General features: G+C 44.2%; 3 protein-coding genes and 1 long non-coding RNA gene across 8 annotated transcripts in view; 1 reads left to right on the top strand and 3 right to left on the bottom strand.

The window, feature by feature from the left end:
• Positions 1–3,955, top strand: part of LOC121556626 (tripartite motif-containing protein 3-like) — a 26,450-nt gene extending 22,495 nt beyond the window's left edge. For all 4 annotated transcript variants that reach the window (XM_041870518.2, XM_045216880.1, XM_041870519.2 and 1 more), the window contains 2 exons: positions 2,659–2,799; positions 3,792–3,955. In XM_041870518.2, the coding sequence (XP_041726452.1) occupies positions 2,659–2,799; positions 3,792–3,944 (294 nt within the window). In that variant the 3' untranslated portion in view covers positions 3,945–3,955. The remainder of the gene's footprint in view (positions 1–2,658; positions 2,800–3,791) is intronic.
• A 10,546-nt stretch (positions 3,956–14,501) lies between these two features.
• trim47 (tripartite motif containing 47) lies at positions 14,502–37,969 on the bottom strand. Of its 2 annotated transcripts, XM_041870509.2 has the most exons (11): positions 37,747–37,969; positions 35,067–35,284; positions 31,269–31,314; positions 30,671–30,766; positions 25,626–25,715; positions 24,927–25,061; positions 23,904–23,926; positions 23,071–23,189; positions 22,280–22,461; positions 15,406–15,757; positions 14,502–14,588 (listed from the first exon to the last, which is right to left on the bottom strand). In XM_041870509.2, the coding sequence occupies exons 1-10, from the start codon at positions 37,933–37,935 to the stop codon at positions 15,410–15,412; spliced, it is 1,446 nt and encodes a 481-aa protein (XP_041726443.2). In that variant the 5' UTR covers positions 37,936–37,969; the 3' UTR covers positions 14,502–14,588; positions 15,406–15,409. The 2 variants fall into 2 exon arrangements, with proteins under 2 accessions (XP_041726443.2, XP_041726442.2); XM_041870508.2 differs by lacking the exon at positions 14,502–14,588 and having other exon boundaries at positions 14,812–15,757.
• A 9,262-nt stretch (positions 37,970–47,231) lies between these two features.
• Positions 47,232–72,089, bottom strand: part of LOC121556629 (FRAS1-related extracellular matrix protein 2-like) — a gene marked incomplete at its 5' end in the record, with an annotated part of 146,481 nt that continues 121,623 nt past the window's right edge. The window contains 5 exons of the mRNA XM_045216882.1: positions 47,232–47,782; positions 58,215–58,361; positions 60,391–60,578; positions 68,574–68,700; positions 69,328–69,462. Of these exons, the coding sequence (XP_045072817.1) occupies positions 47,237–47,782; positions 58,215–58,361; positions 60,391–60,578; positions 68,574–68,700; positions 69,328–69,462 (1,143 nt within the window). The remainder of the gene's footprint in view (positions 47,783–58,214; positions 58,362–60,390; positions 60,579–68,573; positions 68,701–69,327; positions 69,463–72,089) is intronic.
• On the bottom strand, positions 50,561–52,079 carry LOC121556625. Its single transcript, XR_005998203.2, has 2 exons — positions 51,959–52,079; positions 50,561–51,223 (listed from the first exon to the last, which is right to left on the bottom strand). It is a non-coding gene; the product is annotated as an uncharacterized LOC121556625 (long non-coding RNA).

Below are 72,089 nucleotides of genomic sequence, written 5' to 3'. Positions count from 1 at the left end.
GGAGGGCTTGTTGTTGAACCAGCCTTCATTATAGTAGACCTGAGGGAGGGCTTGTTGTTGAACCAGCCTTCATTATAGTAGACCTGAAGGAGGGCTTGTTGTTGAACCAGCCTTCATTATAGTAGACCTGAGGGAGGGCTTGGGTTGTTGTTGAACCAGCCTTCATTATAGTAGACCTGAGGGAGGGCTTGGGTTGTTGTTGAACCAGCCTTCATTATAGTAGACCTGAGGGAGGGCTTGTTGTTGAACCAGCCTTCATTATAGTAGACCTGAGGGAGGGCTTGTTGTTGAACCAGCCTTCATTATAGTAGACCTGAGGGAGGGCTTGTTGTTGAACCAGCCTTCATTATAGTAGACCTGAGGGAGGGCTTGGGTTGTTGTTGAACCAGCCTTCATTATAGTAGGCCTGAGGGAGGGCTTGTTGTTGAACCAGCCTTCATTATAGTAGACCTGAGGGTGGGCTTGTTGTTGAACCAGCCTTCATTATAGTCGACCTGAGGGAGGGCTTGTTGTTGAACCAGCCTTCATTATAATAGACCTGAGGGAGGGCTTGTTGTTGAACCAGCCTTCATTATAGTAGACCTGAGGGTGGGCTTGTTGTTGAACCAGCCTTCATTATAGTAGACCTGAGGGAGGGCTTGGGTTGTTGTTGAACCAGCCTTCATTATGGTAGACCTGAGGGAGGGCTTGGGTTGTTGTTGAACCAGCCTTCATTATAGTAGACCTGAGGGGAGGGCTTGGGTTGTTGTTGAACCAGCCTTCATAATAGTAGACCTGAGGGAGGGCTTGTTGTTGAACCAGCCTTCATTATAGTAGACCTGAGGGAGGGCTTGGGTTGTTGTTGAACCAGCCTTCATTATAGTAGACCTGAGGGAGGGCTTGTTGTTGAACCAGCCTTCATTATAGTAGACCTGAGGGAGGGCTTGTTGTTGAACCAGCCTTCATTATAGTAGACCTGAAGGAGGGCTTGTTGTTGAACCAGCCTTCATTATAGTAGACCTGAGGGAGGGCTTGTTGTTGAACCAGCCTTCATTATAGTAGACCTGAAGCAGGGTTGTTGTTGAACCAGCCTTCATTATAGTAGACCTGAAGCAGGGTTGTTGTTGAACCAGCCTTTGTTGAACCAGTCTTATTTCCAAACGGTCTCGGGAGCCAAACCCTTTAGACAGCCTTCACTACTTCGCGATTGCAATGGGCAGGACAAAAATAAAACAGTCTTCATTGAGAGGAGGGGAGGCTATGCTTGGAAGAAAAAAAATCTACATATGAAGTACACAAGCACCAAAAGCACAGTACTCTTGTTCCATGTGCATATGGGCAGTGTGCGTCACGGCTGCATAGGCTGTGTTTTCCGCTGTCAAAAGTCATGCCATAACCAACTGCACTTTGGATCGTGTTTTTAAGGACACACCTCAAATATTTCCACCACTCCCATCTGAGCACAAGTGAGCGGATATAAGAAAGGTAAATGACCAATCCTTGTGCAACTGTTTGAGAATAGCAGAGTGCTGGCTTTAACAGGTCGAAATGGCCAACTAATGTGCATTTGACCGCTTTAATGCCAGCCGAAAATAGAGCGCAAGCGTCGAACAGGTAGGCCTACCTCTTATTTCTGGAATAGGAAGAAATAGGCTCCAACACAAATCCCTCTTGTTGTTAGTAACCTAAAGTCAAATTAAGATGAAGACTGTTTATATGAATTAGGCCTTTTCGAATTAGCCTACCTTCAGCACCAATGGGCTGTCCATCTCCGCGGCTGCCTACCTTCAGCACCAATGGGCTGTCCATCTCCGCGGCTGCCGCTTCATAGTCATGTAAATTATGTAAATTACTCGAATATGGCTTATTGTGAGGTCAATAATGCTGATAAATAGCTTCATTATGGGCAACGAAACATATTGTTTTTATTCAAATCCATTATAGCAGTAGCAAGCTTACCTGCAGTCCTCATCTTCAAGCTCTCCCTCTAACTGAACAGGACATCAGTAGGTCTAATCCGCGCCCACAGATATCGCATTTTTGGTCAAATAAAACATTATTTTCGGAAGAAGCCTTTGAAGTGCCACATACAGCCATTAGTTAGGCAGCACAAAAGGGTTTACATCAGCAAGAGCAGGGCTTATGATTGGGACAGCCTATCCATTGCAGTGTAGCCTAGGTAATATACACCATCCCAGCAGCGCAAAAACTCAGGAAGGAAATACATTTTCTTAGAAATATAACTTTGCCCTATGCTTCTCCCCAGCATGCTCTTGGTATAGCCTATAGTATAGGCTAAGGATTATTTGATTGAGGCCAGACTAGGTACACTTGATATTGCGCGCCCAGCAGAGAATAAGGGACGAGCGCCAACATCGAGATATACACAATAAGATACTAATTCTGAGCAATATGACGTTTAATAGATTAGAAATTACATGACCCTTCCCAGGACTGAAATTGAAAAAGCACGACCCTCCCCCATTTTAATGATTATTATATTTTTTATTTATATTTTTTTATCCAGTCGGATAAACACTCCAAACAGCCTACCCGACCGCTCGGCATAGGCCTAAAGCACATCGTTGCCTTGTTTTGAATCACATTCCAATTATAAAACTGAATCTCTGCCCTTAAGATCTCTACACATAGGTGTGTGTGTCTATTTCCTGTCCCCAGGTGTACAGTGCGGATGGTGAGTTCCTGTTTAAATTTGGTTCCCATGGCGAAGGGAACGGCCAGTTCAATGCCCCCACCGGAGTTGCCGTGGACACCAACGGGAACATCATCGTGGCCGACTGGGGCAACAGCCGCATACAGGTGAGGCCACACCCACATCACCTAATACAGGTGAGGCCACACCCACATCACCTAATACAGGTGAAGCCACACCCACAGCACCTAATACAGGTGGAGATGTTGTTTCCTACCTTCACCACCTGGGGGCGGCCCATCAGGAAGTCCAGGACCCAGTTGCACAGGGTGGGGTTCAGACCCAGGGCCTCGAGCTTAATGATGAGCTTGGAGGGTACTATGGTGTTGAATGCTGAGCAATAGTCAATGAACAGCATTCTTACATAGGTATTCCTCTTGTCCAGATGGGATAGGTGCAGTGTGCAGTGCGATGGCGACTGCGTCATACGTGGATCTATTGGGGTGGTATGCAAATTGAAGTGGGTCTAGGGTGTCAGGTAAGGTAGAGGTGATATGATCCTTAACTAGCCTCTCAAAGTACTTCATGATGACAGAAGTGAGTGCTACAAGGCAATAGTCATTTAGTTCAGTTACCTTCACTTTCTTGGGTACAGGAACAATGGTGGACATCTTGAAGCAAGTGGGGACAGCAGACTGGGATAGGGAGAGATTGAATATGTCCATAAACACTCCAGCCAGCTGGTCTGCACATGCTCTGAGAACGCAGCTTTGGATGCCTTCTGGGCCGGCAGCCTTGCAAGGGTTAACACGCTTAAATGTCTTACTCACGTCGGCAGTGGCCCGCATCGGCAGCTCTGTGTTTTTCTCGAAGCGAGCGCTAAAGGTCTTTTAGCTTGTCCGGGAGCGAGGCGGCGGTGTCCACGACGTGGCTGGTTTTCCCTTTATAATCAGTGATTGTCTAGAGTCCCAGCCACATACGCCTGGTGTCTGAGCCGTTGAAGAGGAAATGTCCTCTTCATCTAAGACGTTGTTTTCCCAAGCGGGAGCCTGGGGTTCAGACAATTTACAATACAATACAAAGTCAGATGTAAAAAAAGGTCTGCAAGAACATAATTGAACCCAAAAACTACAACTGAAACCCCTTCTTCTTTCCCCAGGTTTTTGACAGCACTGGTTCCTTCCTGTCCTACATCAACACATCAGCTGACCCTCTCTACGGCCCCCAGGGTCTGACCCTCACCTCGGATGGACACGTGGCCGTAGCCGACTCTGGGAACCACTGCTTCAAGATCTACCGCTACCTACAGTGATCGGGAGATGGAGGGAGGGATGGAGGGATGGAGGGAGGGGGGGAGGGGTGGAGGGAGGGAGGGAGGGATGGAGGGAGGGAGGGGTAGAGGGAGGGATGGAGGGAGGGAGGGATGGAGGGATTTGGATGGAGAGCGAGGGACATGTAGCCATGGTCGACTCTTCAAAGGATTGAGGGATGGATGGAGGGAGGGGTGGAGAGATGGAGGGACGGAGAGGTGGAGACATGGACCGACAGAACAACTGCTTCAAGGCCTACTGCTTCCTACAGTAGGATGGATGGATGGATGGAGAGATGGAGGGACGGAGAGGTGGACAGACAGAACCACAGTTCTTAAACTACTACCTACAGTAGAGTTGGGACTCGCCCCTGCAGCTTTACCGTCATGCCCGTGTTTCTGCGCCTACCATTCTGCCAAACTCTCCAGCCAGACAAGGGACAAACACAGAACTGAACTCCCCTTTAGGAGGCTGGAGTGGAATGGAAAAGAGGACGTTATCATAGGTGAATCAGATAAATACTCGACAACGACCTTATCAGGAAACGGGGTTAATATGTCCATACCCCATGAAACAGAGATAATATGTCCATACTCCATGAAACAGAGATAATATGTCCATACCCCATGAAACAGAGATAATATGTCCATACTCCATGAAACAGAGATAATATGTCCATACTCCATGAAACAGAGATAATATGTCCATACTCCATGAAACAGAGATAATATGTCCATACTCCATACTCTGTTTGTGTCTATTCCATCAGAGACCACGTTGGAAACAAGTGGAATCGCTTTAGCGTTTTATCCCCTGGGTTATAGTCAGCCATCTTTTACCAATAAATCTAAAGGAGCGTCACATCCGCCATCTTGTGTGATCCATAACCATATATAGATGTACATAATGCATATTTTGTGTGTAGCAGTATCTGAATACTTTCCTCCTGTACATGTTAAACTATAGACTTCAGATCAATGCACTGTCGACCACTTCACAAGATACAGTATTTTTTTAGATTGTTTCTACGTGATTTTAATCTTTAACAAATCATTTGTTCTAATTGGCCTGCTGTTTAGCCGTCCTCCTCTTCCTGGCCTTGGGTGTGTCCCAATAATTCCTCCTTCCTCCTGCACTTGTTCGGGCTAAAGTGAGTTTCCATATACCAGTCATTTCCTTTTGATAGAGTCGATGTCCGCGCCCCCACGGAAATCTAATTAGTCTGTTTAAGCTAGAGAGATCTGGGCTGCGTCTCAATCCACCAGCATCCGCCAACGTGTCGTCCTTCCGCATCTGCGGTGGAAAAGTGGCAGAGCTACAGTGGTGTTTGTCAGACCAGGAGACATCCCGGAAAATCGGTCTTCTCACGAAAAAAGGCCTGTAGTGTCCGTCCACACGGTTTTTGAAAGATGAGACTCTCACAAACACGTGTGTTCTCCGTTTTGCGCTACGACCCCCCACAAGCGTCAAGGACTCGTCTGAAGTCGGTAACGCTGATCTGCCAACCTCTGTCTGTAGCGTCCGAACAGTTTGGGCTACACACTAATATGACCCCACCATCAAAACGACTCTCACGAACACGTACATGTCAGTTGTTTTGCTCTAGGATGCCCACAAGCCTCACAAGACTAGTCTGAAGGTGCCAGTTTATACATGGAAGTACTTCAGTGCCCAAGAATAGGGGGGAAATATGGGTAATTAAAAAAACATTAATTTCCTGATCTTTCTTATACTGTATCTCAGATATAGAACAGACACTTCAAAACCTTATTCCTTTTGACTAACTGTTTTGACATGTATGAATATCTTATTCGATGCATTTATATGGGCTGATAGCCATTTGGGAAAAATACCTTCCTCTCCTCGACTCCTCCGTCCTCTCTCCTCCGTGACCCGGAAACTGATAAGTGGTCGAGGAGAGTGTCAATTCGTTAGTAGGGGAATGGAAGAGTGTCCTCCCCTCCCAGATAGCCTCCTTTCACCGAGGACAGTGCTTTATGGAAGGGGTTTAAATATCTGCCACACCCCCTTTGAATCAACGTTTGCTTTGTCGGAGTAGAAAAGCAAACCTTTATAAACTAGATGCAACATCGTTTTATCTATAATATATCTGCCACAACATTTTTATTTTTACACATATATTTTGAGATTCCTCCTCTGTAAACGGCATTTGCCTGTGTAACAGTGTTGCTTCCGTCCCTCTCCTTGCCTCTACCTGGGCTTGAACCAGGGACCCTCTGCACACATCGACAACAGTCACCCTCGAAGCACCGTTACCCGTCGCTCCACAAAAGCCGCGGCCCTTGCAGAGCAAAGGGGAACAACTACTTCAAGGTCTCAGAGCAAGTGACGTCACCGATTGAAACTCTACTAGTGCGCACCGCTAACTAGCTAGCCATTTCACACCTGATGGACAAGGAGAGTCTCATTTCGGTTACATTTAATTTGGATAGTCCGGACTATCAATAATCTATCTGTTGATAAGCAACTGCTTGCTACGGTTAGGTTTAGTATAAGGGTTAGGGTAAAGGTTAAGTTTAGGGTTAGGATAAGGTTAGGGTTAAGTTTAGGATTAGGATAAGGATTAAGGTTCGAGCTAGGGTTAGTAGATAGTTAGTTGAAATGTTACTGGTAGTCGGTTGAGCCAAATAAAGTGTCACCCTCATTTCAAAACAAGCACATTTGTTTCCACATTTCCTCTCCAGGACGAGGAAGGAGGAGTTAGCTAAACAAATTGTGACTCTCCCCATGAAGGGAAGTGAACAAGTGCACACTTCTGGAGAAAGGAGAGATTATTGGTGATACTGTAGCACTGCTCTTCAGCACCCTCTAGTGGGGGCAACATCACATTCAGACTGCTCTTCAGCACCCTCTAGTGGGGGAAACATCACATCCAGACTGCTCTTCAGCTCCCTCTAGTGGGGGAAACATCACATCCAGACTGCTCTTCAGCTCCCTCTAGTGGGGGAAACATCACATCCAGACTGCTCTTCAGCTCCCTCTAGTGGGGGAAACATCACATCCAGACTGCTCTTCAGCTCCCTCTAGTGGGGGGAAACATCACATCCAGACTGATAAAATACATCATTGTACGTTGTTGTTGGACATTACACAAAGATTACTGTTAAAGGAATAATATATATGCCTCTGTGTATATTCAAATATTGCTATCATATATCATATTGTAAAAGTGTATATTAATACCTTATTGTTGTTGTGGCTGATGAAAGCACCTTCTCCGTGCGGGTTTGCCAGTATTCGCATTTGTTCCGTCTTTCACTGTTCAGAAGGGTTTCTTTGTGGTAAATGAGAAGCACATCACCAGCTAACAGACAAGGGCATGTGGAGTTCTATTCTAAATCAGGGGTGGCCAACCCTCTTCCTGGAGAGCTATAACCTCCTGCAGGGTTTTGTTCCAGCCCTACTCAGAACACACCTGGTTCTACTAATCAGTTGCCCCTCAGGATCTTGTTTAGCTGAGTAGGGTATAGGGCTGGCGCAAAAGCCTGCACACCCAGTAGCTCTCCAATATGACGGATGGCCAACCCTGTTCTAATCATATACATAATTTATTGGAACGGGAGTGAAGAAATACTCTGTGCAAGACTTCACTCATGTTACTGATTAGTACTGTTGTATCTCTCTCTAAAACTATTCAGCAAATATTGTATTTGTTTGAGTAATCTCCTACCTTGAGTGATATCCTCGCTGACTCTCTCCAATGCATGACCTAGTGGTTGGACTACAATAAGCTAGTAAGTAAGACGACACTGAAATAAAATCACCAGAAATATGACATTACTTTCACAGATCCTGTATAATATACATTTAAAATCGTTTTTTGTATTTTGTTCAGATCATAACGATATGATTACAAAAGGTATGTATTAAATATTAAAAGACACAACACAGTCATGGTTATCTGGGTGCTTTGTTTGTGTGGTGTAGGATAAAGGTGGCGGGCTGAAGCCAAAAACAGTGACGTTGATCGATCTACGTCGAGGGAGGACTTGGTTTTTTGTACATGAAAATAAAATATTCTTATGATTACTTAAGAAAAAAGTATATTTCGAACTGCTAAATTGGAACCAAATCAGAACTCCCATACCCTTGTGATGAAGGCAGCCAATGGCCTGCTTCTAAGATGTAAACACAGCCTCTAATCTGCTGTCAGTGTGTTAAGACGAACGAACGTTAGCGCCCAACGACTGAAATAAGATAGATATCCGTTTGAGTGCACTTGAAATATTTTTAAAAAACATTTTAGTCATTTAGCAGACGCTCTTATCCAGAGCGACTTACAGTTAGTGAGTGCATACATTTTTTTTTTTCATACCGGCCCCCCATGGGAATCGAACCCACAACCCTGGCATTGCAAACGCCATCCCTGCCGGCCAAACCCTCCCCTACCTTGGACGACGCTGGGCCAATTGTGCGCCGCCCCATGTCTCCCGGTCGCGGCCGGCTACGACAGAGCCTGGATTCAAACCAGGATCTCTAGTGGCACAGTTAGCACTGCGATGCAGTGCCTTAGACCACTGCGCCACTCTGGAATTGCAGCATGCAATTCGAATGGTCTTGATCATGTGAAGAGGTAACTCTGTTGACCAATTTATTGAAAGCTAGCCAGCATAATACAGTGAAAGTTAATGCGTCTGCTCAGGAAGCTAGCTAGCGTTTCATTAGCTACAGCGCCTTCGGAAAGTATTCAGACCCCTCGACGTTCTCCACATTTTGTTACGTTACAGCCTTATTCAAAAAAATTTATTTAACAAATAATAATCCTCAGCAATCTACACACACAATACCCCCATAATGACAAAGCGAAAAACAGGTTCAGATTTTTTGTGCAAATGTATTAGAAACAAAATCACCTTATTTACATAAGTATTCAAAAGACCCTTTGCTATGAGACTCGAAATTGAGCTCGGGTGCATTTACATTTTACATTTTTTTGTCATTCAGCAGACACTCTTATCCAGAGCGACTTACAGTTAGTGAGTGCATACATTTTTATACTGTTGCCATTGATCATCCTTGAGATGTTTCTACAACTTGATTGGAGTCCACCTGTGGTAAATTCAATTGATTGGACATTATTAGGAAAGGCACACAACTGTCTATATAAGGTCCCAAAGTTGACCATGCATGTCAGAGCAAAAACCAAGCCATGAGGTCGAAGGAATTGTCTGTAGAGCTCTCGAGACAAGATTGTGTTGAGGAACAGATCTGGGGAAGGGTACCAAAAAATTTCTGCAGCATTGAAGGTCCCCAAGAACACAGTGGCCTCCATCATTCTTAAAATGGAAGAAGTTTGGAACCACCAACACTCTTCCTAGAGCTGGCTGCTCGGCCAAACTGAGCAATCAGGGGAGAAAGGCCTTGGTCAGGGAGGTGACCAAGAACCCGATAGTCACTCTGACAGAGCTCTGGAGTTCCTCTGTGGAGATGGGAGAACCTTGTGGCAAAACATGTACGTGTTTGTGAGTCTCACCTTTCCACAGAGGGGTATTAGTGTGTACCCCAAACCATCCGGACGCTACAGACAGAAGTTGGAAGATCGGCGGTACCGACTTCAGACGAGTCCCAAGACTCTTGTGGTCGTAGAGCGTAATAGTTTGTAGCCAAACCGTTCGGACGCTACAGACGATTTTGTGAGGAGACCAAGCTCTGTCACCTTTCACCGCAAGTGCGACATCGGCGGATTGCTACGCATCCAATGCAAAAAAAAAAAAAGATATCTAGCTTAAACTGACAGGTTTTTAATGGGAATTTGTTTTTGATGATGCTAATTAGATTTCGGCAGGGGAGCTGACGTCGACTCCAGGGGGTTTTAACCGCAAAACTACCTCCATACTTCCATTTGTTTGTATGTGTTACCTTCAGACGAGTCATGTGACCATAGTGGTCATAATAGTTGGGTAGGGCCAAACTATTCGGAAGCTAGACGGTTTTATGAGAATACCGATTTTATTTAAAACATTTTTTTTTTTTAGATGTCTCATGGTCTGACAAACAACAGTAGCTCGGACATAGAGGGATGCAGTGGATTGAGAGACAGCCCATGCTGATATCGCCATCTTAAAATGGACCGATTTTTTATTTTATTATGTTACTTAGATTGCGCATGGGTGCGTCAATAGACTCTTAAAAGATATCCAAACAGGCGATCTAGCTGCCTTGGGCCAGGTGCTGTAAAAGCGGTTGTGACTGGGTAGGAAAACTGTTTCCCAGGGGATCCTTAATACCTTTAAATGCTACGTTCATGGTGGTAAAATAAAAAAAACTGCAGCCTCTTGGTGATATGGATATTCCACGTCACTATTGCAATTTCGATGAAAATGTGATTAAAATGTGCACCGCCTTTTCTCCCCTCTCTAATACCCATTCTTACAACAACTGATCCTCCCGTTGTCCTAGAATAATACATTATCATATAAAATAATATTTTTGAACAATTCTCAGCCTAAATGACATTCATTTCTAGAGCACTCTGATATCCTAAATAAAACTATTTAGTAAATACAACACAAAACATTGTCCATTTACATTTTAATTTTCCAAATGCTCATTAGTAACACAAGGATGGTAGGCTTACATACAGTATTGCATTTGTAATTTGTACCAATGATAACATGAACAAACACGATTCAAACTGAGCCATTCTTTCCAAAACACCCAATATGCATTGCAATCATTTCATAAAAACAATCATAATTCATTAAAAATGAAGTAAAATGCTAAATTCAAAAAGGTAAAACAAAAATAAATACATTGATATTTAAGGGTAAATGAATAACAGGATATAAAAAAAAAACATAAAAAGACACCTGACCTCGTGTATTCTTGGGGTGCGTTCAGTTTGATTTAACATTTGCTACATTGCGGAACGGTTTGTACTGAACGACACCTTTCCCCAAAACGTTCTTGTACGTTCTTGAACAGACTAAGGTACATTTGCTCCGTTTGGTGGGTGTGGCTTGAATCAATAAGTGAAGTATTTAAAAAGGACAGCTGTACATTTTGAACCCACAACCTCTCTCCATTTTTCAACCGGTCGTTCAGTACAGCACCGTTTCCGTTTAAATCGAACGTTCCACTAAGTTTTCATACTGAACGCAGCCCTGTATTTGAACACAACCCCAGTGGAACATTCTGGTTGGACCGCAGATGGCCAAGACAACCATGCTCAAATGGACCAATCAGCAACCAGAGAAATGTGACCTGAACGGACACAGCCAATAGGAAAACATTCTACCCCGTAAACAGCGTTCTCCACATGTTAAAAGCACCAAAATAAACAACACTAGCCGGATCGCGCTCAGCAGGACGCAACGTTTTGGAACGTTCAGATAGAAATAGCCTGTGTAGAATAAGGAATCACATCAGCTCTATTCATGGAATTTCTATCTGCAAATGGGATTGGTTAAACCTTTCCATGAAATGATGATTGGTTTATCCTTGAGAAACCAACATTTTAACCTTTACGAAATGAAGATGAACCAAATGTTATGTTTAAAAACTACACACAGGTTAACTTGAAATCTAAAATGGACTATTCAAATAAAATACAAACAAGGTTATTCACAACCGTCAAAAAAACTGGATGTAATGTAATGTTATTGACAACAAAGAACAGGACGTAAATGTTATTGACAACAAAGAACAGGACCCATTAATAGTCAATATAATGGTACAGCGTATGTCCTGTACAGGTAACTGCCAAAATAAAGGAACCACTTGAGGAAATGAGGGATACGAAGTCTAGTGAAAGCAGGTGCTTCCACACAGGTGTGGTTCCTGAGTTAAGCAATTAACATCCCATCAGGGTCATGTATAAAAATGGCCAGTTACTTTGGCTACCGTGGCTAGAAAAAGTGTGTGTGTGTGTGTGTGTGTGTGTGTGTGTCTCAGTCAACAGATCTCAACCCAATTGAACACTTATGGGAGATTCTGGAGCGGCGCCTGAGACAGCGTTTTCCACCACCATCAACAAAACACCAAATTATGGAATTTCTAATGGAAAGAATGGTGTTGCATCCCTCCAATAGAGTTCCAGACACTTGTGGAATCTATGCCAAGACACACTGAAGCTGTTCTGGCTCCTGGTGGCCCAACACTTAAAAATACACTCTATGTTGGTGTTTCCTTTCTTTTGGCAGTTCCCTGTATGTGCGTACTTGGTGTTTCCTTTATTTTGGCAGTTCCCTGTATGTGCGTACTTGGTGTTTTAGGAAACTCAGGAGTAGTAGAGAAGTCCTCCGTTTCTGCATCTCAAATGGCACCCTATTCCCTATATAGTGAACTACCAGGGTCCATTGGGCTCTGGTAAAACGTAGTGTACTATATAGGGTATAGGGTATAGGGTCATTACAGCAGGTCTCAGACACGCCCGTTCACACAGACAGGCATTAGATCCTACTACAGACACGGCATGTGTCTCGAATGGCACTCTGTACCCTATGTAGTGAACCACTTTGGTCAAAATCAGTGCACTATATAGGAAATAGGGTACCATTGTGGTAGATTTGGGACGCAGACACTCCCCGTCACAGCTTTTAGAGGGCAGACCACACCGTGAAGTCCAGTGGTAGAGACCACACCGTGAAGTCCAGTGGTAGAGACTACACCGTGAAGTCCAGTGGTAGAGACTACACCGTGAAGTCCAGTGGTAGAGACTACACCGTGAAGTCCAGTGGTAGAGACCACACCGTGAAGTCCAGTGGTAGAGACCACACCGTGAAGTCCAGTGGTAGAGACTACACCGTGAAGTCCAGTGGTAGAGACTACACCGTGAAGTCCAGTGGTAGAGACTACACCGTGAAGTCCAGTGGTAGAGACTACACCGTGAAGTCCAGTGGTAGAGACTACACCGTGAAGTCCAGTGGTAGAGACTACACCGTGAAGTCCAGTGGTAGAGACTACACCGTGAAGTCCAGTGGTAGAGACTACACCGTGAAGTCCAGTGGGAGACTACACCGTGAAGTCCAGTGGTAGAGACCACACCGTGAAGTCCAGTGGTAGAGACCATACCGTGAAGTCCAGTGGTAGAGACCACACCGTGAAGTCCAGTGGTAGAGACCACACCGTGAAGTCCAGTGGTAGAGACCACACCGTGAAGTCCAGTGGTAGAGACTACACCGTGAAGTCCAGTGGTAGAGACTACACCGTGAAGTCCAGTGGTAGAGACTACACCGTGAAGTCCAGTGGTAGAGACTACACCGTGAAGTCCAGTGGTAGAGACCACACCGTGAAGTCCAGTGGTAGAGACTACACCGTGAAGTCCAGTGGTAGAGACTACACCGTGAAGTCCAGTGGTAGAGACTACACCGTGAAGTCCAGTGGTAGAGACTACACCGTGAAGTCCAGTGGTAGAGACCACACCGTGAAGTCCAGTGGTAGAGACCACACCGTGAAGTCCAGTGGTAGAGACTACACCGTGAAGTCCAGTGGTAGAGACTACACCGTGAAGTCCAGTGGTAGAGACCACACCGTGAAGTCCAGTGGTAGAGACTACACCGTGAAGTCCAGTGGTAGAGACTACACCGTGAAGTCCAGTGGTAGAGACTACACCGTGAAGTCCAGTGGTAGAGACTACACCGTGAAGTCCAGTGGTAGAGACTACACCGTGAAGTCCAGTGGTAGAGACTACACCGTGAAGTCCAGTGGTAGAGACTACACCGTGAAGTCCAGTGGTAGAGACTACACCGTGAAGTCCAGTGGTAGAGACTACACCGTGAAGTCCAGTGGTAGAGACCACACCGTGAAGTCCAGTGGTAGAGACCACACCGTGAAGTCCAGTGGTAGAGACCACACCGTGAAGTCCAGTGGTAGAGACTACACCGTGAAGTCCAGTGGTAGAGACTACACCGTGAAGTCCAGTGGTAGAGACTACACCGTGAAGTCCAGTGGTAGAGACTACACTGTGAAGTCCAGTGGTAGAGACTACACCATGAAGTCCAGTGGTAGAGACTACACCGTGAAGTCCAGTGGTAGAGACTACACCATGAAGTCCAGTGGTAGAGACTACACCGTGAAGTCCAGTGGTAGAGACTACACCGTGAAGTCCAGTGGTAGAGACTACACCGTGAAGTCCAGTGGTAGAGACTACACCGTGAAGTCCAGTGGTAGAGACCACACCGTGAAGTCCAGTGGTAGAGACTACACTGTGAAGTCCAGCGGTAGAGACTACACCGTGAAGTCCAGTGGTAGAGACTACACCGTGAAGTCCAGTGGTAGAGACTACACCGTGAAGTCCAGCGGTAGAGACTACACCGTGAAGTCCAGTGGTAGAGACTACACCGTGAAGTCCAGTGGTAGAGACTACACCGTGAAGTCCAGTGGTAGAGACTACACCGTGAAGTCCAGTGGTAGAGACTACACCGTGAAGTCCAGTGGTAGAGACTACACCGTGAAGTCCAGTGTTTAGAACCAGAGGGTGGTATCTCTTCTGACCAGAATATCAGCTGTCGTTTTTTGTTCATTTCCCCGACGATTCTACATGTTGAAACGGCCACAATTCATCAATACCCAGCGGGTGATTAACTACGCACGGCCCAATGTTAGTTAAGGTGTGTCTTGGTGTCCTTTAGGAGCAAAGCAACCGTCTTTCCAACGTGATGTTCTGTATTAGTCACAACGTGTCCCTGTGGTGCCACAGAACCACCCAGGAATTATTCCAGATCATGGTTAAGGGGAAAAATAACTTCATTAAAACCCAGAGGGAGGTGGTAAGTACGTATTAAGTTCCACATCGCTACATGTATTTCAAATTGGATTCTATGGGGGAAGGGGGGGGTCTTGTTCAAACTACAATCACAACATTTGGAACCCCCACCAAAGCCACAGTAGAATCAGTCCCATTCTAGAACACTCCAGGGGTTCTGGCACAAAGCCACAGTAGAATCAGTCCCATTCTAGAACACTCCAGGGGTTCTGGCACAAAGCCACAGTAGAATCAGTCCCATTCTAGAACACTCCAGGGGTTCTGGCACAAAGCCACAGTAGAATCAGTCCCATTCTAGAACACTCCAGGGGTTCTGGCATAAAGCCACAGTAGAATCAGTCCCATTCTAGAACACTCCAGGGGTTCTGGCACAAAGCCACAGTAGAATCAGTCCCATTCTAGAACACTCCAGGGGTTCTGGCACAAAGCCACAGTAGAATCAGTCCCATTCTAGAACACTCCAGGGGTTCTGGCATAAAGCCACAGTATAATTAGTCCCATTCTAGAACACTCCAGGGGTTCTGGCATAAAGCCCACAGCTGGAATGGTTGACCATACATCATCAACAGTGACTCTGGAATGAGTAGCCTAACACACACACACACACACGCTCTCTGAGAGTTTGCTGTAGACCTAATCGTCTACCCAGGCACACACACACACACACACACACACACGCTCTCTGAGAGTTTGCTGTAGACCTAATCGTCTACCCAGGCACACACACACCCACCCACCGCCTCAGTAGTAATGACAGATCTGCAGTCTGCTCCCAGGATCGTTCTTCCCCGGGCTGAAGAACGGAGACACCGGCTCTTCGAAGTACGCGTCGAACATGTACAACTTCTTCATGGTGACTGCGTCGTAGAAGGACACGCGGCCTGCGTCGTAGTCCAGGTACACGCCCACCCGCGGAGAGTTCCAGTAGTCGGCCAGAGGTATCTTGGCGTCCTCCTCGTTAGCGTACAGCCTGTCCTGCAGACTCAGGCTCCAGTAGCCGGAGGAGGGGCACAGGTTTACGAAACCCTTCCTGGGACTGTACTCCCCCGTCACTCCCAGGTACCACACACCCTTGTCCTTCACATCCACCTGAAATAAGAAACCACCACCAAAAACATTACTGTTGTTGCCTTTCTTCATTAAGATTCCTTTAAATTCTCCACATGTACACGAGGCCCAATGATATAAAAATGTGGCTTCTGCTTTATCCCAACCCCTTAGAATTTACACTAGGATGCTAGCAACACGCCTAAAAAAAATACAAAATCAAGCATCTTGGTCAGGAAAACTTTCAGTCTAGAAACTGATCAAATATCGTCATTTTTTCCAAATCAGGATGTACACTACCTGCAATATGCATTTGGAAACTAGCTAGGTTTCCATCGAATTGGCGACAGATTTTCATGCGAATATTCTAAAATCCGCATGAAGAAAATATGTGCCACCAGTGGTGTTTCCACCAAACAGACTTGTTGCAGATAAATAAAAAAAAATCAGTACGTGACGACACGAAAGTGACTTTTTACCTTAAGATTTCATGTACCGAATAAAAAAAATAAAAGTTCAACGCGTTTCCATTGCATTTTCCACTCTGCGTTTAAATAGCAAATGTGCCTACACTGGTCTTGGCACGTGCGCATAAAGTTGTTCCCGCCGCCATTTCTCGCATAATTAATTTTACAGACACAAAAAGATCCCACCATGTCAAACAAACAAATTATCTGTAGGCATTTATAAGCATGTAGCGAAACTTCCCGGTTTCCATCACAGCCGTCGTGATAAAAACTGTGGGATGGAAACATGGTTAGTGCAGACAGATCTTTTAAATTTGGCTCCATTTTGGATTGGAGATCAAATGTTTCATATGAGGCTACAGTACAGAATGTCAAGCTTTTATTTGAAGGTATTTTCATACATACGTTTTACCATTCAGAAATGAAAGTGACTTTATGTATCAAGTCCCCCCCATTTGAAGGTGTCATAAGTATATGGACAAATTATCTTCTAGTGTATTAAAGAACTCAAGTTTAGTATGTGGTTCCATATTCCTAGCATACAATGACTCTACAAACTTTTTGGATGCATTTGCAGTTTGTTTTGGTTGCGTTTCAGATGATTCTGTGCCCAATAGAAATGATTGGTAAATAATGTAGTGTGTCACTTTTATTGTAAATAAGAATATAATACGTTTCTGAACACTTCTACATTAAATGTGGATGCTACCATGATTACTAGGCTTGGGCGGTATATCGTTTACCGGGGTATTTGGAAAAAGCCACGGGACGGTTTTTCAATACCGTCAATGCTAACTATTTGATGTTTTTCAAATAAATTTGAATTTTTGTAGATACTTTTAAAGATAATACCTCTAGTCAACTTGTGCAATACGTTAGGAGGTAAAGCAGATCGCGTTCCTCATTTCACCCGTCACATTATTTTACATTATGAAGCTTACCGTAGTTCCCCAGAACAGTTGAGCCAGTCACGTGTTTGTTTGTAATTAGCCCAACATGAGACGGCGGGAGCTGGTGAGTCCGCAGCGTTCTAGATCTATCGGCGAGTCTCTGCTGGTGAGTCCATAGTGTTCTATATCTATCAGTGAGTCCATAGTGTTCTATATCTATCAGTGAGTCTCTGCTGGTGGGTCCATAGTGATCTATATCTATCAGTGAGTCTCTGTTGGTGAGTCCATAGTGTTCTATATCTATCAGTGAGTCTCTGCTGGTGAGTCCATAGTGTTCTATATCTATCAGTGAGTCTCTGCTGGTGAGTCCATAGTGTTCTATATCTATCAGTGAGTCTCTGCTGGTGAGTCCATAGCGTTCTATATCTATCAGTGAGTCTCTGCTGGTGAGTCCATAGTGTTCTATATCTATCAGTGAGTCTCTGCTGGTGAGTCCATAGCGTTCTATATCTATCAGTGAGTCTCTGCTGGTGAGTCCATAGTGTTCTATATCTATCAGTGAGTCTCTGCTGGTGAGTCCATAGTGTTCTATATCTATCAGTGAGTCTCTGCTGGTGAGTCCATAGTGTTCTATATCTATCAGTGAGTCTCTGCTGGTGAGTCCATAGTGTTCTATATCTATCAGTGAGTCTCTGCTGGTGAGTCCATAGTGTTCTATATCTATCAGTGAGTCTCTGCTGGTGAGTCCATAGTGTTCTATATCTATCGGTGAGTCTCTGCTGGTGAGTCCATAGTGTTCTATATCTATCAGTGAGTCTCTGCTGGTGAGTCCATAGTGTTCTATATCTATCAGTGAGTCTCTGCTGGTGAGTCCATAGTGTTCTATATCTATCAGTGAGTCTCTGCTGGTGAGTTCATAGTGTTCTATATCTATCAGTGAGTCTCTGCTGGTGAGTCCATAGTGTTCTATATCTATCAGTGAGTCTCTGCTGGTGAGTCCATAGTGTTCTATATCTATCAGTGAGTCTCTGCTGGTGAGTCCATAGTGTTCTAGATCTATCAGTGAGTCTCTGCTGGTGAGTCCATAGTGTTCTAGATCTATCAGTGAGTCTCTGCTGGTGAGTCCATAGTGTTCTATATCTATCAGTGAGTCTCTGCTGGTGAGTCCATAGTGTTCTAGATCTATCAGTGAGTCTCTGCTGGTGAGTTCATAGTGTTCTATATCTATCAGTGAGTCTCTGCTGGTGAGTCCATAGTGTTCTATATCTATCAGTGAGTCTCTGCTGGTGAGTCCATAGTGTTCTATATCTATCAGTGAGTCTCTGCTGGTGAGTCCATAGTGTTCTAGATCTATCAGTGAGTCTCTGTTGGTGAGTCCATAGTGCTCTATATCTATCAGTGAGTCTCTGCTGGTGAGTCCATAGTGTTCTATATCTATCAGTGAGTCTCTGCTGGTGAGTCCATAGTGTTCTATATCTATCAGTGAGTCTCTGCTGGTGAGTCCATAGTGTTCTATATCTATCAGTGAGTCTCTGCTGGTGAGTCCATAGTGTTCTATATCTATCAGTGAGTCTCTGCTGGTGAGTCCATTGTGTTCTATATCTATCAGTGAGTCTCTGCTGGTGAGTCCATAGTGTTCTAGATCTATCAGTGAGTCTCTGCTGGTGAGTCCACAACGTTCTATATCTATCAGTGAGTCTCTGCTGGTGAGTCCATAGTGTTCTATATCTATCAGTGAGTCTCTGCTGGTGAGTCCATAGTGTTCTATATCTATCAGTGAGTCTCTGCTGGTGAGTCCATAGTGTTCTATATCTATCAGTGAGTCTCTGCTGGTGAGTCCACAACGTTCTATATCTATCAGTGAGTCTCTGCTGGTGAGTTCATAGTGTTCTATATCTATCAGTGAGTCTCTGCTGGTGAGTCCATAGTGTTCTATATCTATCAGTGAGTCTCTGCTGGTGAGTCCATAGTGTTCTATATCTATCAGTGAGTCTCTGCTGGTGAGTTCATAGTGTTCTATATCTATCAGTGAGTCTCTGCTGGTGAGTCCATAGTGTTCTATATCTATCAGTGAGTCTCTGCTGGTGAGTCCATAGTGTTCTAGATCTATCAGTGAGTCTCTGCTGGTGAGTCCATAGTGTTCTAGATCTATCAGTGAGTCTCTGCTGGTGAGTCCATAGTGTTCTATATCTATCAGTGAGTCTCTGCTGGTGAGTCCACAACGTTCTATATCTATCAGTGAGTCTCTGCTGGTGAGTCCACAACGTTCTATATCTATCAGTGAGTCTCTGCTGGTGAGTCCATAGTGTTCTATATCTATCAGTGAGTCTCTGCTGGTGAGTCCATAGTGTTCTATATCTATCAGTGAGTCTCTGCTGGTGAGTTCATAGTGTTCTAGATCTATCAGTGAGTCTCTGCTGGTGAGTCCATAGTGTTCTATATCTATCAGTGAGTCTCTGCTGGTGAGTCCATAGTGTTCTAGATCTATCAGTGAGTCTCTGCTGGTGAGTCCATAGTGTTCTAGATCTATCAGTGAGTCTGTGCTGGTGAGTCCATAGTGTTCTATATCTATCAGTGAGTCTCTGCTGGTGAGTCCATAGTGTTCTATATCTATCAGTGAGTCTCTGCTGGTGAGTCCATAGTGTTCTATATCTATCAGTGAGTCTCTGCTGGTGAGTCCATAGTGTTCTAGATCTATCAGTGAGTCTCTGCTGGTGAGTCCATAGTGTTCTATATCTATCAGTGAGTCTCTGCTGGTGAGTCCATAGTGTTCTATATCTATCAGTGAGTCTCTGCTGGTGAGTCCATAGCGTTCTATATCTATCAGTGAGTCTCTGCTGGTGAGTCCATAGTGTTCTAGATCTATCAGTGAGTCTCTGCTGGTGAGTCCATAGTGTTCTATATCTATCAGTGAGTCTCTGCTGGTGAGTCCATAGTGTTCTAGATCTATCAGTGAGTCTCTGTTGTGCGGCCCACATGAGGTGATGAAGTTACACTTGTATACAATTCATTACTAAAAATGTTTGCCATCAGATATCTGGTGGTCCTCTGGAGCTCGGTTGGTAGAGCATGGTGCTTGCAACGCCAGGATAGTGGGTTTGATTCCCTGGACTAACCATACGTTAAATGTATGCACGTATGACTGAAAGTGGCTTTGGATAAAAGCGTCTGCTAAATGGCATAGTGTTCTATATCTATCAGTGAGTCTCTGCTGGTGAGTCCATAGTGTTCTATATCTATCAGTGAGTCTCTGCTGGTGAGTCCATAGCGTTCTATATCTATCAGTGAGTCTCTGCTGGTGAGTCCATAGCGTTCTATATCCATCAGTGAGTCTGTTGGTGAGTCCATAGTGTTCTATATCTATCAGTGAGTCTCTGCTGGTGAGTCCATAGTGTTCTAGATCTATCAGTGAGTCTCTGCTGGTGAGTCCATAGTGTTCTATATCTATCAGTGAGTCTCTGCTGGTGAGTCCATAGTGTTCTATATCTATCAGTGAGTCTCTGCTGGTGAGTCCATAGCGTTCTATATCTATCAGTGAGTCTCTGCTGGTGAGTCCATAGCGTTCTATATCTATCAGTGAGTCTCTGCTGGTGAGTTCATAGTGTTCTATATCTATCAGTGAGTCTCTGCTGGTGAGTCCATAGTGTTCTATATCTATCAGTGAGTCTCTGCTGGTGAGTTCATAGTGTTCTATATCTATCAGTGAGTCTCTGCTGGTGAGTCCATAGTGTTCTATATCTATCAGTGAGTCTCTGCTGGTGAGTCCATAGTGTTCTATATCTATCAGTGAGTCTCTGCTGGTGAGTCCATAGCGTTCTATATCTATCAGTGAGTCTCTGCTGGTGAGTCCATAGCGTTCTATATCTATCAGTGAGTCTCTGCTGGTGAGTCCATAGTGTTCTATATCTATCAGTGAGTCTCTGCTGGTGAGTCCATAGTGTTCTATATCTATCAGTGAGTCTCTGCTGGTGAGTCCATAGTGTTCTATATCTATCAGTGAGTCTCTGCTGGTGAGTTCATAGTGTTCTAGATCTATCAGTGAGTCTCTGTTGTGCGGCCCACATGAGGTGATGAAGTTACACTTGTATACAATTCATTACTAAAAATGTTTGCCATCAGATATCTGGTGGTCCTCTGGAGCTCGGTTGGTAGAGCATGGTGCTTGCAACGCCAGGATAGTGGGTTTGATTCCCTGGACTAACCATACGTTAAATGTATGCACGTATGACTGAAAGTGGCTTTGGATAAAAGCGTCTGCTAAATGGCATATGTTATTATCATCTTATAATGGCTTTCTGCCAGAAGTCAGAGCTCTGTATGAGATAGTACAGCGGCCATTTTGTCCCTGTGCTTCCTACGAGCGTTGTTTTCCCTCCTCTGTTCTTCTCCCCTCTGCTTCCTGTACACATGCTGCTCTTCCTTCAGAAAAGCATGCATCACAACTTTGTTCATTTGCACAATTTCTCTCGTTCACTTTCGCTTGTAAATGTTCACACTCACCGAAAATGACATTCGGTAGCTACTAGCTATGCTTGTATAACTTTATGAGCTGGATGTGCCTGGCTTTGCAATTAGTTTGTTTTGTTTTCACTCGTTAGCATTTAGCTAACAGCGTCTATGTGATTTCACTATTACTTTTGCTAATTTTGTTAGCATTCTGGTAATCATTCATTGGCTTTTTTTATTTTTTTCAATTGCGCCCCCTTGTGTGCGGTATCGGTAATACCGTAAATCCTGGGATGGCAGAAGAACACTATGACGGTATGAAAATCTGGATACCACCCAAGCCTAATGATTACAGATAGTCATGAATGAATAGTGAAAAATTATGAGTGAGAAAGGTAGAGGAACAGATCATATCCCCAAAACATGCTAATCTCTCACCATTACCAATAACAGGGGAATTTAGCACGACATTTATGCCTCTGTAACTTTGTTATTGGAGGGTAAGTATTAAAACAACCTCAAATAAAAAAGGTGACATTCTGTACTGTCGTCTCACATGAAACATTTGATCTCAAAATCCAAAATGCTGCAGTACAGCGCCAAATTAAAAAAGACTTAGCTAGCTTAAGTTGAATGCACCGACTATAAGTAGCTCTGGATAAGAGTGTCTGCTAAAATATGACATACTTCACGTGTCTTGTACACACAGTGTCATCAGACATATATAAAATGTACTATACAGTACATGTAAAGATATGTACCTCCCAGTAGTGTTGCCCGCTGGAGTATTGTGCGGTGGCCAGGATGCCACAGAAGCGGGTGAAGCGCTGAGGCAGGTCTGGTTCCTGGCTACGTGTACGCACCTCCTCTACCTTGGTGTCGAAGTCTGTGATGGCCAGGTTAGGGTGGGCCGTGTCTGGGTCCAGGGTCAGGTTCTGGGGCACTGGGAGCAGGAGGGGAGAGAGAGAGAGAGATGGAGGGAACGAGAGAAGGAGGTGGAAGAGGGAGAACCGAGACAGAGAGAGGGGGGAGAGAAAAGGTAGAGGGGGTGTGGGAGAGAGGGGTGGCCAGAGAGAGAGGAGAGGAGGGGGACGAGCAGAGAGAGGGAGAGAGAGAAAAGGTAGAGGGGTGTGGGAGAGAGGGGTGGCCAGAGAGAGAGAGAGAGAGAAAGAGGGAGACAGAGACAGAGAGGGAGAGAGAGAAAAGGTAGAGGGGGTGTGGGAGAGAGGGGTGGCCAGAGAGAGAGAAAGGAGAGAGAGAAAGAGGGAGACAGAGACAGAGAGAGGGGGGAGAGAGAGAAAAGGTAGAGGGGGTGTGGGAGAGAGGGGTGGCCAGAGAGAGAGAGAGAAAGGAGAGAGAGAAAGAGGGAGACAGAGAAAGAGGGAGACAGAGACAGAGGGGGAGAGCGAGAGACAAAGTCAGAGAGAGGGGGGAGAGAGAGAGGGGGGAGACAAGGAGAGGTAGATTAGATGGGAAGCTCATCTGTGCAGCACATAGACGTGTTAATAGAACAGTCAAGAGAGGGTCTGTGTCTGTGTCCAGGTAAACTCACTGGTGTGCAGCACATGCATCATCCTTTTCCACAAGATCAGCTGATGGGGTCCAGAGAACTCATTCATCCAGTCACCCGGACAGTTAACAGATGATATGAGAGGGCTCACCTTTAGAGGACTGGAGAGAGGAGAGAAGAGGAGAGGAGGGGAGAGAAGAGGGGAGGAAGGGAGAGAAGAGGAGAGGAGGGAAGAGAAGAGGAGAGGAGAGGAAGGGAAGAGGAGGGAAGAGGAGAGGAGAGGTTGGATTATATATATATAATGTCATACTGGCCATGTTACCTCACTGGGCTGTAACAGGGAGGAGGGGAGACGGCCGTCAACTGTTATAGAAACTAAAACATGGGATATAGTGGAGTGTTCAGTAAAAGGCCTTTTCTCAAGACTAAAGGCCGAACATGGGAAAACCAGACGCAGACTAAAGGCCGAACATGAGAAAACCAGACGCAGACTACAGGCTGAACATGGGAAAACCAGACGCAGATTACAGGCTGAACATGAGAAAACCAGACGCAGATTACAGGCTGAACATGGGAAAACCAGACGCAGACTAAAGGCTGAACATGGGAAAACCAGACGCAGACTAAAGGCTGAACATGGGAAAACCAGACGCAGACTAAAGGCTGAACATGGGAAAACCAGACGCAGATTACAGGCTGAACATGAGAAAACCAGACGCAGACTACAGGCTGAACATGGGAAAACCAGACGCAGATTACAGGCTGAACATGAGAAAACCAGACGCAGATTACAGGCTGAACATGGGAAAACCAGACGCAGACTACAGGCTGAACATGAGAAAACACGATGAATCAAAAGAAAACGGACAACTTACTTTTTGTACGTCTCAGTGATGCTCTGTGGAGAGACAGACAGAAGATAAGACACAAACTCTTTCACACAGCGAAAACAAGCCCTATATAGAATGTCCTAGAAGGCAGGAAAATAAAAACAGCCTATACGTTTCTGAAAATTCTGTTACTGAAGGCATATCTGTAATCCGTAACTCCTTGTCCTTCCATCCGGACTGTATAATGGTGTGGATTCTCCAAACGGGCACCTATATCCCGGCGGTGGTAGACTGTGGTAGGCTATGGGGAAGCGCGTCTTGTGTGCCGTCTACCACAGCTTCTGCACAGGGCTAAGCTAAAACCACCATGTTTAGTCATTTGACAACAGGCCTGGAGAGAATTCTGAGACCTTTTCTGAACTAAATAGCAAGTCCCATCCAGTTGACTCATTGTGAAAGCCCTCGATGGCGCTGCCCATGCTAAAACTGGTTTTTAGACTTCTAGCCAACTCTATGAGTCTGACCATAGAAAAAGTGGGGAGGCTTGACATGCTACATTCATCAAGACCTCAGTAACATGAAACTAGAAGACTAAATGTCTGGGGCTTCTCAGTAAACCTTTTCCTGGTTAACTTTACATGAACACTTCTCAGTAAACCTTTTCCTGGTTAACTTTACATGAACCCTTCTCAGTAAACCTTTTCCTGGTTAACTTTACATGAACACTTCAGAAAATCCCGTAAACCCTGTAGCATATTTTCTATCAACCATCTCAGACAGGACAGAAACTGTGAGAGAGTGTGTGTGTGTGTGTGTGTGTGTGTGTGTGTGGGGCTATCAGTCCTCTGGTGTTGCGTAGGAGCTCCCCCAGCTGGCGTGCTTGGTGTACTACACCCTGGTGCAGGACCTGCCTGCCACAGTACCTGTGTATCTAACTCTGTGTGTGTGTGTGTATCCAACTCTATGTGTGTGTGTGTGTATCCAACTCTCTCTCTGTGTGTGTGTGTGTGTGTGTGTGTGTGTGTGTGTGTGTGTGTGTGTGTGTGTGTGTGTGTGTGACAAACTAACCTCGAAGCTGGTGTTTCCTCTGATGTGGTTGTGTATCTGGGCCATGTGTTTGTCCACAGCTACCACCTCAGTCTCCACCCACCTCAGGTTCTCATCTATCACCCCTATGACAGCCCCCTCCTCAGCATCCAGAGCCTAAGGATGGACAATTCAACATTATTACATTGTTGGAACTCTCATGACAATTTTCTGAATAATCTCATTATTATTTTGCTGCTGCTATATGCAAATTAGCCCAATGTGAACCAAAGTATTCAGTATACCAATTAACCATTAGGCTACACAGAGTATACCAATTAACCAGTAGGCTACACAGAGTATACCAATTAACCATTAGGCTACACAGAGTATACTATTCGATATGGTTTGCCATCTCTTAGTTGATTAAATAAAAAGCAGATGAAATTTGAGAACACTACTGTACGGTACCTAACAAAACCATCAGCATGCAAAAAGTAACTGTGAATAAATGTTTGAATACTAACACTAGTAATACTGAAACAGGGTCCTCTGTGGCTCAGTTGGTAAAGCAGTGTTTGCAACGCCAGGATTGTTGGTTTGATTCCCGCTGTGGCCACCCACACAAACAAAAGTACGCATGCATGACTAATTCCCTCTGGATAAAGGTGTCAGCTAAATGGCATATATTATTATTATAATAATAGTGGTGTGAGAGATAATATAATGTCTATAACTTACCTCCAGCAAGTCGTCCTTCTCATCCAGCAGGAACTGGACCAGAGATCCTACATCCTCCTCAATCTTCTCCTTCAGCTTCAGCTTTTTTAACTGGAAGACGTGATAACACGGGGAAAAGATACTGGCATCACCTAATGGTCATCTGCAACACATGACTGTCAGTCTAACTGGAGGATAAATGAACACATGACTGTCAGTATAACTGGAGGATATATGAACACATGACTGTCAGTCTAACTGGAGGATATATGAACACATGACTATCAGTATAACTGGAGGATATATGAACACATGACTGTCAGTCTAACTGGAGGATAAATGAACACATGACTGTCAGTCTAACTGGAGGATAAATGAACACATGACTGTCAGTCTAACTGGAGGATATATGAACACATGACTGTCAGTCTAACTGGAGGATATATGAACACATGACTGTCAGTCTAACTGGAGGATAAATGAACACATGACTGTCAGTCTAACTGGAGGATATATGAACACATGACTATCAGTATAACTGGAGGATATATGAACACATGACTATCAGTATAACTGGAGGATATATGAACACATGACTGTCAGTCTAACTGGAGGATAAATGAACACATGACTGTCAGTCTAACTGGAGGATATATGAACACATGACTATCAGTATAACTGGAGGATAAATGAACACATGACTGTCAGTCTAACTGGAGGATATATGAACACATGACTATCAGTATAACTGGAGGATATATGAACACATGACTATCAGTATAACTGGAGGATATATGAACACATGACTATCAGTATAACTGGAGGATATATGAACACATGACTGTCAGTCTAACTGGAGGATAAATGAACACATGACTGTCAGTCTAACTGGAGGATATATGAACACATGACTGTCAGTCTAACTGGAGGATAAATGAACACATGACTGTCAGTATAACTGGAGGATAAATGAACACATGACTGTCAGTCTAACTGGAGGATAAATGAACACATGACTGTCAGTATAACTGGAGGATATATGAACACATGACTGTCAGTCTAACTGGAGGATATATGTATGAACACGACTGTATGTATGTGTATATACACTGCTCAAAAAAATAAAGGGAACACTCAAATAACACATCCTAGATCTGAATGAATGAAATAATCTTATTAAATACTTTTTTCTTTACATAGTTGAATGTGCTGACAACAAAATCACACAAAAATTATCAATGGAAATCAAATGTATCAACCCATGGAGGTCTGGATTTGGAGTCACCCTCAAAATTAAAGTGGAAAACCACACTACAGGCTGATCCAACTTTGATGTAATGTCCTTAAAACAAGTCAAAATGAGGCTCAGTAGTGTGTGTGGCCTCCACGTGCCTGTATGACCTCCCTACAACGCCTGGGCATGCTCCTGATGAGGTGGCGGATGGTCTCCTGAGGGATCTCCTCCCAGACCTGGACTAAAGCATCCGCCAACTCCTGGACAGTCTGTGGTGCAACGTGGCGTTGGTGGATGGAGCGAGACATGATGTCCCAGATGTGCTCAATTGGATTCAGGGCTAGGGGAACGGGCGGGGCAGTCCATAGCATCAATGCCTTCTTCTTGCAGGAACTGCTGACACACTCCAGCCACATGAGGTCTAGCATTGTCTTGCATTAGGAGGAACCCAGGGCCAACCGCACCAGCATATGGTCTCACAAGGGGTCTGAGGATCTCATCTCGGTACCTAATGGCAGTCAGGCTACCTCTGGCGAGCACATGGAGGGCTGTGCGGCCCCCCAAAGAAATGCCACCCCACACCATGACTGACCCACCGCCAAACCGGTCATGCTGGATGATGTTGCAGGCAGCAGAACATTCTCCACGGCGTCTCCAGACTCTGTCACGTCTGTCACATGTGCTCAGTGTGAACCTGCTTTCATCTGTGAAGAGCACAGGGCACCAGTGGCGAATTTGCCAATCGTGGTGTTCTCTGGCAAATGCCAAACGTCCTGCACGGTGTTGGGCTGTAAGCACAACCCCCACCTGTGGACGTCGGGCCCTCATACCACCCTCATGGAGTCTGTTTCTGACCGTTTGAGCAGACACATGCACATTTGTGGCCTGCTGGAGGTCATTTTGCAGGGCTCTGGCAGTGCTCCTCCTGCTCCTCCTTGCACAAAGGCGGAGGTAGCAGTCCTGCTGCTGGGTTGTTGCCCTCCTACGGCCTCCTCCACGTCTCCTGATGTACTGGCCTGTCTCCTGGTAGCGCCTCCATGCTCTGGACACTATGCTGACAGACACAGAAAACCTTCTTGCCACAGCTCGCATTGATGTGCCATCCTGGATGAGCTGCACTACCTGAACCACTTGTGTGGGTTGTAGACTCCGTCTCATGCTACCACTAGAGTGAAAGCACTGCCACCATTCAAAAGTGACCAAAACATCAGCCAGGAAGCATAGGAACTGAGAAGTGGTCTGTGGTCACCACCTGCAAAACCAGTCCTTTATTGGGGGTGTCTTGCTAATTGCCTATAATTTCCACCTGTTGTCTATTCCATTTGCACAACAGCATGTGACATTTATTGTCAATCAGTGTTGCTTCCTAAGTGGACAGTTTGATTTCACAGAAGTGTGATTGACTTGGAGTTACATTGTGTTGTTTAAGTATTCCAGCAAAGGCTAACTTTTTCAAACAGAAATTTGCATCCTGTAGCACTAACTCCAAAAAGTTTTGGGACACTGTAAAGTCCATGGAGAATAAGAGCACTTCCTCCCAGCTGCCCACTGCACTGAGGCTAGGAAACACTATCACCACCGATAAATCTACAATAATCGAGAATTTCAACAAGCATTTTGCTACGGCTGGCCATGCTTTCCATCTGGCTACCACTACCCCGGCCACCAGCTCTGCACCCTCCGCTGCAACTTGCCCATGCCCCCCCCGCTTCTCCTTCACACAAATCCAGACAGCTGATGTTCTGAAAGAGCTGCAAAATCTGGACCCCTACAAATCATCTGGGCTAGACAATCTGGACCCTTTCTTTCTAAAACTAGCCGCCGAAATTGTCGCAACCCCTATTACTAGCCTGTTCAACCTCTCTTTCGTAACGTCTGAGATCCCCAGAGATTGGAAAGCTGCCGCGATCATCCCCCTCTTCAAAGGGGGTGACACTCTAGATCCAAACTGTTAAAGACCTATATCCATCCTGCCCTGCCTTTCTAAAGTTTTTGAAAGCCAAGTTAACAAACAGATCACCGACCATTTCGAATCCCACCGTACCTTCTCCGCTATGCAATCCGGTTTCCGAGCTGGTCATGGGTGCACTTCAGCCACGCTCAAGGTCCTAAACGATATTATAACCGCAATCGATAATAGACAGTACTGTGCAGCCGTCTTCATCGACCTGGCCAAGTCTTTCGACTCTGTCAACCACCGCATTCTTATTGGCAGACTAAATAGCCTTGGTTTCTCAAATGACTGCCTCGCCTGGTTCACCAACTACTTCTCAGATAGAGTTCAATGTGTCAAATCGGAGGGCCAGTTGTCTGGACCTATGGCAGTCTCTATGGGGGTGCCACAGGGTTCAATTCTTGGGCCGACTCTTTTCTCCGTGTATATCAATGATGTCGCTCTTGCTGCTGGTGACTCTCAGATCCACCTCTACGCAGACGACACTATTTTGTATACATCTGGCCCTTCATTGGACACTGTGTTAACAAACCTCCAAACGAGCTTCAATGCCATACAACACTCCTTCAGTAGCCTCCAACTGCTCTTAAACACTAGTAAAACTAAATGCATGCTCTTCAACCGAACGCTGCTTGCACCCGCCCACCCGACTAGAATCACCACTCACGACGGGTCTGACCTAGAGTATGTGGACAACTACAAATATCTAGGTGTCTGGTTAGACTGTAAACTCTCCTTCCAGACTCACATTAAGAATCTCCAATCCAAAGTTAAATCTAGAATCAGTTTCCTATTTCGCAACAAAGCCTCCTTCACTCATGCTGCCAAACATGCCCTCGTAAAACTGACTATCCTACCGATCCTTGACTTCGGCGATGTCATTTACAAAATAGCCTCCAACACTCTACTCAGCAAATTGGATGTAGTCTATCACAGTGCCATCCGTTTTGTCTCCAAAGCTCCATATACTACCCACCACTGTGACCTGTACGCTCTTGTTGGCTGGTCCTCACTACATATTCGTCGCCAAACCCACTGGCTCCAGGCCATCTATAAATCACTGCTAGGCAAATCCCTGCCTTATCTTAGCTCATTGGTCACCATAGCAACACCCACCCGTAGTATGCGCTCCAGCAGGTATATCTCACTGGTCATCCCCAAAGCAAACACCTCCTTTGGCCGCAATTCCTTCCAGTTCTCTGCTGCCAATGACTGGAACAAATTGCAAAAATCTCTGAAGCTGGAGACTCTTATCTCCCTCACTAACTTTAAGCATCAGTTGTCAGAGCACCTTACCGATCACTGCACCTGTACACAGCCCATCTGAAATTAGCCCGCCCAACTACCTCATCCCTATATTGTTATTTATTTTGCTCTTTTGCACCCCAGTATCTCTATTTGCACATCATCTCTTGCACATCTATCATTCCAGTGTTAATACTAATTGTAATTATTTTGCACTATAGCCTATTTTATTGCCTTACCTCCATAACTTGCTACATCTGCACACACTGTATATATATTTTCTGTTGTATTTTTGACTTTATGTTTTGTTTTACCCCATATGTAACTGTGTTGTTGTTTTTATCGCACTGCTTTGCTTTATCTTGGCCAGGTCGCAGTTGTAAATAAGAACTTGTTCTCAACTGGCTTACCTGGTTAAATAAAAGTGAAATAAATTAAAATTAAAATTCACTTTATTTTTTTGAGCAGTATATATATATATATATATATATATATATATATATATATATATATATATATATATATATATATATATATATATATATATATATATATATATATATATATATATATATATGAGTTCACTGGCATTCCAACAATATATCTATGTATATCCAGAGCCCAGCTGTGTACCTTGGCTTCATTCTTGGTTTGCTCGTCCACAGCTTTCACTCTGGTACACACAGTCTTCTGCCATGTTAATTCCACCAGCCTGAGACGCAGCTCGCTCTGAGAGAAACACACACACACACACACTTTAGTGTGTTCAACCACTCAATCAATCTTAAAAAAGGGCAATCTGCAGTTCAAACAATAACAAAGCAGACACCACGTCGCTGTTTTAGTAAACAGCTGAGGGACGGGGCTGGAGAAACGTAACCACTCAAATTCATAGACAGAGCTATAGATTAAAGGACTGATCATCTATGATATCAAAAATTATAGTTTTAACCATGTTTTGAGGCTCTACAGTTTTATATACAACTGCATTGTTTACAAACAATGTAGTAAAACAAGCTTCTATTTGGGGTTCTGATGGGGTACGACAGTCGAACTAAGCTCATGAGACATTCAGAAGTTATATTCGTCAAGAATCATATAATTAATTGAAATATCCCAAACTGGATGTAGCAAATCGCAGATTATTCCTTTAAAAAGAACCATAACAACAAATCGTTTTCACGGCAACAACAGCATGTTGTGTCCTCGTGCCTCAACTCTTTGACCTCACCTTCATATCCTCGAGGACCTCTGGTACAGGAGCCACATCATGGTGTCTGAAAGGACAAGGGAGCATGGTGATGTTATTAAGGACTTGGTTTGCCTTGGGACCGTCAGTTTGGTGATATCCACCCTATTGCGCAAAGAGAAGATTTTGAGGGAGGGTAGGATAATGTGTCCCTAGATCAGTGATTAACTGTCAACTTCTACTGCAAACCAGTGATAGTGGTGAAATAATAGGAGGGTAAACTCTGATCAAACCAGTGATAGTGTGGAAACAAATGTTTGATCAGATATTATGCATTTTACCAACACTGTAAGAGTTTTCGAAGTCCAAAAAAGTAATAAACAAATCAATATTTCTAATATTTTTTAACACTGCTCCCCTAATGAAAAGGCCTGACTTAAAAAAACTGAAAATAAAAAATATTTCAAATTAAATTATACAATTAAATCAGACTTTTTTCCCAATTTGAGATCTTTAGCCGTTTCAGTAATGAGAAGTCCAAGTGGGGTAAAGGGGGTGTTGGAGAATTAGAACCTCATTCTGAAGGCATATAAGCTAATAAATTAACTTGTGCTCATCTAAGGACTACTCCTCTAGATGATGCATTATGGGTAAATAAAACTTTTAAAACTAAATTGGGAGTTTTTACAGGAACTTGAAAGTGTTACGATAATGAGACATGTCCACAGACACTGTTTGTAAGTAATAAATATTATAGTTTAATGAAAACTTAAACTAGTATACAATTTTCATGATTTATGGACAAACTACAGCAACTTGTGTCTTATTAAAATAAAACTGAACAAAAATATAAAACAACATGCATCAACTTCTAAGATTTTACTGAGCTACAGTTCATATAAGGAAATCAGTCACTTGAAATTAATTCATTAGGCCCTTAGCGTGGCCTTTTATTGCCCCCATGCTGTTTGATCAGCATCTTGATACGCCACACCTGTTAGCTGGATGGATGATCTTGGCAAAAGGAGAAATACTGACTAACAGGGATGTTTACTCCCACGGGGCGGCGCACAATTGGCCCAGCGTCGTCCAGGGTAGGGGAGAGAATGGGCCGGCAAGGATGTAGCTCAGTTGGTAGAGCATGGCGTTTGCAACGCCAGGGTTGTGGGTTAAAAAAAATTAAATAATGTATGCACTAACTGTAAGTCGCTCTGGATAAGAGCGTCTGCTAAATGACTAAAATGTAAAAAATGTAAACAAAAGTGGACAAAATTTGAGATAAATAGTATTTGTGTGTGTACGTAACATTTCTGGGGGGGGGAAAGAAATATTCAGCTCATGAAACATGGGACCAACACTTTACATGTTACCTTTATATATTTTTGTTCAGTGTAAATTAGATTTTTTCAAAATACAAAATTCAGTCAAATGTATTTAAAATAAGACACTTAGACATCTTAGTCCTCAGAATGATAGTTGATTTTTTCAGATTCACCATGGTTTTGTAAGTCAATGTGCTACAGACATCTTAAAACTGGTTTCATGAGAATCACCCAGTAACACGAGAGGAATAAAATGAAATACACAAGAGATATACCAACAGCTTCTACCCCCCCAAGCCATACGACTGTTCTCTCTGCTGCCGCACGGCAAGCGGTACCAGTGCACCAAGTCTGGAACCAACCCCTGAACAGCTTCTACCCCCCAGCCATACGACTGCTAAATAGTTAACCAATAGGTACCCGGACTACCTGCATTGACCCTTTTGACTCATCACATATGCTGCTGCTACTGTTTTCTCTATCCTGTTGCCTAGTCACTTTATACCTATATGTACATGTCTACCCCAACTACCTCGTACCTCTGCACATTGACTCGGTACTGGCACCCCGTGTTTATAGCCAAGTTATCGTTACTCATTGTGTATTTATTCCTTGTGTTATTATTTTTCTATTACTTCTTTTTCGCTCTCTGTTCCCTTACCTTTTTTCTCCCTTTATTTACACATGTGACATTTTTTTCTGTATGTTCATGAAGTTTTAAACTTATACCTTATTTACATTTAACATTTTAGTCATTTAGCAGACGCTCTTATCCAGAGCGACTTACAGTTAGTGAGTGCATACATTCTTTTTATTTTTTCATACTGGCCCCCCGTGGGAATCGAACCCACAACCCTGGCGTTGCAAACGCCATGCTCTACCAACTGAGCTACATCCCTGCCGGCCATTCCCTCCCCTACCCTGGACGACGCTGGGCCAATTGTGCGCCGCCCCATGGGTCTCCCGGTCGCGGCCGGCTACGACAGAGCCTGGATTCGAACCAGGATCTCTAGTGGCACAGCTAGCACTGCGATGCAGTGCCTTATAATGCAACTTGGAATGCAATTTAATACCAATTCTGAGGTCTGCGTCCGCCACACACCTGCTAATATCCCTCTCCAGAAATACGCCCATGTTGGCATTAGTAGTATTTTTAGGGCTGTCTGTCACCAAAGGCTATAGCCTACATGGCTCATATCAGGCAGGTGTGCTATTTTAGCCATGAGCATTCTCCTGTAGCCTGACAGACGTAGTAGCATAGTGGCTAGGCTATAGATGGCTGAAACATGGGGTTGCCCACCTGCTTCTCATTAGCTAGACCACAAACTAAGTGTTCAGAATAATGACACTCAATACCATAATGATACCACTGTGAAGAAATGCCTTACAGTCAAATATACAGCACTGTTAATGTATAAAACACGTGTTCAACTCTCCACCTGGAGAGCTAGGCCACTGGGTGTGCATGCAGGCTTTTGATCTCAATGACATACTCTGTCAAGCGGTGTTATTTCCTCTATATTGACAGTTGAGAAATAATTATACTCACATAAAGCTAAGACTCTTTTTAACAGTAAGAGTAGTTGTTTTAAAAACGGTGTCTTTCCTGCAATTACATTTAGAAATGTTGCTCAACTGTCAGTATGCTTCCACTTATCAGAACGCATCTCTCCCTTCACTCCGTGTGCAAAGGCAGGAGTGGGAGTGAGAGCCAGCAGCGAAACAGGGACAGGGCAGATACTGTCATTGCAGGAAGAATGGTGCACACACACACACACACACAGAGGTGCACATGTGGTTGGATAGCTCTCCAACATGTGGTCGGATGGCTCTCCAACATCTTGAAAGTGGCCTCCAGTATTATTTGATGTGACATTGTTTTGCTGCGTGGCAACAGTTAACCAGCGACTCAATACACAGGAAACACTGTAGTCATCTCCGTCACCTCCGACCTTTAAAAACTGAATTTAAGACATTTTAAGACTTAAGGCTAATCTAATCTAAACTCTAATCTAACTAATCAGATAAATGAATTTAAGACATTAAGGACCCTGGACTCTCAAAGTCAATCACTGTTTATTAACAGTTAGCTGGAGAGGTTCCAACAAACTTGATGCACCATAGTGAACGTCGGTCAGGACCTCTGTCGTGGCAGTCCCGTTAGATCTCTTATATACTGCTTACAGACACGTTACATAGGCCTAGTTCATAGGGTTGGTTACGGCATGTGTCTGGCACCGTCTCTTATCTTAAGGAGGAGGTCATGACGCCCCCCCCCCGCCCCCCTCATATATTTACCAGGCACAGGCAGGAACAAAGGATTGTTTATGACACCAAAGACAAGATGAACATTTTCAAGGCTCTCTCTTCACATGATAAAATGTCCTTCAGAACTGAAATCAAGCAGCTGACACAATTACACAAAATGTTTTGCTGTGGGTTTCTGAATTTAGGGTAGGGAAAGCTGATCCTAGATCTGTAGGTGTCAGGGGAAACTATACCCTGTAACATTTGTTACCTGTGCGCCCGGGACTCCCTGCACACCACACAGATGGGTTTGCTGTCGGTGTGGCAGTAGAGCTTCAGCTCCTCTCCATGCCTGTCGCATTTCCCGTCTAGTTTGACATGTTTGGATGGAGCCGGCTGCTTACAGGGATTCAGACACTCCAAATCACTCAGCTTATCAACAAGGTTCTTAACCAGGTAGTTCTTGGTGAAGCTGATCTTGTTAAATATCTACAGAGAAAGACAAAAGTTCAGAACACACAACTTTTAGTTTTTCTACTATCACTATGAAAAAGGTACTGAATTAGTTGAGACAGTTAGGCAAACACTTTTAGCTTGTTACTATGAAAAGGTACCTAATTAGTGGAGACAGTTATGCAAACACTGTTAGCTTGCTACAACCACAGGTAGGGCTGGGCGATATGACCAAAATACACTACATGACCAACGGTATGTGGACACCTGCTCACCGAACATCTCATTCCAAAATCATGGGCATTAAAATGGAGTTGGTCCCCCTTTTCTGCTATAACAGCCTCCACTCTTCTGGGAAGGCTTTCCACTAGATGTTGGAACATTGCTGCTGGGACTTGCTTCTATTCAGCCACAAGAGCATTAGTGAGGTCGGGCACCGATGTTGGGCGATTAGGCCTGGCTTGCAGTCGGCGTTCCAATTCATCCTAAAGGTGTTTGGTGGGGTTGAGGTCAGGGCTCTGTGCAGGCCAGTCAAGTTCTTCCACACCGACCTCGACAAACCATTTCTGTATGGACCTTGCTTTGTGCACGGGGGTATTGTCATGCTGAAACAGGAAAGGGCCTTCCCAAAACTTTTTCCACTAAGTTGGAAGCACAGAATCGTCTAGAATGTCATTGTATGCTGTAACGTTAAGGTTTCCCTTCACTGGAACTAAGAGGCCTAGCCCGAACCATGAAAAACAGTCCCAGACCATTATTTCTCATCCACCAAACTTTACAGTTGGCACTATGCATTGGGGCATGTAGCGTTCTCCTGGCACCCGCCAAACCCAGATACGTCTGTCGGACTGCCAGATGGTGAAGCGTGATTCATCACTCCAGAGAGCGCGTTTCCACTGCTCCAGAGTCCAATGGCAGCAAGCTTTACACCACTCCAGCCGACGCTTGGCATTGCGCATGGTGATCATAGGCTTGTGTGTGGCTGCTCTGCCATGGAAACCCATTCCATGAAGCTCCTGACAAACAGTTATTGTGCTGACGTTGCTTCTAGAGGCAGTATGGAACTCTGTAATGAGTGTTGCACTTCAGCGGTCCCGTTCTGTGAGTTTGTTTGGCCTACCACTTTGCGGCTGAGCTGTTGTTGCTCCTAGACGTTTCCACTTCACAATAACAACACTTACAGTTGACCGGGGGCAGCTCTACCAGGGCAGAAATTTGACGTACTGACTTGTTGGAAAGGTGGCATCCTATGACGGTGACACGTTGAAAGTCACTGAGCTCTTCAGTAAGGCCATTCTAGTGCCAATGTTTGTTTATGGAGATTGCATAGCTGTGTGCTCGATTCTATACACTTGTCAGCAACGGGTGTGGCTGAAATAGAGGAATCCACTAATTTGAAGGGTGTCCACATACTTTTGTATATATAGTGTGTATCACAATATCTTTGACGGTATGGTGGTATTTGACTATATTTTACATTTCAAAATAATTAAAGTTCTAAATATGTTTTATGAGTAGTGCATGGGTCCCGAGGACAGAGTTTGGGAAACGCTGCACTAGGATGACAAATACATTCTAAATGGGTTTTCTCCCTTCTGATGGTTTTATACTCAACCAACCTAGGACAAAACTGACAGAAGTAGTCCAATGACATGTAATAGAACTGTTCATTTATTTTTGCAGTTATATCAAAATACCTATATAGATGGTATTGTAAAAATCCATACAGGTATGTGGATCCATACACGTATACCTTAAAACTATGTAATGCCCAGCCCTAGTTCTGGAGAAAAAATGTATCCTCCGGGTTACCTTCGCCCACGGTCGGCTCGATGCGTGTTTACATTAAGAACAAACGTCGGGCTCTTAAAAGAAGATACCTTCATCAATAGGTGCTAAAAGTAGTTCGCGTCTGAATGGGCTAGCCCAGCCCTCGCCTTATCACAGGTAATACATAGTGTCTAAGACATGTTTGACATGGGAGACTAAAAACAGGAAAAGCACTCCTGCATCTGAGTGTGCCCGTTGTAGGTGCGCGGGAAAAATTCAACGATACCTTAAAGATAAAAATAAAGACCCGCACACTACTCTTTCCGGTATAACTTCGTTTATACTTTGTGATACTGACAAGAGCAGTGTGCGGTTCTTCCGTTCAAGAGAAAGTAGACAGTACAGTAGCTAGTTCGTCACAGAGATGCATGGCATGTTGAGATTCGGCCGTGATTACATGTTGGCTTGAATAAACGCCACACTACCTAGTTTAGCTACCAAGCTAATTTACAACACAAAGGCTCCGCGTTTTCAGCATTGTCGGCGTTTTAACTCATCTCTAACGTTATTCCAATTCCAGTGGCAACGCCTAAATTAGGTACGGAAACTGCATTGCAAATTACACTTGCTACGATTAACTCGAGCATTCAAAAGACGACAAAGAAAATTGTCTAGCTAGCCAACAGCTGATAAGATAGAACGGTAGCTGGCGTTGAACCACAACAAACCATTCGGCACTCGGGGCATTGATAACCGACGTCCTCTCCTCCGTTCTCCTCCCAGTGCATCAGGATGCAGAACTTGCAGAAATTGTGTCCGCATTTCAGAATGACGGGGTCGTTGAAGTAGTCAAGGCAGATGGCACAAATTAACTCTTTCTGTAGCTCGCTGTCCGCACGGCTGGATCCCGCAGCCATGTTGTTTCCCTAGCTACCGACACACGTTTCCGGAGCGAAGAAGAAAGCGGAAGTGTTGGCTCATCTTGCATCCTGGGATTGATGACGTGGATGGCAACCTGTGGTCTGGGCGGAGGAAGAGGCGAAGCGAAAGCTTTTACTCCGCCCAAAATCTGTCCACGAAAATAAACCCAAGAAGTGAGGAATTGTTGTATGGTAGTCACTAGGCAGATTTCCATAGAGTACCACAGTATGAGTCATAATACCCATAAAACCTAGCGGTCAAACAGGGAAACGGTTCCAATCGTTTTTCCACCATTCATTTTTCCCATAGGGGATTTTGGAAACACTTAAAATAAGGGCTGTGTTTCGTGTAGGCTTACCCTGGTGTGACGTTTTGATAACCGTGTAAATCTCTCTAGGACAAGGTGACTTTTATCAATATATTCGGCTCCATTTACTTTAATTAACAGCAGGACAATAACCTCAAACACAAGGCCAAATAGACACTGGAGTTGCTTACCAAGAAGACAGAGAATGTTCCTGAGTGGCCGAGTTACAGTTTTGACTTAAATCTACTTGAAAATCTATGGCAAGACCTGAAAATGGTTGTCTAGCAATGATCAACAACCAATTTGACAGAGCTTGAAGAATTGTTAAAAGAATAATGAGCAATTGTTGCACAATCCATGTGTGGAAAGCTCTTAGAGACTTACCCAGAAAGACTCACAGCTGTAATCACTGCTAAAGGTGCTTGCTTCTACAAAGTATTGTCTCAGGGATGTGAATACCTATGTAAATGAGACATTTCTGTATTTCATTTGCAATAAATTTGCAAACATTTCTAAAAACATGTTTTCACTTTGTCATTATGGGGTATTGTGTGTAGATTGATTATTTTATTGTTAATTTAATCAATTTTGAATTCAGGCTGTAACACAACAAAATGTGGAACAAGTCAAGGGGTATGAATACTTTCTGAAGGAACTGTATGGCTATATATGGCCATATATATCAAAGAACATTACATATATTTAAAAGTATATGATCATATATTTAAAACCCATATATAAAGTGACATACATTTTAAAATATAGGATCATATATTTTAATAATATAATATCTTAATAAACATATATAAATCTCACACCCCCATACAAAACATTACAATATGCATATGTACAGTATTTTCATCATGCAAAATGTACTCAGAACATTTGTTTTTTGTTTAATGCATTTATTGCTTTGAAATGTATTCCAGATTTATTTAAACATTTTTACATGGCATATATTTAAAAACCATACATAAATCTCAAACGATGAATTATTTAGTAACTGCATCTGGTGTTAGGCAACAATACGACTACTTTATTGTTTATTGTAGCTACTGTAGATGATACTTGCCATCTCATTTTGAGATTAGATTGAGATGGCGTAGACAACTATTGCAGGTTTACACTGAGTGTACAAAACATTAAGAACACCTGCTCTTTCCATGACATAGACTGACCAGGTGAATCCAGATGAACGCTATGATCCCTTAGTGATGTCACCTGTTAAATCCACTTCAATCCGTGTAGATGAAAGGGGCAGGAAAATGGTTAAAGAAGGATTGTTAAGCCTTGAGACTAATTGAGACATGGATTGTGTAAGTGTGCCATTCAGAGGGTTGATAGGCAGGGTGAGGGGGGATTTTGTTGTGACGTGGGCTAGGGTAGAGAGAGGTGTAGGGAAAGCGAGGGGGACGGTTAGGGACAGGTTTCTGCTCTGGCTTCTCATAAGCCTCTTTAAACAGGGGGGTTGTGGGAAGCCAGGTAGAACATGGAAAGGACAGGGAGAGAAGGGGGTGTGGAGGGGATAGTGAGGAGGATGGAGAATGAAGAGGGAGGAGAGGAAGTGGGGGCAGCATGCTGCTCGGGAGAGGTGGAAGGGGGGTTTAGGGTTAGTGTAGAGGGGTAGGGATTTAGGATTTGTGCGTGTGTTTTTAGCTGGGTATAAAAGGGGAGGGAAGGTGCTCCCCTGGGGTGTAATTGCTGTTATTGTTTGGTTTTGTTGGTGTTTGATATATATTGTGTTGGGTAGTTTTGTATTGTTCTTTTTAGTGATGTTGGGGTTGGGAATTAATGGTGTGTGTAATGTGTATGATGATGTATGGTTTTGAATAAAAAACCTTTAATCAGATAGGCAAGACAAAAATATATTTAAGTGCCTATGAACGGGGTATGGTAGTAGGTGCCAGGCACACCGGTTTGTGTCAAGAACTACAACGCTGCTGGGTTTTTCACGCTGTTATGATGAGTTTCTCAGGTTTCAAAGAATCAAGGATGCAAGAATTTACTTAGACATTCTGTGGAGATTTCATAACAAGTATTTCTTGAATCACGAGCTCGTGGGTTCATCTAACAAACGGACATGGCTTTGCCCTTCGTCAGTTGAACTACCTAACAAAGAAGACACTCTACCTTATATAGCCTTTATTACCATCTTCCTGGCATACATCTGGCAAGTCTCCATGGGCACTTCCTGTCTTTGATGTTCATCACTTTTTACCCCAAGTCAGTATCCTGTCCATCACTCATGCTATCCTAAACATCACTAATCTACCTTGACATAATGGAATGTAGACCTCATGGCCCCAAACCACTCATCTCTTAACTCTTCCTCTGTCCTCACAACACTATGGCATGACATCATTATACCATAAAAACATCATATCACACGCTCAACAGTTTTCCGTGTGTATCAACAATGGTCCACCACACCCAAAGGACATCCAGCCAACTTGACACAACTGTGGGAAGCATTAGAGTCAACATGGGCCAGCATCCCTATGGAATGCATTCGAAACCTTGTAGAATCCATGCCAAGGATTTCCATTGGGAATCGTTTATGCCTATTGCCACCAGCAGGGGGCGAGGTATGAGCGTCTCCCCTCCAATCAACAACACTGCAAGAAGATTGGAAGAAGTCTAACAGTTTCTCCTCCGGTCTCATTTTTCTTCGTTCTGTTAAACAGGTATATGGTGTACACAAGCATATTATCTATAGAACATTTTAGAGTCGAAATGGTTGTCGCACGCGCATCTGCGTTGAAAAGTGGCAGAGCTACAGCGGTGTTTGTCAGACCATGAGACATCCCGGAAATCGGTCTTCTCACGAAAAAGTCCGTAGCGTCCAAACGGTTTGAGCTACAAACGTATGACCACTCTATGGAAAGGGGAGACTCTTCAAAACCTTGTTTCGTAGGATTTATTTTTTGACTGTATTTTTTTATTGCCATTTATGAATGTGTTATTCAATACATTTCTCTGGGCTATAGTAGTAAAAGCCAAATTCTATATTCTATAAAATAATTTTTGTATATATATATTTTTATACCTAAAAGGGTCCTAAAATTCACAATCAAATAGTTAAGTGACCCATAATTAGTATGACCGTCTTAAAACAATTCCATATGTCAATTTAGAACCCACCCAGCGTGTAATTGTCTTGTTGCTCAAGTGGTTTGCAAGTGATTTCCATTTTTGTAATGGTTGTCAATTCCTTTGGGCCTGCTTTTTCACAGTGCTCATCTCTCTGTATGTCCTGTGCAACTATTTGTAATGCATCAGTGCAACAATGTTATCATAACTGGCCAAAAGTGATCACACTAATGCACTTTTTCTCCTCAACTTTCCCCAACCGTTAATTTGGCCTATGCTGTAGGCCTGTTTTACATACAGCAATAAGCAAGAGCAAGCTTGCTTCTTTCCTCGAATAGGCTATTAGGCCTAGTATATAAAAAAAAAATATCAAAGCTTTTGTTATAGCTTTTTGGGGGATTTCACGTGAAGAGGAATATGCTATTGCTCACGGGAACAGCTGGAAGAGAGAGGCTAGATATGTGTAGCTGAAGTAAGAAGCTAAATATTAGGGCTACAAATATTTACCTGTCAGTGCAATATATATATTTTTTAATAGATTATGAAATGGCAGATCTGTGTGTTCCTAGGCTGCAGTCTACGATCCCAGGCACCAAAGCTCCCCAATTGATTAGGCCTGTGTTTAAGAAAATCATTCTACCTAAGCTACAACAACACAGTGCAATGAGGAATGTATTATTTTTTATCAAGATAGTCCACAATTATTGTCTATAGCCCTCAAACTCAACTCTGAACCACAAAGCCAGTTCCACTGCATTTTTTCATTGTTCCCCTCTAATCAGGGACTGATTTAGACCTGGGACACCAGGTGGGTGCAATTCATTATCAGGTAGAACAGAAAACCAGCAGGCTCCGAACCTCGTAGTGTAAAGTTTAATACCCCTGGTCTATAGGCTGTAAACTGCAGTGATGTAGGCTAATTTGAAAAACGTTTATATTTTTGTCTTAAAAATTGGACCTAGTGTTATAGATAAGTCATTGTAGGCTTCTCTGCTGATCTGTAAAATTCATTAAATGTTGTACTAGACTGGTAGGCCTAGGCCAGGACTGCCCAACCCTGTTCCTAGAGAGCTACCGTCCTGTAGGTTTTTGCTCCAACCCTAATCTAGCACACCTGATTCTAGTAATTAGCAGGTTGATAAGATGAATCAGGTTAGTAACACCTGGGGTTGGAGCTAAAACCTACAGGAGGGTAACTCTCCAGGAACAGGGTTGGGCAACTCCAGTCCTCAGGGCCTGATTGGTGTCGCACTTTCCCCCCAGCCTTATAGCTAACACACCAGATGGAACTATATTGCGTTCGAAACTGAAGACCATGATTAGTGTAATGTTGGAGTCAGGTGTGTTAGCTGAGGCTGGGGCAAACGTGTGACACCAATCAGGTCCCCGAGGACTGGAGTTGCTCACGCCTGAGAGCTATAAGAACACAACTGATTCTGAACTGTAGAAAGAAAAAAAAACATAGCCTACTCATTTTGCAGAACATATTTATTTTTGGGGATTCAAACGTTGTTACAAAAAAAGTAACGTGTTGACATCACACACACCACTCCCAGACACATTGTTATTCATAAATACGACCATAAATACTCATTCATAAAAGATATACATAGAATATCAAGTTTAAATCTTGGTGCTGAAGTCGTCCGTACACTCGGGAGTAACATTATATTACATCAGCGTCTCTCACGTCAGACCCCTAAGGGTGTGTATTCTGTGTTTCTCCCTAGATTACATTGCATTGCATAGCTTGGATTGATAAACATGTGAGAAATGTGCCTTTTATAAAATAAAAAAAAGTGCATTTGGACTTGACTATCCCTAATCCTAGGTTCAGAATGGTACATCACTAACTTCCACACCTATTTGTGATTGGTCAATAATGAGAACTCAAAAATACAGTATGCCTCAATCCCAGAACAAATCCATTGGCAGATATCCTTGATAACAACAAGGATAGACAAATACTTGAAAGATATGATTACCGGTCCTCCAAACATTCGACTGGACCCAGCTACAGTGAGCTATATCAAAAGAATACTCTCAGGTTGAGGTTGCATCCCAAATGGCACCCTGTTCCCTATATAGTGCACTACTTTAGACCAGAGCTAATAGGGAATAGGGTGCCATTTGGGACTCAGCCCAGATAAAGTAAATACTGTTGTTTTCTGTCAAGTAAATGCTGTTGTTTACGGCGCAACACTACTTTGATTGATTCGTTGTTTGTTTTTATCTTAACAAGACAAAGGGCACAGACCCCCTCGCACCACCAACACAGCGGATAAATACTGTGGAACAGCAAACACTATGTAGGAAAAAAACGATTGTGTAAAAAAGTTTTAAAAGTATTGTACACGTTCACAGCACTATAGTGGGTATGATGTCATCACGTTCACAGCACTATAGTGGGTATGATGTCATCACGTTCACAGCACTATAGTGGGTATGATGTCATCACGTTCACAGCACTATAGTGGGTATGATGTCATCACGTTCACAGCACTATAGTGGGTACGATGTCATCACGTTCACAGCACTATAGTGGGTACGATGTCATCACGTTCACAGCACTATAGTGGGTATGATGTCATCACGTTCACAGCACTATAGTGGGTATGATGTCATCACGTTCACAGCACTATAGTGGGTACGATGTCATCACGTTCACAGCACTATAGTGGGTATGATGTCATCACGTTCACAGCACTATAGTGGGTATGATGTCATCACGTTCACAGCACTATAGTGGGTATGATGTCATCACGTTCACAGCACTATAGTGGGTACGATGTCATGTTTTGAAAAAGGTAACGGGTTGCATCTTAAATGACACCCTATTCCCTAAATGGCTCCCTATTCCCTAAATGGCTCCCTATTCCCTAAATGGCACCCTATTCCCTAAATGGCTCCCTATTCCCTAAATGGCACCCTATTCCCTAAATGGCTCCCTATTCCCTAAATGGCTCCCTATTCCCTAAATGGCTCCCTATTCCCTAAATGGCACCCTATTCCCTAAATGGCACCCTATTCCCTAAATGGCACCCTATTCCCTAAATGGCACCCTATTCCCTAAATGGCACCCTATTCCCTAAATGGCACCCTATTCCCTAAATGGCACCCTATTCCCTAAATGGCACCCTATTCCCTAAATGGCACCCTATTCCCTATGTGATGCAGACATGGTGAAGACAAGTGGTGAATCTCTTCAGGTGCAGATGTAGAGAGTGATTAAATACTGTATTGTGTCTCAGGATACCACTCCTGTGTTCTAGCCAGCTGTTCACAAAGTCAGTCTTGAGAAATCTCACGTCCCCTGTATGCCACGTCCCTCAGCTGAATATCAAAACAAGTACGAATTCCAGATTTGTGGCTTTAAGAAATGTATCTCTCTTGACTTATCCGGTGTTGACTTCACAGTTAAAAATTTTCTAAACAACATCCAGTGTATTTTGAACAATATGAAAATGAAAACAGATACAGGCAGTGAAATAAAATGCTAAGCGAAGTCCCCACAGTAGTAAACGTGACAGAAGTGAGGATGTTAACCCTTCCAATACACAGTAAATATTCTACACATACATTTCTATTACATAATAAACAACCCAGCAACAAACCTGTCATCTCTACGAACTCTGGACCTTTTAAAATATGTCTTTATCCCCTTTGCATTTCATCCTGTGAAGGGCATTGTATTGCTACACAAATTAAGTTTAATTGATTACCTATAGGAAGGGCCTATAGAGCACGTCATTAGAATTCTAATTGACAGGAGCATGTGACCAACAGGAGCAACAGGAGCATGTGACCAACAGGAGCGTGTGACCAACAGGAGCGTGTGACCAACAGGAGCATGTGACCAACAGGAGCAACAGGAGCATGTGACCAACAGGAGCATGTGACCAACAGGAGCATGTGGCCAACAGGAGCAACAGGAGCATGTGACCAACAGAAGCATGTGACCAACAGGAGCAACAGGAGCATGTGACCAACAGGAGCGTGTGACCAACAGGAGCGTGTGACCAACAGGAGCATTGACCAACAGGAGCAACAGGAGCGTGTGACCAACAGGAGCATGTGACCAACAGGAGCAACAGGAGCATGTGACCAACAGAAGCATGTGACCAACAGGAGCAACAGGAGCATGTGACCAACAGGACCAACAGGAGCGTGTGACCAACAGGAGCGTGTGACCAACAGGAGCGTGTGACCAACAGGAGCATGTGACCAACAGGAGCATGTGACCAACAGGAGCAACAGGAGCGTGTGACCAACAGGAGCATTGACCAACAGGAGCAACAGGAGCGTGTGACCAACAGGAGCATTTGACCAACAGGAGCAACAGGAGCATGTGACCAACAGGAGCATGTGACCAACAGGAGCAACAGGAGCATGTGACCAACAGGAGCATGTGACCAACAGGAGCAACAGGAGCATGTGACCAACAGGAGCAACAGGAGCATGTGACCAACAGGAGCATGTGACCAACAGGAGCAACAGGAGCATGTGACCAACAGGAGCATGTGACCAACAGGAGCAACAGGAGCATGTGACCAACAGGAGCAACAGGAGCATGTGACCAACAGGAGCAATAGGAGCATGTGACCAACAGGAGCAATAGGAGCATGTGACCAACAGGAGCAATAGGAGCATGTGACCAACAGGAGCATGTGACCAACAGGAGCAATAGGAGCATGTGACCAACAGGAGCAATAGGAGCATGTGACCAACAGGAGCAATAGGAGCATGTGACCAACAGGAGCAATAGGAGCATGTGACCAACAGGAGCAATAGGAGCGTGTGACCAACAGGAGCAATAGGAGCATGTGACCAACAGGAGCATGTGACCAACAGGAGCATGTGACCAACAGGAGCAACAGGAGCATGTGACCAACAGGAGCAACAGGAGCATGTGACCAACAGGAGCAACAGGAGCATGTGACCAACAGGAGCAATAGGAGCATGTGACCAACAGGAGCATGTGACGCAGTCAGTCAGTGATACAGTTAGCAACACACAGACCTTGATTTGGGGACTGGTGAAGGTATGCCACTATCAGTAATACAGTGAATTTGGGGACTGGTGAAGGTATGCCACTATCAGTAATACAGTGAATTTGGGGACTGGTGAAGGTATGCCACTATCAGTAATACAGTGAAGCCTGGATTATGGGGAGATCTGCGTAGTGCGCTCTGTTGAACGAGAGTTCCCCATTGGTTGAGACACTAGCTATCTGTTGTATGAGAACTCCCCATTGGTCAAGACAATAGCTTTCTGTTGTATGAGAACTCCCCATTGGTCAAGACACTGGCTATCTGTTGAAGGAGAGATCCCCATTGGTCAAGACTCTAGCTATCTGTTGAAGGAGAGCTCCCATTGGTCAATACTCTAGCTATCTGTTGAAGGAGAGCTCCCATTGGTCAATACACTAGCTATCTGTTGAAGGAGAGCTCCCATTGGTCAAGACACTAGATATCTGTTAAAGGAGAGCTCCAATTGGTATATGTGTAGCTGCTTGAGGCACTTGCAACACAACAGCTAAGGAAAAGGAAAACCATGACATTTATCAAAAGGAAGAGATGTCTTTAAAACCCCAAAACTGGTTGCAGCACAGTTTTTTATTTTTATTTTTATATATAAGTGAACATTTCTATAGGTGTTTTAAATTGGAGAGTTTCAATATACAAGGATGAAGCTTTTCAATCACTTGACTTACTGAGAAGCCACAAGATGGAGGCTTTAAAAGTACTCCAGAAACAGTGTAGAAAAAACATTTAAAAAAAACACATTACAAAAGCCCAAATACTCCTCAATACTCTGTCAAATCTTTTTCCGTCCATCCATCCGTCCATTTCTCTCAGACCTCTGAGCTGTTGCTGCAGTCGTCCGTCCGTCCATCTCTCTCAGACCTCTGAGCTGTTGCTGCAGTCGTCCATCCTCGCGACCATCATCGCTTCCGTGCTCGCCGACCCCCTCACCTCCTCTTCCCTCTGCCCCTTCTGTCTGGACCGGACCGCCAGGACGAGGATGATGATGAGGAGGAAGGTGAGCAGCATTCCCACCAGCCCACCCACCACCGTCAGCAGTTCCTCCTCCCCATCCCCCCTGTTCAGCTCCCTTGGTTCCAGCCCGTCGGCGTACAGCTCCCCCCCCCCTGCCGCCCTCCTCTTGGTACGGTCCAGGGCGATGTGCATGATGTTGGTGCCATGGTTGTTGTCTGCTCCGATGTCCTCGGCCACGTCGGGGACCGCCGCTCCGAACAATCCACTGGCTGACCTCCTCACACGGTGACCTTGACCTTTGACCTCTGAGGTAATGGAGAGGTCGTTGCCCGTGGCGACCAGGGAGTGGTGGTACTCGAGGCTCCTCTTGCCGATGCCGTGGTTGGCGTTGTCTTTGGAGCGGACGGTGTAGATGGTGTGGATGAACCACTCACGACCCGCAGCCACCTGGGACAGGAGGTTAGAGGTTAGAGGTCAGAGGTTAGAGTGTGTTGTCTGCAGACCTGGGTTCAAATAAATGCGTTTCTGATTATTTGTTATATAAATAATTATTTCCTGCATATTTTAGTAGTAATAATAATAATAATAATATGCCATTTAGCAGACGCTTTTATCCAAAGCGACTTACAGTCATGTGCGCATACATTTTTTCGTATGGGTGGTCCCGGGGATCGAACCCACTACCCTGGCATTACAAGCACCATGCTCTACCAATTGAGCTACAGAGGACCACAGTATTTGAGGAAGTGTATCTTGCTGTCTGGTACACAACATAACTATCTTGTTGTGTGGTACACAGAATAAGTGAAAAGTTTCAGTCCAAAATGCTATATATCAATTTTGAGAAATGTTGGCAAATGAGCTTTTATTGTTTAAAGGGGAATGGAAACACTAGGCTTTAGAACACCAGCTAACCATAACTGTAACTCACCATATTGGCATTGTTGCATCACTGGCAGGATTTCAAAAAAATGGCTGAGTCCCAAAACTGTCTGAAAGACCATGAACTCTGTGTCATTAATGAGCAAAACGTGCTGGTGTCTAACCATATATAAAAACATGATACAGTGCATTCGGAAAGTATTCAGACCCCTTCCCTTTGCCCACATTTTGTTAAATTACAGCCTTTTTCTAGAATTGATTAAATGTTTTTTTCTTCTTATCAATCTACACACAATAGCCCATAATGACAAAGCGAAAACAGGTTTTTAGAAATGTTTGCACATATATAAAAAATAAAATAAAATAAAAAATACCTTATTTATAAAAGTATTCAGACCCTTTGCTATGAGACTCAATTGAGCGCATGTGCATCCTGTTTCCATTGATCATCCTTGAGATGTTTCTACAACTTGATTGGAGTCCACCTGTGGTAAATTCAATTGATTGGACATGATTTGAAAAGGCACACACCGGTGTGTATATAAGGTCCCACAGTTGACAGTGCATGTCAGAGCAAAAACCAAGCCATGAGATCGAATGAATTGTCCGTAGAGCTCCGAGACAGGATTGTGTTTAGGCACAGATCTGGGGAAGGGTACCAAAACATTTCTGCAGCATTGAAGGTCCCCAAGAACACAGTGGCCTCTTCCTAGAGCTGGCTGCCCGGCCAAACTGAACAATTGGGGGAGAAGGGCCTTGGTCAGGGAGGTGACCAAGAGCCTGATGGTCACTCTGACAGAGCTCCAGAGTTCCTCTGTGGAGATGGGAGAACCTTCCAGAAGGACAACAATCTCTGCAGCACTCCACCAATCAGGCCTTTATGGTAGAGTGGCCAGACGGAAGCCACTCCTCAGTAAAAGGCAAATGACAGCCCGCTTGGAGTTTGCCAAAAGGCACCTAACGGACTCTCAGACCATGAGAAACAAGATTCTCTGGTCTGATGAAACCAAGATTTAACTATTTAGCCTGAATGCCAAGCGTCATGTCTGGAGGAAACCTGGCACCATCCCTATGGTGAAGCATGGTGGTGGCAGTATCATGCTGTGGGGATGTTTTTCAGCGGCAGGGACTGGGAAACTAGTCAGGATCGAGGGAAAGATGAACGGAGCAAAGTACAGAGAGATCCTTGATGAAAACCTGCTCCAGAGTGCTCAGGACCTCCGACTGGGATGAAGGTTCACCTTCCAACAGGACAACGAATAATACAAATAACATTGAGTAGCAAACTTGTAAAGTCACAAATTAATTTTATTGACTTTACAAGTCACAGAAATCTCTGGTCTCCCTTATCCCTCTCTACAGCAAAACGTTTGCTATTAGTACAACATTTGTTATTAATTTACCCCCCTCATCAATTCCCAGAACACATTTCTGAATGAACAGCATAGTGCTTTTCACTGATGCTTCAGGACAAGTCTCTGAATGTCCTTGAGTGGCCCAGCCAGAGCCTGGACTTGAACTCGATCGAACATCTCTGGAAAGACCTGAAAATAGCTGTGCAGCGACGCTCCCCATCCAACCTGATAGAGCTTGAGAGGATCATCAGAGAAGAATGGGAGAAACTCCCCAAATACAGGTGTGCCAAGCTTGTAGCGTCACACCCAAGAAGACTCGAGGCTGTAATCGCTGCCAAAGGTGCTTCAACAAAGTACTGAGTAAAGGGTCTGAAAATAAATAAATGTGCAAACATTTCTAAAAACCTGTTTTTTCTTTGTCATTACGGGGTATTGTGTGTAGATTGATGAGGGGGAAAAAAACGGTTTAATCCCATTTTTAGAATAAGGCTGTAAAGTAACAAAATATGGAAAATGTCAAGGGGTCTGAATACTTTCCGAATGCACTGTACATATTGCGAAAGCTGAGAAACAGCCCTATCAAATGATACGACATTCAATAGCACCACATCAAACAAATGGCAATCAGTCAAGAAAAAACACCTGTGATTTAAAAAAAAATCTTATATACGAAAATCAAGGCTTTTTTTTCCCCCAACCAACTGCCATTTACACAGCTTCCTAATGAAGATAATGTCCTTCTTGTGTAAGGAGATTGAAGAACTAAAATCAGAATAGCAATACATTTTACTGTGAGTGAGTTACAGCCGTTTTTAGAGAAGGGTGTTATTTTTCTAGGATTCTATGGAATGTTTCGTTATCAGACTATTTCCTATCTGGATAGTACATTAAACACATATCTGCACCAAAACACATTACAAATAGCAATTAGTCTTACATATGATAAGGAAATGCATAAACAAGTAATAAAGCATGAGTACATCAAGAGCGTTATTGAAATAACTTTATTGAGAGCAATACATCGTCTCATTCAAACCTGAAAACACAGTGCAAGTCACATAGAACATCTGAATTACAAAATCTGATAATAAGGCATATGACAACAATAATTGGCTTTTAACAACTTCAATTTATTCTGTGCATACATTCGACTAGGCCTATAGCCTATTACATGATGAGTCAGAATTGGAACAAATGAAAAGCATGCAAGGGGGAGGCTAAATGACCCCAGTGACAATCTGAGCTACTGGGTGAAGACTAGGAGTCCCTTTACTAGTGCCTGTGTCTGCAATGGGTCACTCACTGCAGTACCCCAACCTAACACCATTTTGCTCCCCTACGATGCATAACTGCTTTATCTTGCATTCTGGTGCAACACAAACAAATCACGTCATATACTCCTTTCTATCCTTCCTGTAAAAAAAAATAAAAAAGCCAACAATTTCTAGAGTAGTCCTCCAGTACATTGACGTTCACCTAGGCTGTGAGGATGAGGACGTGATTGTCCCTCGGCAGCATGTGGTCCTGTCTCTCCAGCCCCTGTCTGTCTTTGACACCATGGGGGGACAGCTTCTATTGACTGCCTGGTGCACAGGTGACATGTCTGTTGTCCTCCTCACGAAGATCTGAGAGCTGACAGTCCACCAGTGTCCTACAGACAGAGAGAGTATTTAAAAAAAAAAAAAACTAATTTACTGTATATATAGGTCTTACAGTACACAACAATAATATATCATTGACAGTTAGCCGCTAGACTCGCAGGACTTAGTTACCAAGCTGACTACCAGCCTGCTTTCAAAAGTCATAGCTATTAGCTAACTATCATCATAAGGGTTAAGCTTCAGGCTTAGGCTACATTCATTCTTGCAATCAACAGCCAGCAGGCTTGCTATTTTTACGAAATCCTATCACATATAAACAGACACCTATTGAGATATCTAGCTATGTAGCTAGTTATCTAGCTAGCTAGCTAGCTAGCTAATGATCATACATTTTACTGGTAAAATAGCAATCCTGCAGCAGCCCTCTGTTAGTTGTGGCTGGTTAGCTAGCTAGCTACAAATCGAATCAGACACTAGCCAGTTCATTTTAGCTCTTAGCTAATACCAATGACAAATACTCTTCAAATTGTCAACATGAGCATTTTTATTTTGTACAGTTATGAAAGACTAAATTAACATAAAAAAGACAAGACAAGAGAAGAGTTAAATCAAGTAGGCTAGATAACTAGCTAGCTAGCTAGCTTACCTAGGCTGACTGTCTTACATTACTCAGCTTGTTATCAGAAGTTCATTTCACAGACTCATCTTATCAATCGGAAAAAATACTCTAAAAATGTACATATTATAATTACCAACATAAAAACGAATTGTATACAGTTTCTTACCTTAATATTGTTGTCCTGATCTCCATGACAGCTGTCAAAGTTGTGAGGTCCAGTGGAGGCGAGGGACCTCCTGGTAGCAGCATTCACTTTCAGACCCGCACCAAAACTCACAATTTGCTCAATTCTGCCAATTACGCATTGACATCCGTCGTTACTATGGCAATTCAAGATGGCAATACCCATACCTCTAATAAACGTTGTTCAATATCAAAATCCTAAAAAAATTGAGATATTTCTATGTTAAATGCACATGTTTAGAATTAGTGGATGGAATACATCTCATTGTTTAGCTGTATAATATAATAATATGCCATTTAGCAGATGCTTTTATCCAAAGCGACTTACAGTCATGCGTGCATACATTATATATATATTTTTGTGTATGGGTGGTCCCGGGGATCGAACCCACTACCTTGGCGTTACAAGCGCCGTGCTCTACCAGCTGAGCTACAGAGGACCACCCATGTACTTCCTAAAGTGTTTCCAGTCCCCTTTAAGAACTTATGAAAGAGATAGGTGTGTTTTTTCACCATCTAATTATGGCATGGGGTTGTTCAATGACCGACATGTATTTGTTTGAAATCTATCACTTATTTGTTTAATTTCAGAATGCTTTATATCCGCCTCACTCTGAGGAATAAGTAGTACTGCTAAGTTTTACACAGTAAAATTTGATAAATAACTACATTTCAATAAAGAACTGTACAAATGATACATTTGTGACAAATATATAAAAAAAATATATATATAGTATAAGATCTGTATGTAGAATATTTGCATTTTAGTCATTTAGCGGATGCTCTTATCCAGAGCGACTTACAGTTAATGTATTCATCTTAAGATAGCTAGGTGAGACAACCACGTATCACAATCAAATATACAGGATACGGACATTCCATTCCCGCTAAACAATGGATACTGTATATAACGGTTTGCAACAAAACCCATTTAAATAAAACATCTATGAATAAAGATTCTGAGTATATAGCGTTTTGGAACGAATCTCTTCAAGTGTATCTTGCTGTCAGGTACACAGAAGTGTATGCTGTAATTGTAGGTCCTCTGTAGAATCTTGTTCATGATGACAACGTGCTCCCAATGTGTAAAGTCAAAGACAAGTTTCCAAAAGTGTATAGTACAGTACACTATAGTAGAACACAGTACACTATACTATAGTAGAGCATAGTACAGTATACTATAGTAGAGCATAGTACAGTATACTATAGTAGATCACAGTACAGTATACTATAGTAGAGAACAGTACATTATACTATAGTAGAGAACAGTACACTATACTATAGTAGAGAACAGTACAGTATACTATAGTAGAACACATTACAGTATACTACAGTAGAGAACAGTACAGTATACTATAGTAGAGCACATTACAGTATACTACAGTAGAGCACAGTACAGTATACTATAGTAGAGAACAGTACAGTATACTATGGTAGATCACAGTACATTATACTATAGTAGAGCACAGTACAGTATACTATAGTAGAGAACAGTACATTATACTATAGTAGAGAACAGTACACTATACTATAGTAGAGAACAGTACAGTAAACTATAGTAGAACACATTACAGTATACTACAGTAGAGAACAGTACAGTATACTATAGTAGAGAACAGTACAGTATACTATAGTAGAGCACAGTACAGTATACTATAGTAGAGCACAGTACAGTATACTATAGTAGAGCACAGTACATTATACTATAGTAGAGCACATTACAGTATACTATAGTAGAGCACAGTACAGTATACTATAGTAGAGCACAGTACAGTATACTATAGTAGAGCACAGTACAGTATACTATAGTAGAGCACAGTACAGTAGAGCACAGTACAGTATACTATAGTAGAGCACATTACAGTATACTATAGTAGAGCACATTACAGTATACTACAGTAGAGAACAGTACAGTATACTATAGTAGAGCACATTACAGTATACTATAGTAGAGCACAGTACAGTATACTATAGTAGAGCACAGTACAGTATACTATAGTAGAGCACAGTACATTATACTATAGTAGAGCACAGTACAGTATACTATAGTAGAGCACAGTACAGTAGAGCAAAGTACAGTATACTATAGTAGAACACATTACAGTATACTATAGTAGAGAACAGTACAGTATACTATAGTAGAGCACATTACAGTATACTATAGTAGAGCACATTACAGTATACTACAGTAGAGAACAGTACAGTATACTATAGTAGAGAACAGTACAGTATACTATAGTAGAGAACAGTACAGTATACTATAGTAGAGAACAGTACAGTATACTATAGTAGAGAACAGTACAGTATACTATAGTAGAGAACAGTACAGTATACTATAGTAGAGCACAGTACAGTATACTATAGTAGAGCACATTACATTATACTATAGTAGAGAACAGTACAGTATACTATAGTAGAGCACAGTACATTATACTATAGTAGAGAACAGTACAGTATACTATAGTAGAGCACAGAACAGTATACTATGGTAGATCACAGTACATTCTACTATAGTAGAATATACTATAGTAGAGAACAGTACAATATGTTATAGTAGAGAACAGTACAGTATACTATAGTAGAGAACAGTACAGTATACTATAGTAGAGCACAGTACATTATACTATAGTAGAGAACAGTACAGTATACTATAGTAGAGCACAGTACAGTATACTATGGTAGATCACAGTACATTCTACTATAGTAGAATATACTATAGTAGAGAACAGTACAATATACTATAGTAGAGCACAGTACAGTATACTATAGTAGAGAACAGTACATTATACTATAGTAGAGCACAGTACATTATACTATAGTAGAGAACAGTACAGTATATTATAGAAGAGCACATTACAGTATACTATAGTAGAGAACAGTACAGTATACTATAGTATAGCACAGTACATTATACTATAGTAGAGCACAGTACAGTATACTATAGTAGAGCACAGTACAGTATACTATAGTAGAGCACAGTACAGTATACTATAGTAGGTCACAGTACAGTATACTATAGTAGAGAACAGTACAGTATACTATAGTATACTATACTAGAGCAAAGTACAGTATACTATAGTAGAGAACAGTACAGTATACTATAGTATACTATACTAGAGCAAAGTACAGTATACTATAGTAGAGAACAGTACAGTATACTATAGTAGAGAACAGTACAGTATAATATAGTAGAGAACAGTACAGTATACTATAGTAGAGCACAGTACAGTATACTATAGTAGAGAACAGTACAGTATACTATAGCAGAGCACAGTACAGTATACTATAGTAGAGAACAGTACAGTATACTATAGTAGAGAACAGTACAGTATACTATAGTAGAGCACAGTACAGTATACTATAGTAGAGAACAGTACAGTATACTATAGTAGAACACAGTACAGTATACTATAGTAGAGCACATTACAGTATACTATGGTAGATCACAGTACAGTATACTATAGTAGAGAACAGTACAGTATACTATAGTAGAGAACAGTACAGTATACTATAGCAGAGCACAGTACAGTATACTATAGTAGAGCACAGTACAGTATACTATAGTAGAGAACAGTACAGTATACTATAGTAGAGCACAGTACAGTATACTATAGTAGAGAACAGTACAGTATACTATAGTAGAACACAGTACAGTATACTATAGTAGAGCACATTACAGTATACTATGGTAGATCACAGTACAGTATACTATAGTAGAGCACAGTACAGTATACTATAGCAGAGCACAGTACATTATACTATAGTAGAGCACAATACATTATACTATAGTAGAGAACAGTACAGTATACTATAGTAGAGCACAATACATTATACTATAGTAGAGAACAGTACAGTATACTATAGTAGAGCACAGTACAGTATACTATAGTAGAGCACAGTACAGTATAATATAGTAGAGAACAGTACATTATACTATACTAGAGCACAGTACAGTATACTATAGCAGAGCACAGTACAATATACTATAGTAGAGCACAATACATTATACTATAGTGGAGAACAGTACAGTATACTATAGTAGAGCACAGAACATTATACTTTAGTAGACAACAGTACAGTATACTATAGTAGAGCACAGTACAGTATACTATAGTATATCACAGTACATTATACTTTAGTAGACAACAGTACAGTATACTATAGTAGAGAACAGTACAGTATACTATAGTAGAGCACAGTTCATTATACTTTAGTAGACAACAGTACAGAATACTATAGTAGAGAACAGTACAGTATACTATAGTGGAGCACAGTACAGTATACTATAGTAGATCACTGTACAGTATACTATAGTAGATCACAGTACAGTATACTATAGTAGATCACAGTACAGTATACTATAGTAGAGAAGAGTCCAGTATACTATAGTATACTATACTAGAGCACAGTACAATATACTATAGTAGAGAACAGTACAGTATACTATAGTAGAGCACATTACAGTATACTATAGTAGAGAACAGTACAGTATAATATAGTAGAGAACAGTACAGTATACTATAGTAGAGCACAGTACATTCTACTATAGTAGAGAACAGTACAGTATACTATAGTAGAGCACAGTACAGTATACTATAGTAGATCAAAGTACATTCTACTATAGTAGAGAACAGTACAGTATACTAAAGTAGAGAACAGTACAGTATACTATAGTAGAGAACAGTACAGTATACTATAGTAGAGAACAGTACAGTATACTATAGTAGAACACAGTACAGTAGAGCACAGTACAGTATACTATAGTAGAGCACAGTACATTCTACTATAGTAGAGAACAGTACAGTATACTATAGTAGAGCACAGTACAGTATACTATAGTAGATCAAAGTACATTCTACTATAGTAGAGAACAGTACAGTATACTAAAGTAGAGAACAGTACAGTATACTATAGTAGAGAACAGTACAGTATACTATAGTAGAGAACAGTACAGTATACTATAGTAGAGAACAGTACAGTATACTATAGTAGAGAACAGTACAGTATACTATAGTAGAACACAGTACAGTAGAGCACAGTACAGTATACTATAGTAGAGCACAGTACATTCTACTATAGTAGAGAACAGTACAGTATACTATGGTAGATCACAGTACATTATACTATAGTAGAGAACAGTACAGTATACTATAGTAGAGAACAGTACAGTATACTATAGTAGAGAACAGTACAGTATACTATAGTAGAGAACAGTACAGTATACTATAGTAGAGACACAGTACAGTATACTATAGTAGAGACACAGTACAGTATACTATAGTAGAGAACAGTACAGTATACTATAGTAGAGAACAGTACAGTATACTATAGTAGAGAACAGTACAGTATACTATAGTAGAGCACAGTACAGTATACTATAGTAGAGAACAGTACAGTATACTATAGTAGAGAACAGTACAGTATACTATAGTAGAGAACAGTACAGTATACTATAGTAGAGAACAGTACAGTATACTATAGTAGAGAACAGTACAGTATACTATAGTAGAGAACAGTACAGTATACTATAGTAGAGAACAGTACAGTATACTATAGTAGAGAACAGTACAGTATACTATAGTAGAACACAGTACAGTAGAGCACAGTACAGTATACTATAGTAGAGCACAGTACAGTATACTATAGTAGAGAACAGTACAGTATACTATAGTAGAGAACAATACAGTATACTATAGTAGAGAACAGTACAGTATACTATAGTAGAGAACAGTACAGTATACTATAGTAGAGAACAGTACAGTATACTATAGTAGAGAACAGTACAGTAGAGAACAGTACAGTATACTATGGTAGATCACAGTACATTATACTATAGTAGAGAACAGTACAGTATACTATAGTAGAGAACAGTACAGTATACTATAGTAGAGAACAGTACAGTATACTATAGTAGAGAACAGTACAGTATACTATAGTAGAGCACAGTACAGTATACTATAGTAGAGCACAGTACAGTATACTATAGTAGAGAACAGTACAGTATACTATAGTAGAGCACAGTACAGTATACTATAGTAGAGAACAGTACAGTATACTATAGTAGAGAACAGTACAGTATACTATAGTAGAGAACAGTACAGTAGAGAACAGTACAGTATACTATGGTAGATCACAGTACATTATACTATAGTAGAGAACAGTACAGTATACTATAGTAGAGAACAGTACAGTATACTATAGTAGAGAACAGTACAGTATACTATAGTAGAGAACATTACCTGGAACATGGCCGTAGAGTCCAGTCTGAATCCATCTGTCCCAGGCTGTCTGACCAGAGAGAGAGCTGAGGGGTCGTCTACAGCCAACATTGCATTAAAATCCACGTCACCAAACCCACGGGCCTGAGTCTCGGGCTGCGCCTTGTCCTGGAGGGGGGAGGAGGGGAGTGAGGGGGGAAGAGGAGGAGGAGGGGAGAGGAAGAGGAGGGGAGAGAGGGGGGAGATGGGGGGAGAGTAGAGAGTAGAGTATTTATTATCACCAAAGAGAATAAACAGACAGCATGGTAAAATAAAGATTGACTGTAGTGAAATGCATTGATAACACCAGACAGCACCGCTAACATTGAGAGGTAGAAGAGCGTTGTTGACGTAATGTCATCTTGGGTTATATCTATTTTTTTTGAGGTGAACTCAGCATCAAAAAGCTTTCTCAGGTCCTTTCTGTTCTACAGGACTCTCTGATTAGGGTTAATGCTTACATTCATAATTCAACACACTTGTCGTCGCTACATAACATTCATTTGGTATTCTTCCTCATGATTTATTAAAAGAAAAAACAGATGCATAATGTGCCCTCTACATTAGGAGATTTAGACATTGTACTAATGTGATACATAGCTTGATTTTAAGTTGTTTATAGATGTTCATTAGGATGTGATTTTAAGTTGTTTATTCAGTGAGGGGAAAAAGTATTTGATCCCCTGCTGATTTTGTACGTTTGCCCACTGACAAAGAAATTATCAGTCTATAATTTTAATGGTAGGTTTATTTGAACAGTGAGAGACAGAATAACAACAAAACAATCCAGAAAAACGCATGTCAAAAATGTTATAAATTGATTTGCATTTTAATGAGGGAAATAAGTATTTGACCCCCTCTCAATCAGAAAGATTTCTGGCTCCCAGGTGTCTTTTATACAGGTAACGAGCTGAGATTAGGAGCACACTCTTAAAGGGAGTGCTCCTAATCTCAGTTTGTTACCTGTATAAAAGACACCTGTCCACAGAAGCAATCAATCAATCAGATTCCAAACTCTCCACCATGGCCAAGACCAAAGAGCTCTCCAAGGATGTCAGGGCCAAGATTGTAGACCTACACAAGGCTGGAATGGGCTACAAGACCATCGCCAAGCCGCTTGGTGAGAAGGTGACAACAGTTGGTGCGATTATTCGCAAATGGAAGAAACACAAAATAACTGTAAATCTCCCTCGGCCTGGGGCTCCATGCAAGATCTCACCTCGTGGAGTTGCAATGATCATGAGAACGGTGAGGAATCAGCCCAGAACTACACGGGAGGATCTTGTCAATGATCTCAAGGCAGCTGGGACCATAGTCACCAAGAAAACAATTGGTAACACACTACACCATGAAGGACTGAAATCCTGCAGCGCCCGCAAGGTCCCCCTGCTTAAGAAAGCACATATACATGCCCGTCTGAAGTTTGCCAATGAACATCTGAATGATTCAGAGGAACCTCTGTGATTGCCAACAAGGGTTTTGCCACCAAGTACTAAGTCATGTTTTGCAGAGGGGTCAAATACTTATTTCCCTCATCAATTTATAAAATTTTTGACATGTGTTTTTCTGGATTTTTGTTGTTGTTATTCTGTCTCTCACTGTACAAATTAACCTACCATTAAAATTATAGACTGATAATTTCTTTTTTTTTCTTTAATATATATTCTTTTTTTTTATTTTCTTATTTTTTTATATATATATATAAAAATTTTTTTTTTTTTTTTTTTTTTATTCGGGGGGATGGATCAGCTTAATATTGCAGATAGATTGTATCTTCTATCAATGTATATTATATGGGCAAACTTACAAAATCAGCAGGGGATCAAATACTTTTTTCCCTCACTGTAGGTGTTTATTAGGCTGTGATTTTAAGTTGTTTATAGATGTTTATTATGGATGTGATTTTAAGTTGTTTATAGATGTTTATTAGGATGTGATTTTAAGTTGTTTATAGATGTTTATTAGGTAGACCAGAGAGGGAGTCTGTCTGACTGTCTGACTAACTAACTAACTAACTAACTAACTAACTAACTAACTAACTAACTAACTAACTACAGTTTGCTATACTCACTATGATCTTGAAGCGGTAGAGCAGAGAGGGAGAGTCTGACTAACTAACTAACTAACTAACTAACTAACTAATGTCTGCTATACTCACTATGATCTTGAAGCGGTAGAGCAGAGAGGGAGAGTCGGCAAGACAGCCAAACTCAAAGTTAGTGGGGTTGTACTTTGGCACGTATCCATCCGCGCCAGCGCACAGGTACACCTTCTCTATGTTGCAGAAGAAAGAGTCCCCCAGGTTCTGAACAGGGTCCACCATCACACGACCGTAGATAGTATCACCTGGAGGGGAGGGAGGAAAGGAGGGAGGGAGAGGGAGGGAGGGAGGTGGAGGGGAGGGAGGGGAGGGGGAGGGGACGGGGAGGGGGAGGAGTGGGGAGGGAGGTGGAGGGGGGGAGTGGGGAGGGAGGTGGATGGGGAGGAGGGAGGTGGAGGGAGGGGGGAGGAGGTGGAGGGGGAGAGAGGTGGGGGGAGGGAGGGAGGGAGTGCGGAGGGAGATGGAGGGGAGGGAGGTGGAGGGAGGGGGAGGGAGGTGGAGGGGGGAAGGGGGGAAGGAGGGAGGGGGAAAGGGGGGAGGGAGAAAGGGAGAAAGGGGGAGGGGGCAAGAGAGAAGAGAGAAGCAAAGGTCTGTTTTAATAGTGATTTATAATTAACAACAATCATGTACCGGGTAGCCCTTTCCTCGTACCCGTATAGGGTGGAAGATGGCAGATTTTGGCACGGATAAGCTTCTCCCGAGTGGCGCAGCGGTCTAAGGCACTGCATCTCAGTGCTTGAGGCGTCCCTACAGACCCCCTGGTTCGATTCCAGGCTGTATCACAACCGGCCGTGATTGGGAGTCCCATAGGGCGGCGCACAATTGGCTCAGCGTCGTCCGGGTTTGGCCGGTGTAGGCCGTCATTGTAAATAAGAATTTGTTCTTAACTGACTTGCCTAGTTAAATAAAGGTAAAATAAAATAAAATAAAAAATAAATTGTAACGCAGTGGCTGTACAGTAACATGCTATACAGAGCTCAGGCTCTGTGCTTCACAGCGTTGGGTGGGTTTTGACTGACAGCCGTTCTGAACTTGAGCACTGCACGTGACAAGAAGTTGCCCCCATCTGATGTACAGTTACAAGATGCCATGGCGTCACACCCTGGGTTGTTCTGAACAGCACGAGCCTGTGTTTGTCTATTGTGAAGAAAATTTGCCACAGAACACGCACCTGAATTCACTCAGAACTCCTTTCTATGGGCAACAAAATTACGATCTGTTTCTCTGAGTTGCCTTGTGAAAGCCTAACACTGTAAGATTTAATTTTATAACTTAGCTAGTCACGTTGGCAATAGAACAAGCCTTCATATGATGCCCTTCAAATGATGCCTCCCTGAACCAGATTGAGATTTATAATGTCCCGTTTTTGGATTGCGTAAACAGCCGACAGTAATTGTGTGAAGGCGGGGATGCAGGGCTGTGTTCCAAACAAAACAATGTCAAGGTCGAGGTAAGGAGTAGACCAAGGCGCAGCGTGATGAACAAACATGACTTTAATTAGTTAAAGCGTCAAAATACAAAACAAAACACGACTCGTGACGTCCACGGTATCAATGACCGAACACGGAACAAAAACCCACAACCACAAAGGGAAAACATACAGTTTAAATATGGCTCCCAATCAGAGACAACCAGCCAACAGCTGACACTCGTTGCCTCTGATTGGGAGTCACTCAGGCAAACAGAAATACAACAAACTAGAATGAACACCAACATAGAAATACACACATAGAAATGAACACACCCTGGCTCAACATAATGAGTCCCAGAGCCAGGGTGTGACAGTACCCCCCCCTAAAGGCGCGGACTGCGACCGCGCCTCAACTAAACAAACCAGGGAGGGCTGGGCGGGCATACCTCCTCGGCGGCGGTTCTGGCTCCGGCCTTGACCACCACCCTCCAACACCCCCCCATAGTGCCCCTGGTCCAGTCTGGCCCCGCCCGGCTGGAGCAGGACTGGACTTAACAGGAGCGATCCTTACCAGGCTGTCGACTCGCACCCCTGGCTTGGTGCGTGGAGGAGGAACGGGCCTTACCAGGCTGACGACTCGCACCCCTGGCTTGGTGCGTGGAGGAGGGACGGGCCTTACCAGGCTGACGACGCGCACCCCTGGCTTGGTGCGTGGAGGAGGGACGGGCCTTACCAGGCTGACGACGCGCACCCCTGGCTTTGTGCGTGGAGGAGGAACGGGCCTTACCAGGCTGACGACTCGCACCCCTGGCTTGGTGCGTGGAAGAGGGACGGGCCTTACCAGGCTGACTTCTCGCACCCCTGGCTTAGTGCGAGTGGCAGGAACAGGCCGGACCGGGCTGGCGACGAGCACCGTAGGTTTGGTGCGAGTGGCAGGAACAGGCCGGGTCGGGCTGGCGATGCGCACCGTAGACTTGGTGCGGGTGGCAGGAACAGGCCGGGTCGGGCTGGCGACGCGCACCGTAGACTTGGTGCGGGTGGCAGGAACAGGCCGGACCGGGCTGGCGACGCGCACCGTAGGTTTAGTGCGTGGAGCAGGGACAGGCCGGGCTGGGCTGTCGACGCACACCGTAGGCTTGGTGCGTGGAGCAGGGACAGGCCGGGCTGGGCTGTCGACGCACACCGTAGGCTTGGTGCGTGGAGCAGGGACAGGCCGGACTGGGCTGGCGACGCACACCGTAGGCTTGGTGCGTGGAGCAGGGACAGGCCTGGCTGGGCTGGCGACGCACACCGTAGGCTTGGTGCGTGGAGCAGGGACAGGCCGAACCGGGCTGTGGAGACGGATAGGAGGCCTGGAGTGAAGAGCGGCCACCACCCGTCCTGGCTGAATGCCTACCCTCACACACTCTGTGTGAGGCATCCGCACAGGACGTACAGGGCGGTGAACCCCTGGCCTGGTGGCCTTCTGGATCCGCCCCCTTTTCTCCTCCGTCAGCCCCGTCGTCCATGCCGTGTGCCCCCCCTAAAAATTTTCTGGGGTTGCCTCACGACCGTCCGACGACGACCCTGATCACGCCGTAGCTCCTCTCTACGGCGCGCCTCCACCGTCTCTTCTCCCGGCGCTTCCTCCCATGTCCAGCCCAAGAGCTGCCCCTGGACACGCTGCTTGGTCGTTGCATGGTGGGTTTTTCTGTCAAGGTCGAGGTAAGGAGTAGACCAAGGCGCAGCGTGATGAACAAACATGACTTTAATTAGTTAACGCGTCAAATTACAAAACAAAACACGACTCGTGACGTCCACGGTATCAATGACCGAACACGGAACAAAAAACCACAACCACAAAGGGAAAACATACAGTTTAAATATGGCTCCCAATCAGAGACAACCAGCCAACAGCTGACACTCGTTGCCTCTGATTGGGAGTCACTCAGACAAACATAGAAATACAACAAACTAGAATGAACACCAACATAGAAATACACACATAGAAATGAACACACCCTGGCTCAACATAATGAGTCCAAGAGCCAGGGTGTGACAAACAACTACAACTGTTGCTCTAGATCCTGAAGGCACAGCTAAGAGAGCTAAAAAAAACTGGGTGAAAGTGTTGTGGTCAGATGAGACCAAAATGGAGCTCTTTGGCATCAACTCAACTCGCCGTGTTTGGAGGAGGAGGAATGCTGCCTATGACCCCAAGAACACCATCCCCACCGTCAAACATGGAGGTGGAAACATTATGCTTTGGGGGTGTTTTTCTGCTAAGGGGACAGGACAACTTCACCGCATCAAAGGGACAATGGACGGGGCCATGTACCATCAAATCTTGGGTGAGAACCTCCTTCCCTCAGCCAGGGCATTTAAAATGGGTTGTGGATGGGTATTCCAGCATGACAATGACCCAAAACACACGGCCAAGGCAACAAAGGAGTGGCTCAAGAAGAAGCACATTAAGGTCCTGGAGTGGCCTAGCCAGTCTCCAGACCTTAATCCCATAGAAAATCTGTGGAGGGAGCTGAAGGTTCGAGTTGCCAAACGTCAGCCTCGAAACCTTAATGACTTGGAGAAGATATGCAAAGAGTAGTGGGACAAAATCCCTCCTGAGATGTGTGCAAACCTGGTGGCCAACTACAAGAAACGTTTGACCTCTGTGATTGCCAACAAGGGTTTTGCCACCAAGTACTAAGTCATGTTTTGCAGAGGGGGTCAAATACTTATTTCCCTCATTAAAATGCAAATCAATTTATTACATTTTTGACATTCGTTTTTCTGGATTTTTTTGTTGTTGTTATTCTGTCTCCCACTGTTCAAATAAACCTACCATTAAAATTGTAGACTGATCATTTCTTTGTCAGTGGGCAAACGTACCAAATCAGCAGGGGATCAAATACTTTTTTCCCCTCACTGTAGTTGACTTCTTTGAGTCATAAAAGTGCATTGAAATTATTTTAAAATAAATCATATAAATGATTTAGAAAACTTGTTGTCTTATGTTTCACGTACCCCACATTTTCCAGGAATATTCTTATCATGTTACTTTAATGTATCCAGAGTGTTTTCAGATTTCGTTATTATCTAAAAAATGCGGTGAAAAGTAAAGTAAATATAAAATGCACATAAAATCAGCAGTGTCATGTCTTGTGTCTGGTGAACTTCGGTCTAATGATTTTTCCATAATATCCAAACTGTTCCCTTTCAATTGCTACCATGCTAATGCAAATGCTTTAAAAAAAATATTTCTTCTGTAAAAAACATTAAAATGTAGCCCTATCCATATAGGCCAATTCCCACAAGTGTAAAGGGTTTAAGCAATAAGGAATGAGAACCCTGGAACTATTGGGGGCGGAGCGGAGAGCCGGGGAAACATCCCTTAGGAGGGTGTGATTTGCTAGATTTCCTGGGTTCGAGGGCAGGTGGGATTTAGACAAACCCCATCTCTGTTGCAAGCCAAATGCTAGGCTAGTCTCATGGGGAAATATTGTCTAGACACACACTTTTCCAGGGGAGATGAAGTTTATAAATTGCCCGTGGGACGGTGGATGCGCATCGATAAATCAAATGGAACTGGGTTGTGGGACAGCGGGAAAGTGTGGGACGCTGGATGCACATCGATAAATCAAATGGAACCGTTAACAGGCATGTGTTGAATAATTCCCGACAATCAAACAATCAGCGTTCAGGATCCAAACAACCCGTTTTATAACACCAGCTATCCAGATACACATTAGCATCATTATAGATACACATTAGCATCATTATAGATACACATTAGCATCATTATAGATACACATTAGCATCATTATAGATACACATTAGCATCATTATAGATACACATTAGCATCATTATAGATACACATTAGCATCATTATAGATACACATTAGCATCATTATAGATACACATTAGCATCATTATAGATACACATTAGCATCATTATAGATACACATTAGCATCATTATAGATACACATTAGCATCATTATAGATACACATTAGCATCATTATTTATATAGAAATATGTAAAAAGCTTTAGGTGGTTCACAGCAGATACAGATGTTGGCTCTTAATATGATCCATTTCGTCACAGGAGGAAAATAATCCTGCAACAGGAGGATTTTGAATGGGTATTTCATATTTAGAATCGACGCCAGGGGGCAGCTGGAAGCGGTGTCTGTAGGCTATACAATAACTTAAGACTGCAGGTCCACTGGGGGTGGACAGGTCATAGAGCAAAACAACGCAACTATCACAACACATAGGTTGTAATATGGCTTCCCCGGTGATTTTACCCACGCACTGCTACTGATCACATTAGGTTGCCACTTAGATAAACTGGCCAAGCTAGCAGCTAGCTGTTAGCTAGATCAACCGGTCAGTCCGCTGCAGCATCCTCCCACTGTTCTCTCTCACTCTGTGTGTGTCTAAACGTCATTCTGTTTTTTTTATGACCTATAAGCACATCTGTCATATACTAGAAATCAAAGATTTTGTGTGTGTGTTTCTTTTTTTATTTCCAGCTTGTAGCGGCACAACCGAGGTGGAGGAAAATGCGCCAGCCAAGAAAATAAAATATCCTTCAAACTGGAAAGGAGAGGTTCTCTTCAGGATAAAAGATGATTGAGTTGACTTTGGCAATTGATATCTGTACTGTTTGATTATTTATTACTTACATGATTCATAACTGAATACCTACAGTTGAAGTCGGAAGTTTACGAGTCATTAAAACTCGTTTTTAAAACAACTACACACATTTCTTGTTAACAAACTATAGTTTTGGCAAGTTGGTTAGGACATCTACTTTGTGCATGACACAAGTAATTTTTCCAACAATTGTTTACAGACAGATTATTTCACTTATAATTCACTGTATCACAATTCCAGTGGGTCAAAAGTTTACATACACTAAGTTGACTGTGCCTTTAAACAGCTTGGAAAATTCCAGAAAATGATGTCATGGCTTTAGCAGCATCTGATAGGCTAATTGACATAATTTGAGTCAATTGGAGGTGTACCTGTGGATGTATTTCAAGGCCTACCTTCAAACTCAGTGCCTGTTTGCTTGACATCATGGGAAAATCAAAAGAAATTAGCCAAGACCTCAGAAAAGAAATTGCTGGGCTCCCCACTTGTGCCATCAAACCCCTGCAACTTATCCAGAACGCTGCAGCCCGCCTGGTTTTCAACCTTCCCAAGTTCTCACATGTCACCCCGCTCCTCCGCACACTCCACTGGCTTCCAGTCGAAGCTCACATCCACTACAAGACCATGGTGCTTACCTACAGAGCAGCAAGAGGAACTACCCCTCCCTACCTTCAGGCTTTGCTCAAACCCTACACCCCAACCCGAGCACCCCGTTCTACCACCTCTGGTCTCTTGGCCCTCCCACCCTGACCGCTACGGGAGGGCAGCTCCCGCTCAGCCCATTCCAAGCTCTTCTCTGTCCTGTCACCCCAGTGGTGGTACCAGCTTCCCCCTGAAGCTAGGACAGCAGAGTCCCTGCCCATCTTCCGAAAGCACCTGAAACCCTACTTCTTCAAAGAGTATCTTAAATAATGAGCTTCCATGTGACGGTTTCTCAGTATGATAATGCACAGCCCCATGTCGCAAGGATCTGTACACAATTCCTGGAAGCTGAAAATGTCCCAGTTCTTCCATGGCCTGCATACTTACCAGACATGTCACCCATTGAGCATGTTTGGGATGCTCTGGATCAACGCATACGACAGCGTGTTCCAGTGCCCGCCAATATCCAGCAACTTCACGCAGCCATTGAAGAGGAGTGGGACAACATTCCACAGGCCACAATCAACAGCCTGATCAACTCTATGTGAAGGAGAAGTGTCGCGCTGCATGTGGCAAATGGTGGTCACACCAGATACTGACTGGTTTTCTGATCCACGGCCATACCTTTTTCTTTTTAAGGTATCTGTGTCCAACAGATGTACATCTCTATTCCCCAGTCATGTGAAATCCATAGATTAGGGCCTAATGAATTTAATTCAATTGACTGATTTCCTTATATGAACTGTAACTCAGTAGAATCTTTCACATTTTTGCATGTTGCGTTTATATTTTTGTTCAGTGTATCTTGTGTTATTAAGCTATATAAAACATGTGTATGTCGTATTCTAGTGGAGACCAATATCTATATTGTGTTATTAAGCTATACAATACAATGGTTGTTGATGTGTATGATTTTTGTACACTGCGCCACTCGGGAGTGCCACCCGCTGGTGGTTACTGCTGGGGAGGGGGGAGGTCACGTCTGGCAGCTCCATACTGGGAAGTCTCTGTGTTCTTGATGTGTCGATAGTTGGAATAGGCATAGCCTTTACCCCACCAAGACTTTCGATGTCCACTCCGTCTCCTTGCTCTTGGCCGGCGCTAGATAAAGGGAAGGGCTCCTTGAATGCAGTAATTGGTCCTAGGCCTGTAGCGTTTGGGCGAGCAAGAACATTATTTTAGATAGCGAGCCCTGATCCCAATGACTCCACTGCCCCCACATGGAGAGAAAGAGAACTGCTATTCTTTAGCCACTGACGAGGCTCATTTGATTTTCCTGACGCATCAGGTGTGAATTAGTTGGTAGGTGTCATCTCCCTTCCTGTCTATAGGTGCTGCTGTCTTCTGTAATCTCCCCACTGTAAAAGGCGTGTGTGTGTGTGTGTGTGTGTGTGTGTGTGTGTGTGTGTGTGTGTGTGTGTGTGTGTGTGTGTGTGTGTGTGTGTGTGTGTGTTTGCCTAAAGCTGCCCTCTGTTAATTATCTGTTGGTAGATCAGTTTGTGTGTAATCTCCCTCCTTGCCTATAGGGGATGCTGTCTGCTGTAACCTACCCTCTGAGAAGGCCACGTCGCTCTTCTGTCCGAAGCCCATGGATCCATCAGACAGCCACAGGTTCCTCTCGGACAGCAGGAATATCTGGGTGTTGAGACTGAACTCTACTGCTACTGGGTCACTGACCTGGAGAGAGGAGCGGGGGAGGGGGAGAGAGGGGGTGGAGGGAGGGAGGGAGGGAGGGAGAGGCAGGAGAGATGGGGGAGGGAGGGAGAGGGAGAGGGGGTGGAGGGAGGGAGGGAGAGAGGGAGAGGCAGGAGAGATGGGGGAGGGAGGGAGAGGGAGAAAGGAGCGAGGGGGGAGAGAGGGAGGGGTAGAGAGGGAGAGGGAGGAGAGATGGGGAGGGAGGGAGAGGGAGAGAGGGGGGTGGAGGGAGGGAGAGAGGGAGAGGCAGGAGAGATGGGGGAGGGAGGGAGAGGGAGAGGGGGGTGGGTGGAGGGAGGGAGGGAGAGAGGGAGAGGCAGGAGAGATGGGGGAGGGAGGGAGAGGGAGAAAGGAGCGAGGGGGGAGAGAGGGGGTAGAGAGGAGAGGGAGGAGAGATGGGGGAGGGAGGGGAGAGGGAGAGAGGGGGGTGGAGGGAGGGAGGGAGAGAGGGAGGGGTAGAGAGGGAGAGGGAGAGGGAGAGGGAGGAGGGGAGAGGGAAAGGGAAAGGGGGGAGGGAGGGAGAGTGGAGGGAGGGGGGAGGTAGAGAGGGAGGGTTAAATATACTGTTATATATGATCACAATATTGTGATTCACAATCAATATCTTACCTGTTGGAAGCGTATGTCCAGATGGAACGTGACATGCTCTCTGGGGTTACAGACAGGGGGGATGGTGTACTCCATGTTCTGGGATGTACTACAGGGAATCAGCTTCACTGAGTAGGTACCAGAGTAGTCACGCACCTAGGAGAGGAGAGGGAGGGAGGGAGGGAGGGAGGGAGGGAGGGAGGGAGGAGGGAGGAGGGAGGGAGGGAGGGAGGGAGGGAGGGAGGGAGGGAGGGAGGGAGGAGGGAGGGAGAGGAGGGAGGGAGGAGGGAGAGGAGAGGAGAGGGAGGGAGGGAGGGGGGAGGAGGGAGGAGGGAGAGGAGGGAGGGAGGAGGAGGGAGGGGGAGGGAGGAGGGAGGGGAGAGGAGAGGAGAGGGAGGGAGGGAGGGAGGGAGGAGGGAGGGAGGGAGGGAGGGGGGGAGGAGAGGGAGGGAGGGAGGGAGGGGGGAGAGGGAGGAGGGAGGAGAGGGAGGGAGGGAGAGGAGAGGGAGGGAGGAGGGAGGGGGGAGGAGAGGGAGGGAGGGAGGGAGGGGGGAGGAGGGAGGGAGGGAGGGAGGGAGGGAGGGAGGGAGGAGGGAGGGAGGGGGGGGAGGAGGGGAGGAGGGAGGAGAGGAGGGAGGAGGGAGGAGGGAGGGAGGGAGGGAGGGAGGGAGGGAGGGGGAGGAGGGAGGAGGGAGGGAGAGAGGGAGAGGGAGGGGAGGGAGGGAGGAGGGAGGGAGGGGGAGGGAGAGGAGAGGAGAGGGAGGGAGGGAGGAGGGGGAGGAGAGGGAGGGAGGAGGGAGGGAGGGAGGGAGGGGGAGGAGAGGGAGGAGGGAGGGAGGGGGAGGGGGAGAGGGAGGAGGGAGGAGGGAGAGGAGAGGAGAGGGAGGGAGGGAGGGAGGGGGAGGAGAGGGAGGGAGGGAGGGAGGGGGGAGGAGGAGGGAGGGAGGAGGAGGGAGGAGGGAGGGAGGGAGGGAGGGAGGGAGGGAGGGGAGAGGAGAGGAGAGGAGAGGAGAGGAGAGGAGAGGAGAGGGAGAGAGGAGAGGGAGAGGAGGAGGGAGGGAGGGAGGGAGGGAGGGAGGAGGGAGGGAGGGAGAGGGAGGGAGGGAGAGGGAGAGGGAGAGGGAGAGGGAGAGGGAGAGGGAGGGGAGGGGGGGAGGGAGGGGGGGGGGGAGGGAGGGGGGGGGGGAGGGAGGAGGGAGAGGGGGGGAGGAGAGGGAGGGAGGGAGGGAGGGGGGGAGGGGGGGAGGAGGGAGGAGGGAGAGGAGAGGAGGGGAGGGAGGGAGGGAGGGGGGAGGAGAGGGAGGGAGGGAGGGAGGGGGAGAGGGAGGGAGGGAGGAGGGAGGGAGGGAGGGAGGGAGGAGGGAGAGGAGAGGAGAAGGGAGAGGAGAGGAGAGGAGAGGAGAGGAGAGGAGGAGGGAGGGAGGGAGGGAGGAGGGAGGGAGGGAGGAGGGGGGGGGGGAGGGAGGAGGGAGAGGAGAGGGAGAGGGAGAGGGAGAGGGAGAGGGAGGGGGGGGAGGGGGGAGGAGGGAGGGAGGGGAGGAGGGAGGAGGAGAGGAGAGGAGAGGGAGGGAGGGAGGGAGGGGGGGGGAGGGAGGAGGGAGAGGAGAGGAGGGGAGGGAGGGAGGGAGGGGGGAGGGAGAGGGAGGGAGGGAGGGAGGAGGGAGGGGGGAGGGAGGGAGGGAGGAGGGGAGAGGAGAGGAGGGGAGGAGGGAGGGAGGAGGGGGGAGGAGAGGGAGGGAGGGGGGAGGGGAGGGAGGGAGGGAGGGAGGGAGGAGGGAGGGAGGGAGGGAGGGAGGAGGGAGGGAGGGAGGGAGGGAGAGGAGAGGGAGAGGAGAGGAGAGGAGAGGAGAGGAGAGGAGGGAGGGGAGGGAGGGAGGGAGGGAGGGAGGGAGGGAGGAGGGAGAGGGAGAGAGGAGGAGGAGAGGGAGAGGGAGAGGGAGAGGGAGAGGGAGAGGGAGAGGGAGAGGGAGAGGGAGGAGAGGGGGAGGGAGGGAGGGAGGGAGGAGGGAGGGAGGGAGGGAGGGAAAGTTAAACAGTTATTTTCTGTTCTTGAGAAATAACATATTTTGGGGGGGGACCTGTCAGGACCTGTGTTTTCTCACTGATGCCACCATCCTCTCAGCATTAGCATTTACTATCATCATTGATACATTGGGACTTTACTATAATTTTTTTTATTTTATTTTTTATTTCACCTTTATTTAACCAGGTAAGAAGCCAGTTGAGAACAAGTTCTCATTTACAACTGCGACCTGGCCAAGATAAAGCAAAGCAGTGCGATAAAAACAGCAACACAGAGTTACATATGGGGTAAAACAAAACATAAAGTCAAAAATACAACAGAAAATATATATACAGTGTGTGCGAATGTAGTAAATTATGGAGGTAAGGCAATAAATAGGCCATAGTGCAAAATAGTTACAATTTCGTATTAACACTGGAATGATAGATGTGCAAAATATTATGTGCAAATAGAGATACTGGGGTGCAAATGAGCAAAATAAATAACAATATGGGGATAAGGTAGTTGGGTGGGCTAATTTCAGATGGGCTGTGTACAGGTGCAGTGATCGGTAAGCTGCTCTGACAACTGACGCCTAAAGTTAATGAGGGAGATAAGAGTCTCCAGCTTCAGAGATTTTTGCAGTTCGTTCCAGTCATTGGCAGCAGAGAACTGGAAGGAATGGCGGCCAAAGGAGGTGTTGGCTTTGGGGATGACCAGTAAGATATACCTGCTGGAGCGCAGACTATAGGTGGGTGTTGCTATGGTGACCAGTGAGCTA

The sequence above is a fragment of the Coregonus clupeaformis genome, unplaced genomic scaffold (genome assembly GCF_020615455.1).
Source record: "Coregonus clupeaformis isolate EN_2021a unplaced genomic scaffold, ASM2061545v1 scaf0838, whole genome shotgun sequence".
Lineage (NCBI taxonomy): Eukaryota > Metazoa > Chordata > Actinopteri > Salmoniformes > Salmonidae > Coregonus > Coregonus clupeaformis.
The sequence above is the reverse complement of the archived record's forward strand: the minus strand, read 5'-3'. Positions and strand labels throughout refer to the sequence as shown.

Coding starts and splice junctions, on each gene's coding strand:
- trim47 (XM_041870509.2), bottom strand. CDS start 37,935: ATGGCTGCGGGATCCAGCCGTGCGGACAGCGAGCTACAGAAAGAGTTA. Junction 25,062..25,625: donor AGAAGGACGACTTGCTGGAG/GTAAGTTATAGA, acceptor GTCCATCCTTAG/GCTCTGGATGCTGAGGAGGG. Junction 23,190..23,903: donor ATCACTGAGACGTACAAAAA/GTAAGTTGTCCG, acceptor TCCTCTCTCCAG/TCCTCTAAAGGTGAGCCCTC.